This window comes from Aegilops tauschii, chromosome 4, assembly GCF_002575655.3.
Source record: "Aegilops tauschii subsp. strangulata cultivar AL8/78 chromosome 4, Aet v6.0, whole genome shotgun sequence".
Taxonomy (NCBI): Eukaryota; Viridiplantae; Streptophyta; class Magnoliopsida; order Poales; family Poaceae; genus Aegilops; species Aegilops tauschii.
This window is the reverse complement of record NC_053038.3, coordinates 289918670-289990758: the sequence shown is the minus strand read 5'-3', so window position 1 is coordinate 289990758 and position 72089 is coordinate 289918670. Positions and strand designations below refer to the sequence as shown.

Sequence of the window (72089 nt, the reverse complement as noted above, 5' to 3'; positions counted from 1 at the left end):
GAGCGACAGGACAATGCCGCGCGTGCGTTGACTCTGCAAAGAGCTCGACCCCACCTCCTCTGCTTCACGCGCAGCCACGCAGGCCCTACTCACTTCGCCCGCGTGGACCTCCCAGCCGCCAGGCAGCTGCGTTGCCAGGCCCAGCCACTGCTCCGAGCCGGCCCAAGTGTCGTGGTGAGCAACCCAGTTCGATCCAGATTCAGCCCGATGCGTGTTGTTTTCCTCTGTTGCGATTTTAGTATTTATCCAGAGAGTCCAGTTTTGCAGAAAACCCCTTGCACTTCATGCATTAATATCTAACAAACCGTGCATCGGTTTAAAATGATGTAAACATGTAAAATGCTTAGAATTTCATCTAGTTTCATAATATGCTACTTTCATCCATGTTTGAAAATCTTAAATTGCTGTTTGCATTTGTTTTGCATAATGACATGTTAAAATGATTTATTTCATAACTAATTAACCGTAGCTCCGAATCAAGTAAACTATATATGAAACTTGTCTAGAATAATGCATATATTAACATGGTGCATTTTCATTTACTATTTAACAAAAATAAAATATGCTTTAGGACAGAAGAGTACCAAATTCAAAATATGCATATGGGGATTTTCCGGAATTGTTGTTTGTTGGTCCGGCCTCATTTAAACTTGCCTAAATAGTTAGTTTACTTATGCTTCACCCCTTGCCATGTTTAATAACATTTTAATATTGTTGAGTAGCATAAACAAGAGCGAACTAAATAATTGAACGTGGCGTTTCGTCAATATGCAACTCGTTGCATATTGAGCTCCACTTAATTTGTAGTATTATTTGTTGCACTTTGCCATGCCATGCCTCTTTAAACCGGACATGCATCATACTTGTTTGTGCATCATGCCATGTTTATGCTTGTGTGTTTACCATGTTATTTGCTTCTTTCTGGTTTGCTTCTCTCGTTAGCTTCGGTTTCGTTCCGGAGTTGTGAGGATCCGTTCGACTCCGTTCGTTTGTCTTCTTCTTGGACTCGTTCTTCTTCCTTGTGGGATTTCAGGCAAGATGACCATTACCCTCGACATCACTTCTATCTTTGCTTGATAGTTGTTTGCTCTATCGCTATGTCGCGCTACCTACCACTTGTTTATCATGCCTCCCATATTGCCATGTCAAGCCTCTAACCCACCTTCCTAGCAAACCGTTGTTTGGCTATGTTACCGCATTTGCTCAGCTCCTCTTATAGCGTTGTTAGTTGCAGGTGAAGTTGAAGATTGCTCCATGTTGGAACATGATTATGTTGGGATATCACAATATCTCTTATTTAATTAATGCATCTATATACTTGGTAAAGAGTGGAAGGCTCAGCCTTATCCTGGTGTTTTGTTCCACTCTTGCCGCCCTAGTTTCCGTCATACCAGTGTTATGTTCCTGTATTTTGCATTCCTTACGTGGTTGGGGTTATGGGACCCCCTTGATAGTTCGCTTTGAATAAAACTCCTCCAGCAAGGCCCAACCTTGGTTTTACCATTTGACTACCTACCACCTATACCTTTCCCTTGGGTTCTACAGACTCAAGGGTCATCTTTATTTTAAACCCCCCCGGGCCAGTGCTCCTCTGAGTGTTGGTCCGAACCGAGCCGCCTGCGGGGCCACCTCGGGGAAACTCGAGGGCTGGTTTTACTCGTAGCCTGTCTCATCCGGTGTGCCCTGAGAATGAGATATGTGCAGCTCCTATCGGGATTTGTTCGCACATTCGGGTGGTCTTGCTGGACTTGTTTTACCATTGCCGAAATGTCTTGTAACCGGGATTCCGAGTCTGATCGGTTGTTCCGGGAGAAGGAATATCCTTCGTTGATCGTGAGAGCTTGTGATGGGCTAAGTTGGGACACCCCTGCAGGGTATAAACTTTCAAGAGCCGTGCCCGCGGTTATGTGGCAGATGGGAATTTGTATAATATCCGGTTGTAGAGAACTTGACACTTGACTTAATTAAAATGCATCAACCGCGTGTGTAACAGTGATGGTCTCTTTTCGGCGGAGTCCGGGAAGTGAACACGGTTTGGGTTATGTCTGAACGTAAGTAGTTTCAGGATCACTTCTTGATCACTTCTAGTTTCACGACTGCTGCGTAGCTTCTCATCTTACTCTTATTTGCATATGTTAGCCACCATATTTGCTTAGCGCTTGCTACAGCTCCACCTCATTACCCCATCCTACCCATAAGCTTAAATAGTCTTGATCTCGCGGGTTTTGAGATTGCTGAGTCCTCGTGGCTCACAGATACTACCAAAACAGTTGCAGGTGCTGATGATACCAATGCAGGTGATGCTACCGAACTCAAGTGGGAGTTCGACGAGGACCTTGGTCGTTACTATATTTCGTTTCTGGATGATCAGTAGTGGTGCCCAGTTGGGACGATCGTGGATCTAGCATTTGGGGTTATCTTCTTTTTATTTGGATTTGACCGTAATCGGTCTATGTGTGTATTTTGGATGATGTATGAATTATTTAAGTATTGTGTGAAGTGGCGGTTGTAAGCCAACTCTATTTATCCCTTTCTTGTTCATTACATGGGATTGTGTGAATATGACCCTTCTTGCGACAAAACCACAATGCGGTTATGCCTCTAAGTCGTGCCTCAACACGTGGGAGATATAGCCGCATCATGGGTGTTACACCCATCATTTCAGAATTATTCATTCTCAGCTTTCAGCTCTCGTTCTGCAATTCTCCTAAATTGTTGTTTCTCCATTCATCTCCAAATCTTACCGGTGCATCGTTCAAGTAATCTTTAGACAGTTCATGATCTCTTCTTTCTCTGTATCTGATTCCCTCAAGTATCTTTGTTCAATTCATATTTCTTCCCGGCAATTCATTCTCTTTTCTTCAATTGTTTTCAATTCTTACGGTGGTTCTTTCAAGATTCCTCTTCTATTTATCATATCAATTCATTTGTTCTTCCCAAAATCCTTCCGGTGGGTCATACAAGATTTTCCCAAGTTTGCGCTATATCTCTCCTCAATCCTTGCGAGAAGGATAACTAGTATGCTAAATCCGTTGCTTGTCATCAATTTAAGTTGATGAAGCATAAACATACAGTAAATCTTATTCTTGTTTCCTCAAGATGATTTAATTCCTTCTTCCGGAGTTCATTCATGATGTCAAATTTTTGCTTTCAAGTTGGTCATCTTTCTTTTCCGGAGTTCCAAGTTATCTCGGTTATCTCGTCATGAAGCCCATAAATCATTGCAAGGCTCCAATCTTATTCTTCAACCTTCTTTTCTAGCATCTATTCATTTCCGGAGTTCTTCCAAAGTTTCTTCATGGTGGTTCGTCAAGGCTATTCATTCTTCAAGTGTTCTTCAAGATTCTTCTGGACGTGCTCAAGTATTCTTCTTCTTGCATTCCAAAAGTGCAATTCTCCCTTATCTTTTGAAGTGGAGTTTTGCATCTCTTCATTCCTCTCAAGCAATCAAGTGTTTTTGTTAGTGGCAGAACGTCACCTCATAATTTTGAGATGTTCTCCATAAGCCCACTACAAGCTTATTCTTACCGTTGTTGATTTTCAAACAACTCCATTCAATCCCTCTTGTCAGGATGCTCTTCAAATTCAATTGTGGTAGAAGTTGTCTTTTTCTTCTCCGTTCTTTTCTTTCCAACGATTAGCTTCTATTCTTCCGTCCAAGAGACATTGTGATTTAGATCCCTTCTAACCATCATCTCGTTTTTATCAAAGATCATGTTCTTTCCTTGCTTATCAACTTAATCAAGGTGTTGTGTCCTCTTTTCAAGTTCTTCCCATCTTATCAAGCTTTGCTTCTCTTTTCTACCGGAGTGCTCCCTGCATTCTTTCGTTCTCATTCCTTGCCTATCTCATTTCAACCAGAGTGGTTTCAATTCACCCTTCCCCCTTGTGTTCTTTTCATGTCTTTGCAACCTTTAAGGTTCGCGGTTTCACTCGTTTGTCAAAGAAGCAACTTAGTTTTGCCTCTTCTCTTCCTCTTCCATTTGTCATTCCTAGATCTCGGGGCGAGATCGCTTGTAAGTAGAGGAGAGTTGTAGCGACCCGAGACCGGCGCTCTAGATGCCTTCCATGTATTCCGAGTTTCGCCGTGCGATTTATTTGTTTGTTTCATTCTTCATTGCATCGTTTGCATTTCATCATGTCATCATGCAACCCTTTTAAAACTCATCTAAATAAATTGCATGGATCTTTGATCCATTTAAATTGAGGGAAATGCACATGGTGATTTCTCTTTAAAACATATTCAAAGTCTCCTACTATTATTAGGGAGCTATATTAAAATATTCCATTAACTTTGGAATCACCATAACACACTTGCAAATATTCCATTCCTTCTAACTCAATTCTTAACCTCCAACGTTGCCCATAAATTCTTTCATCACTTTCCCGAGCTCCACCAAAATTCTCAACATTTTAGGCACTTCGAAATCCTAGTCCTTGTTCAAACCATTTGAATTAAATTCAAATGATTTTGAATTTAAATCTTGCAATCATGGCCATTCCTATTTTCTTGGAACAAACACATTTTTGTCCCCATGCGCAAGCTCTTTCACTAACCTTTTCTTTTCTTCCCTTTTCTTTCTCTTTTTTTCTGTTATGAAAAAATTAGAGAGAGAGAGAGAGAAGAGAGCCATCCCAACTGGGCCTCCCAGCTACCGCAGCTCGGCCTGCTCCCAGCAGCCAGCGGTCCACCATGGCCCAGCCCCCTCTAGCTCTTAACCTAGCCCGATCCCCTGCTCTCTCGATTGCTCACCCTCTCCCTCTCATCCTCCCACACCGCCGCCACACACACACGCATCACACTAGGGAGGAGCTCCCCACGCCAGTGCCATGCCTTGGCCTCCCTCCACCTTGCGCCCGATCCCCATGGCACCCCTGTTCCCTGCGCCTGTGGTCCTCGTCGTCTCGCCGGAGTTCCCTGCCTCACCGGAGCCCGCTGTAGTCTCTCTCTCTCGCCTCCACCACATCGTATGGCCTCCTTCTCCTGTGCACCTTGCCCGCTCAACCTCGTGCTTGAGCAGAGGCTTGAGTCCAAGCCTCCAGTGGCCAACCGACGGAGTTCCATGGCCGCTGCTTGCAAGCCACCACAACAGCCGCCACGCCCCTGCTTGCTGCTTCAACTTCCTTCCCGAGGTTCGTTTTTGTCTTACATGGGGTAGCAGCTGAACCTCACCATGATTCTGTCCAACTCCGCAAGTCCGACGCCAAGACCACCTCAAGTTCGACTACATGTAACACCGAGTACTAATACACACGGCGATGCATCAAGTTCCACTATGGTCGATCCGTGTACGACTATGGGGATTCACCAAGTACCCTTCGGATGCGCCAAGTTTGACTACATGGATCGCCAAGTTCCTCTATCGATGACTCGAACGTCTATGAATCGTGTACGACTATCGTCGCCGGAGGCCGTCGAGTGAACGACTACCCCCTCCGTGATTTCGACAAGAAAACGTGTACCACTACCGTCGCCAATATCGCGAGCACCTCTACCGTCGTCATGTACCACTACTTCCCTCAACGAACTTGATCCGTTCAGAAACTTGCACGCTTCAAAGGTATAACCCCGAGACAACGCCCGCGGACGAATGCATGTGTGTTGTATGAGATGCTTGTGTTTGCACCGTGTCCGATTTGTCATTGCACGGTCCTCCTCATTTGCTATGCATCGACCCGTGGGAACCCGGTTACCAGGATCACCCCACCATCTCTAGCATGTTCCGCACATCCACACACTTGCTCTTTTGCACCAGCATCTCAATGAGTTGTCGGATCATCGGAATGTTGCCGTGGCACCATTTCCATTTTCACCGTCGTGGCACCATTTCTGTTTCGCCGCCGTGGCACCCTTTTCCTTCTGCCATGGCGACAAATGCCTCATATCATATTATACTAACAATTTCATAAAATTGCATCAACTTGAATATGTCATCCTCATGCATGCTAAAAACCTTTAAATTGATGTTTGCATTAATTTGCATAATTGTCATGCTAAAATGGTTTATTTCATAACTAAATAACCATAGCTCCAAATTAAATGTTCTTTATATGTAAATGGGGTAGAAAAATGCATAGATTAACATGGTGCACTTACTTTGAATCTCTAACAACTCTAAAATTTTGTATAGGGCAAAACAGTAGAAAATTCGAAATTGTATATGGGGATTTTCCAGAATTGTTATTTGTTGTTTCCGGCCTCATTTAAATTGCCTAGATAGGTCGTTTTAATTATGCTTCACCTCTTGCCATGTTAACCAACATTTAATGTTGACGAGTAGCTTAAACGGGAGAGAACTAAATAACTGTTGTGAAGTTCCGTCAATATGCAAATATTGAGCTCCACTTAATTTGTAGTATTGTTTGTTGCACTTTGCCATGCCATGCCTATTTAAACCGGACATGCATCATACTTGTTTGTGCATCATGCCATGATTTTTCTTTTTTGTTTACCATGTTGTTTGCTTCTTTCCGGTGTCGCTTCTTCTTGATAGTTCCGGTAACATTGCGATTGTGAGGATTTGTTCGACTACATTGGTTCGTCTACTTCATGGACTCGTTCTTCTTCTGAGCGGGATTTCAGGCAAGATGACCGTTACCCTGGATATCACTACTATCTTTGCTTTGCTAGTTGTGTCGATGCTATCGTTATGTCGCGCTACCTACTAGTTGTTTATCAAGCCTCCCAAATTGCCATGATAGCCTCTAACCTTTTCCATCCTAGCAAACCGTTGTTTGGCTGTGTTACCGCTTTGCTCAGCCCCTCTTATAGCGTTGCTAGTTGCAGGTTGTTGCATGTTGGGACATGGATATCATGGGATATCACAATATCTCTTATTTAATTAATGCATCTATATACTTGGTAAAGGGTGGAAGGCTTGGCCTTTTGCCTGGTGTTTTGTTCCACTCTTGCCGCCCTAGTTTCCGTCATACCGGTGTTATGTTCCTTGATTTTGCGTTCCTAACACGGTCGGTGTTTATGGGCCCCCCTTGACAGTTTGCTTTGAATAAAACTCCTCTAGCAAGGCCCAACATTGGTTTTACCATTTGCCCAATATAATAATAAACTTGAGAATAAATTTGATGCATAGGGAGTTAGCGCTACCTGAGGTACGTTATTCAACATAATACAGGGGGGCCAGTGCTGTTGGTGCTGGTCCAAATTAGAGCATTGTCACATGTACGCGTCGCTCATCTGTCGTGGCCTGAGACGAGATACGCGCGGCTACTATCAGGGTGTCGGCACGTCGGGAGGTCTTGCTGGACTTGTTTTACCATTGTTGAAATGTCTTGTGAACTGGGATTCCAAGCTTGATCGGGTTGTTCTGGGAGGAGGATTTTCCTTCGTTGATCATGAGAGTTTGTGATGGACTAAGTTGGGACACCCCTGCAGGGTTTAAACTTTCGAGAGCCGTGCCCGCGGTTATGTGGCAGATGGGAATTTTTAATACCCGGTTGTAGAGAACTTGACACTAGACCCAAATTAAAATACACCAACCACGTGTGTAACCATGACCGTCTCTTTTCGAGTGAGTTCGAGAAGAGAACACGGCAGGGTTATGATTGAACGTAAGTAGTTCAGAATCACTTCTTGATCATTGCTAGTTTGCAACCGTTGCTTAGTTTCTCATCTTATTCTTGTACTCGTGAGTTAGCCACCATATAATGCTTAGTGCTGCTGCAACCTCACCACTTGTCCATTCCATACCCATTAAGCTTTGCTAGTCTTGATACCCATGGTAATGGGATTGCTGAGTCCTCGTGGCTCACAGATTATTACTACAACAGTTGCAGGTACAGGTTAAACGATGATTTGACGCGAGAGCGATGCTTGTTTGCTTTTGGAGTTCTTCTTCTTCGATCAAGGGATAGGTTTCGGGTCGGGAGCCTGAGATTAGCAGGGTGGATGTCGTTCATTTGATCCGTAGTCAGATCCTGCTCTTCTGTATGATGATTGCTATGTATTGACGAATTATTGTATTCATGTTGTAGCTTGTGGCGAGTGTAAGCCTTTATCTTGTATTCTCATCTATTTAGTACATGGTATATATGTTGTAATGATATCCACCTTGCTATGCACTCGAAATGCAATTGTGCCCCGGTCATGTATTCATCACGTGATTGGGATAGAATCGCATCTTGGGCGCTACACTACACCTTGAGTTACGGACTTATTTTGGTGCTACTCTATTTATAATATGCAAACAACAAATTTTATAATTTCAGCCAAAACTGATAATGTGCTAAACTCTTTCCGGTTTAATGTATCAGAAGTATATGATAAGTGATATCACATTTCTATTTGTTATGGTGTATTCTTGTGTTATACTCTTGTTGTAAACAGGCGTGGAATTAGATTTCAAACTTATTTATATCGTACCAAATCTCCATAACAAGTGAATGGTTCAACCCAATGACCAAACTTTTTGGCTCCGCCCCTGTACTGGATTGATACCTTGGTTCTTAACTAAGGAAAATACTTACCTCTACTTTGCTGCATCACCCTTTTCTCTTCAAGGGAAAACCCAACGCAAGCTCAAGAAGTAGCAACTACTTAATTAATGAATCATGTGGGCAGTGCTTTGGATTTGCTTGGATGGATGAATGGTTTGTGGGCGACCGCCCAGGCTCAAAGGGATTGTACGAGTTCAAAGTTGAGTAGCTTCCATGTGTAACAGTGAGACAATATGGGCTCTATCTGGACCAAGTAAGTTGCGGGAAACCTCCTGCGGTAGACCAACAAATGTAGTTCATGCAGTAGGCCCCCAGACTGGGTATACCTTTTTAGAGAGACTACTACTTCCCAAAAGTCTTGTCTTGGTGTACCGGGCTACTTCACAAGTGAAGTTTAGTGGCTGAAGGGTGTGATCAGGAAATCACAGGTAAAGTACACAAACCTCTGCAGAGAGTATAAAACTTATCATGATTATCGTGTCCCTGGTTATGGACAAATTGAGCAACTCACCTGAGAGCTGTTAGCGTGATCTCATCACCTCTTCTTTAATTAAATCAATGGGTTGAACCAACGGGGAGTGTGGACCAACCCAGGATCCCTGGTCTTACTGGCAGATTCTTCTAGGAAGGTTGGGGTAACCGGGGTTTATGTGACGCCCGGATAATTAAGCTACAGTAAATCTCTGTTAATGATGCCACGTCACCACGGTTATTGTTCCTAATCTCGCGTTAGTTTGAAACCGATTCAAATTTAAATTCAAAATCAATTCAAACGGTAAAAGTTTTCAAACATTAAAACTAAAATGTTTGGGGAGAGCCAAATGATGCATAGGTAATTATGACAGAGAAACCACACTTTTATAAGATGTCTCAATACTCTAAAATGAGTAAAACAGTAGCAAAAACAAATATTTAAATGCTTTTAAAATGATAAACAATTACAAACTATTATATTTAGGTGCCAAGTTAATTGTGGCAGTGGTATGATTACTATTACTAATTTACGAGCTAACTATATGTTTTACAAAACTAAAACAATTTGAAAGATGAAATAAACAGAAAAGAAACTGAAAGATAAAACAAAAAAAATCAAAAGGATAGACTCCCCAGCTCCCATGGGCCTTGGCCCATCCCAACCCAGTCGGCCACCCCACCAGACCGGCCCAACACCCCCACTACACCTACCCCCACTTCCCAGAAACCCTAACCACCCCACTCTCCCCCACTCCTCCCTCTCCCCGCCCCATTTCTGGACCGGGGGAGCGACCCACTTTCGCCCTCCCCCCCCCCCCCGCGCGATCTGGATCGGGAGCGCCCCAGCGCTCACCGCCTCGATCCCGCCGCCGCCCGGAGACCCCGTCGCCGACCACCGCTGCCTGAGGTCTCCGCCATCGCCCCGCGTGCCTCGGCCTCCTCCTCGTCCCGTGCCGAGGCCGCCGTTCCTGCACCGCGCCATCGACCCCGTCGCCTCGCCGCACTCGTCGCCGGCGACCCGGACGCCGCCCCTTCGTCGTCGTCCTCCCCGAGCCCACTGCCCCGTCCCTACGAACCCCCAGTGAGGCCCCATCTTCTCCTCTTCCCCGCACCACGCTGGTCGTGGTCGCCGCGGACACTCCGCTCCCGTGCGCTCGCCCGCAACCCCCTCGCGCACGCCCACCATGGACGGGCCGCGCCCTGGCCGCGCGTCACTCCGTCTGGCCGCGCCCGTCGCCCCGCGCCGACGCGCCTCGCCTGCGCCACCCAGCCGCGCCGCCAGCCTCTGCCCCATCGCACCGTGGCCGTGTCGGCTCCGTCCTCCACTGTTGCGGCACGACCGCACGCCCGCGCCCGCCAATCGCCCCGCGGCGCCCAGTCGGGTGCACACCCACGGGCCAGCGCCCGACGCCCATCGCCCGATTGGCCCCTATGGGCTAATGACAAGTGGGGCCCAGCCCCTGGAACGTTTAAAAAAAAATTAAGTTAATTAATACTATTTAATTAATCTAATTAACTAGTTAGTTTAATTAAATAGTAATTAGACTAGTTAAACCCTAATTAGACTAAACAAGTCAATGACGAACGGGGCCCGCGCGTCAGTTGACCAGTCAACGCCTCTGTTGACTGCTGACGTCGGCGTGCATTGTTCTGGATAATGTTGGATTAAAATAATTAAATAAAAGCTAAAAAATGATTTAAACCTTTTAAAATTAATATAAAATAAACCGTAGCTCGGATGGAAAAAGTTTGTACATGAAAGTTGCTCAGAACGACGAGACGAATCCGGATACTCAGCCCGTTCATCCGCCACACATCCCTAGCATAGCAAACACGCAACTTTCCCCCTTCGGTTCATCTGTCCGAAAACGCGATACACCGGTAATACTTTCCCGGATGTTTCCCCCCTTTGTCGATATCACCTACTACCACGTTAGGGCACATCTAGCACCGCGTTTGTCATGTTATGCTTTGTGATGCTTTGATTTCTCTGTTATTTATTGTGTTCCCCCTTCGTTACTTCTTTCCGGTAGACCCTGAGACCGATGCCGGTACCCCTGGGATCGACTACATCGACGACGAACCCTTCTTGCCAGAGCAACCAGGCAAGCCCCCCCCCCCTTGATCACCAGATATCGCCTATTCTTCTCTATACTGCTTGCATTAGAAGAGTGTAGCATGTTACTGCTTTCGGTTAATCCTATTCTGCTGCATAGCCTATCATTGTTGCTACAGTTGTTACCCTTACCTGCTATCCTACTGCTTAGTATAGGATGCTAGTGTTCCATCAGTGGCCCTACACTCTTGTCCGTCTGCCATGCTATACTACTGGGCCGTGATCACTTCGGAAGGTGATCACGGGTATATACTATATACTTTATATACATGACACATGTGGTGACTAAAGTCGGGTCGGCTCGTTGAGTACCCACAAGTGATTCTGATGAGGGGGCTGAAAGGACAGGTGGCTCCATCCCGGTAGAGGTGGGCCTGGGTTCCTGACGGCCCCCGACTGTTACTTTATGGCAGAGCGACAGGGCAGGTTGAGACCACCTAGGAGAGAGGTGGGCCTGGCCCTGGTCGGCGTTCGTGGATACTTAACACGCTTAACGAGATCTTGGTATTTGATCTGAGTCTGGCCATTTGGTCTATACGCACTAACCAACTACGCGGGAACAGTTATGGGCACTCGACGTCGTGGTAACAGCCGAAGCTCTTCTTGACGTCAGCGACGGAGCGACGCACGCCGGATTGGACTGGAACGCCTGCTAGGCTAGGTCTACTTCCGGCCGCGTACGCAACGTGCAGGTGTGCAATGGACGATGGGCCCAGACCCCTGCGCGCATAGGATTTAGACCGGTGTGCTGACCTCTCTATTGATCCTAGGTGGGGCTGCGACGTGTTGATCTTCCGCGGCCGGGCATGACCCAGAAAAGTGTGTCCGGCCAAATGGGATCGAGCGTGTTGGGTTATGTGGTGCACCCCTGCAGGGAAGTTTATCTATTCGAATAGCCGTGTCCCTCGGTAAAAGGACGACCCGGAGTTGTACCTTGACCTTATGACAACTAGAACTGGATACTTAATAAAACACACCCTTCCAAGTGCCAGATATAACCTGGTGATCGCTCTCTAATAGGGAGACGAGGAGGGGATCGCCGGGTAGGATTATGCTATGCGATGCTACTTGGTGAACTTACCATCTACTCTCTATTACATGCTGCAAGATGGAGGTGGCCAGAAGCGTAGTCTTCGACAGGATTAGCTATCCCCCTCTTATTCTGGCATTCTGCAGTTCAGTCCACCGATATGGCCCTTTACACATATACCCATGCATACGTAGTGTAGCTCCTTGCTTGCGAGTACTTTGGATGAGTACTCACGGTTGCTTTTCTCCCTCTTTTCCCCTTTCTATACCTGGTTGTCTCAACCAGATGCTGGAGTCCAGGAGCTAGAGATCCCGAGGATGATTCTACATGGAGTTCGTCTTCGAGGAGTAGTTAGGAGGTCCCAGGCAGGAGGCCTTGCCTTTTCGATCGTTGCTACTTTTGTGCTAGCCTTCTTAAGGCAAACTTGTTTAACTTATGTCTGTACTCGGATATTGTTGCTTCCGCTGACTCGTCTATGATCGAGCACTTGTATTCGAGCCCTCGAGGCCCCTGGTTTGTATTATGATGCTTGTATGACTTATTTATGTTGTAGAGTTGTGTTGTGATATCTTCTCGTGAGTCCCTGATCTTGATCGTACACATTTGCGTGCATGATTAGTGTACGATTGAATCGGGGGCGTCACAGTTTACCAAAGAGCCCACATGCCCAAATTCTTGGTGCTATGACCGGGGTTTACCGGGAGTGCCTATAGATTACGGCTGAGGTTTATCGGAAGTGTCATATTGCTATTAGAGTAGACACTACTATACAAGATATGGGAACTATTTTTGCACAAAAGAAAACCAGATGCACTAGTTGCATGTTTACTTTTCCAGTAAGCCAATCCTGGTGAAACTTGCCAACACATTCGATGTATTGACCCTTGTGGCTGCAACGTATCATGTTGTAGGTTTACGGTATTGAGTGGAAGGTATGAAGTAGGGTTACAACGCTATACTCAACTTCTGCCTATGAGTGCATGGACACCACAAGACTAGAACAAAATCTCCGCTGCATGATTATATTGTAAGCTAGCCCGTGAGCCAAGCATGTGTATATTGTAAAACACTGTATCTGCAATGTAATACTTGACACATGATGTACTCTCGGTATTTCATCATCAATTGTGCGTGTCAGCTATTGATCGAGGGACTGACACAATAAGCACAGAGATTCGGGCCCCATTCAGGGACCGGGTCGTGATAGATACAAGGCCGAGGCCCAAGTTTGCACGAGCAAGTTACCGGATGTCCGGTGGCTCTGGTGACACTAGATGTCCGGAGGACGTCGGACTTCTGGTAATATTCGCCATTTTGCTTCTGGATAGTCATTGTCGGATTTCCAGTAAGGAGCCGACATCCGATGGCTCGGGACACATCGGATGTCCGGCTGCTGTAGAGTTGATTTGCGAGTTGTTTTCCTTGAGGTCCTCCTCGCGCTACACCAGGCGTTCGTGGTCCTACCGGACGTCCGGTGGTTGTAGCTTTCCTTCTTGATTATCTTGCTCCGCATCTACGCCATCCTGCCCATTGCTCCTAGCTTCTCCTGGCCATCTTCTTGATACCTAATCACACATAGCATGTCCGTCTTAGGTAGTAACCATGTATCGCGTGTATGGAAGGGAGACCATGTGCAAGTTTGCACTACCGGACAGTCTGGCCCTCTGACCAGATAGTTCGGCTGCCAGGAACACTTCACGCAAAATCTTCTGGTGTCAACAGACTGTCTGGTCGAAGGGACCAGATTGTACGGTTAACGGGATGGGAATGTCCGAACGACACTGGAATCGCGCACGAATCCCTCTAACTAACCTGACTGTCTCGTCAGAACCAACCAGACTATCCGGTCCCACGCTGAAGCTGTAGGAGAAATACACTACCGAACAGACCGGTAGATCTCGACCAGATTGTCTAGTATCTCGGTCTATGCACTGTTTCGGGTTGAGGCCCATACCTTGCACCTAAACCATATATTTCAACCCTCTCCTCGGGTTTAGGGTTACCAAAGCATTTTTCCTAAACTTCAGAGGGTTTTGCTCATCTATCATCTCCTTTAGAGATCAAGGCCTCCACTAGGAGAAGAACCCCTTGTGGTTAATCAAGATATCCATATCCTTGTAGGAGATATGCCCTAGAGGCAATAATAAATGTTATTGATTATCTCCCGGTTCATAATTATGTTTATGTTCCATGCTATAACTGCTATGGTTCTCGAGTCTGCAATAACCACGAGGCTCGGAGCAAGACTCATATGCACGTGTGGAATAATAAACGATAAAATGTATTCCTAGTTTGGCCTCTAAGACTAGCTCAAGTGTTGCATGATGGTTCTGTTTTCCTGATCATGGGCATGTCTATGCCAGCAACCTTGAGGGCACAATGTTAAGAGAACATTTGTGTTGAATCGACCCGGATTGATGTTATGCTATGAGATTCATTCGTCACAAGTTTAATGGTACATAACACAGAGATGGTTAATGTTTGCATGATTCCTTAGACCATGAGAGTATCGAGTTTCTTCATGCTTGCTTCATGAACTTTGGGGTTTGTCAAACGTCATCCGTAAATGGGTGGCTATTACGGCGGCTTACGGGTTCATGGAAAAGTATGTCAAGTAACTTGATAGCTCAAGATTGGGATTTGCTCCTCCGACGATGGAGAGATATTCTCGGGCCCTCTCGGTGTTACGGTATCCATAATCGTCTGGCCAGACACCTTGTGATTTGATCACTGGGATGCCGGAACACGGAAACGAGAAAAGAGATCAAAACCGGTAACGAGGTAACTTGCATGGTGGTAATATTGTTCGTCCACGGGGATGCAATAAATCTCACCTCGGGTGTTTGTGACATATCGCGAAGCAACAGGAATAGCTCACTGCAACTGGAGGTTCACTCGAATATTCATTCGTGTGGGTATAGGGGTCAATATGGGTGTCCACGGCTCCGATGTTGATCATTGATCGGAAGGGGTTCCGGGTCATGTCTATACTTCACCGAACCTATAGGGTCACACGCTTAAGGGTCATCTATCTGCTGAATACTAGACAGGGAGTTTGAGAGAAAATCACCGAAAAAGTTTCGGACACCGAAATGTTTTGGACAGCGGAAAAGTTCCGCAGAGAGAGGTCATCGGATGAGTTTCGGTGAAACCGAAAAGTTGTTTCGAGATATACTATTTAAGTCAAATTGGTTTCGTCGCATGCCTGATAATTCTTGGAGGGTGCCAGAGTCATTCTGGAAACTTTTTGGAATTTTCTGGGATAAAAGTTGGAATTGCTTCGGAGCTGCCGGAACCACTTCAGATACTTTTCGCAGATGAAAATCACTAATCCGGAATTTTTTCGGAACACATTGAAAGTTATTCTAGTGGGTACTGGAAATGTTCTAAGCCCACATAAATATTTTCAGTTCGAATGGACGCTGAAAAATGTCGTCATGAATAGTGAAAGTGCTTTTTGGGATATTTATGGAAAGCCACCTTTTAGGACTTTTCCCAAAAGGCTTCTAGAAGGACTTGGGGATCAAGGAACCCCCTTTGGGGGGCCCCCATGAAGGTGGGACGTTGGAGGGTGCAGCTCCTCCATGGGGCTCCACTTGTCATCCCTTTATGCCCTTTATGTGTGACATAAAGTGTGGGCATTTTGGGTTTTTTCATGTGTCCCCTACCCCTTGGGTTTTCCTATAAATAGAGGTGGAGAGGCACTCTCCACACTCACTCTTTCTCACATACAAGTGCCATTGCAATGATCTGGCTTCTCTCTCCCTCCCTGCGAAATAGTTTCGTAGAGCCGAAAGGCTGTTTGGGTTCCGGTGGGAACTAGTTCTGGATGGCGAAGCCCTGCCGGATAGATAACACAGTATGTGTGCAACTCTGTAGAGAGATCGTAGTTTCGGTCTTAGTTCGGGAGTGCCTCCCGAAGGGCTGTCCGTGTGACCGTTCGAGTTTCAAAGGTCCTCCCGAAGGGCTGTCCGAGTGACCGTCCGAGTTTCGAAGGTCCTCCTGAAGGGCTGTCCGCGGCACCGTCCGGGGGACTGTCCGACGACCTCCCAGAGGGCTTTCCGAGGGGCATATGAGGGTATACATCCTCGCGGTTGGGAGGTTCTAAATCCTAGCGGCGGGGATCTGCACCGCCGATCGTCATCGACTCTACTTCCGCTGCGCTACGAGTCGGTAACGAAAAAGATCAAACCTTGTATGCAGTCTCCATAGTGGTCCTGGGCTGGTGCGTCGGTCAGAAATTTTTGTTTTCTGCTACGTTACCCTACAGTGGCATCATGATCCGTGCTATGCGTAGATGCAGGTTGCGATCTAGAATACAGAGAGATGTATGGGTGTTGCACAATATAATTAGGTAACAGATGAGTTCTATTACTAAAAATTATTTGTGCGGGTAGCAGATGAAATCTGTTACCCGATGTTCTTGTTGCTTCCCTGGAATTTGCATATTTCTGTTCTTGATAACGGCATGGTGGATTTTCAATGTTCTGGCAATCCGCGATCCTGATTGATCAACGAAGTGCTAACAGTTCGTTGAAATCCACCATAGTTAGAAAGAAAGATGAAATTTCGCAGACAAAAGGGCAATGCAGATATGATCTGCACGGGGGTCATGCGTATGATGAAGTTCAGTATGGGGCTCGAGATTTTATTATCTCGTGTTTCATACACCCCGCAAAGTTAATCTAGCGAATTGAATTATCATACTTGATGATGGACGTTGGTCGCTTCGGTTTGTTTCAAAACCTTAGAAGCCACGAAACACAAGTCTTTGCATGAACTGATTAGAGGCGTCTAACTTGGTTTTGCAGGAGGGTTTTGCATGTGCATGTGATGTGGTATAGCAGTGCTCATAATAATTTGATTATGTATGAGATGACTATATGATGTAAATTGATTAACATGACCTGCGTGTCATGATTCGGCATGATGGCTGGAGCCATATGATTGTCACTTTAATGACCTGCGTGTCAACATTAAGTAATGCACTTATTTTATTAGCTATAGAGATAGCAATATTATCTGGGGCATCGACAAGGTGGTGGCAATCTTCGTGAAGGTGAACACCGATGCGAATGCTGAAGACGAAGGAATGAAAGACTTCTCCGTCATAAAGGGCTATACCATATCATGCTATTATGAATTGCCTGAGATGTTTATCCCTTTGGTGCACCCTTTTTGACTGCGCGGTAGTCGCTTTTTATTAGGGTGATCTCTCACTAAAATATCAAGTAGTTAGTGTTCTCCCAAGTGTAGCACCGTCACGGCACCTATCTTTTCGGGGTGCGCCATGGATGCATGGGTACGAACGATTAGAGAAGTGTGAGGCGGGTGAGGTCCGACCTCGCAGCAAGATCACTTGGTTGTCTTGACGTTCATGGCAGGATCATCCCGAGCTTGGAACACACGCATCGAAAGATGAGCAAGAGTCACATAGAGATGTGATCGGCAAGTTGGCCTACCGATTAAAATTCCCGTTATGAGATGATGATTCTATGGCGATGAATTGAAGTCTGGATCTTGTATCACTCAAAATTAATTATGAGAGATATTGATTTGAGTGGGAGCGCACTGTTGAATTAACATGTTTAATTCTCGGTGCAATTAATTATGAACACTGTCTAAGTGTTTCTTGCAAAATAGTTGTAGAATAATGGCTCGTGTTTCCACCTTCCCTGTTAAAATTGAATAGTTGTTAAATATCTGGTTAAAACTTTACGATTGGTAATGTAATGTGAGGATTGTCCTCAAAAGTGTTGAGAAGGACTTTGTCCTACCGCATGCTTTCCGTATACTCCCGCTAAATGCTATGGATGATGAGACTCTTGTCCTTCGATCCAAAAGCGAGAATTCCCTTGCGGTCAAGTGCAATATGTTTGCTTCCATGAAACTCGAACTTCGAAAGTTTCGGATACTTATGTGATATTCATGGAACTGAAAATTAATTTTCAGATACAAACAAAGGTTGAAAGATATGAAATATCCAAAGCAATGTTTGTTTGCAAATTATTAGTAAAGTGCTTACTATGCATTAGACTGATAAGAGAGGGATCCAGAAGAACGCCTGTCATATGATGAAAGGTGAATAAAACAACAACTTAAAGAGAAAGGAAGTGTCCAAAGGGTGTTAGTATGACTTACACGCCTAGGAAGTCCGGGGCTAACGCCACTCTTAAGTTGGGTGCTTCTTTTGCGAGTAGGAAATACTAAAAGTTAAACTGTTAGAAGTATAAAGGCAGAAAGAAAGATGACTGGAATATCCAGCTCATGTATGAATGTCATACAAGTTTTTGATGTATAGAAGGCTGGTCAAAGATATAGTTCTTGGGAGTTATGGTTAAACATGTTAATCACTAATTCTTGGGTATTGTGAGTTAATCACAAAGATACCCGCTCGATTGCATTTTGTTGCAACTCGATGTAAGAACTACTATGGCCTAAAAGACTGGCCAGGAATGAGGTTTAGATACACACATGGAACATAGTAAATGTTACTATATCTTCCATCGGTGTATTACCATATGTATCTATTTTCATAGAACATTTTAGAGTTTTACACACTCTAGCCCATTGCATAAAGTATCTTCCAAGAAGGTTGTTCATAAGAGAACTTTTGATGTTCAGTATTATGAATAAACATAAGGGCCATACTTTCATTATGAATGAGAGGTATGTTCTGAATAATGATATTAATATATTACCTCTGTGTTTACTTTCATAATTCATTTTAGAGTTTCTTACACTCTAGCCCATTGCACAATGTTTATTGCAAAAGGGTTGTTCATAAAAGAACAATTGTTGTTCAGTATTATGAATAACATGAAGGGCCATGCTTCCATCCAAGATGGGATGTATGTTATGAATATTGATGGTAAAATGATACATCCATAACACTGACGCTAAATGTCGCAAGACTACGAGAATACCACACATGTGTGGCATTGCATTTGGTCACATTGGAGAAACCCGCATGTAAAAATTCCATTATGATGGATTTTGAAGTCGTTTGATTTTGAATCATCTGACACTTGCAACTTTCCTCCAAAAAGTGAAGTGACTGAAATACCATTCACATGCCATAAGGAATGGGCAACAAACTTATTGGTGATCATACATTTTGATGTGTGTAGTTCAATAAATGTTGTGGCAAGTAGTGGATTTATATATCTTCAGAAATGACTCAAGTAGATATATGGATATTTGCTTGATGAGACGTAAGTCTGGATCTTTTGAAATCATTCAAAAGGTTTTCAAAAATGAAGTAGAAGTTATTGTAACAAGGAAATTATGTTTCTACAATTTGATTGCAGAAAGGAATATCTGAGTTACAAGTTTAGCGAATGTTTGATGAGTTGTCAAAAGAGTTTCATAACTTACACCTCATGGAACACCACTATGAGTGGAATGTCTGTGAAGATGTAATCAAACCATTTACGACATGGTAAGATCAAAGATGACATAAATAAATTTTCCATTATCACTTTTAAAGAGTAATGATTTAGAGACTGCGGCTTTTACACTGAAAAGAGCTCCATCAGGTCTGTTGAAATGACTCCATGGTATGGTACGCCCAACCATGATATATCTTTTCTTAACATTTGGAATATGGGGCTTGTGTAAAAGGTTACATACCTATTCCAAATCATACAAGTGCTACTTTGTAAGTTATCCCAAGTCATTGGGTATTCCCCCACCACTATACCGAGGCAAAGGATTTTGCCACAAAACGGTATGCTTTTATAGAGAATAGTTCTTGCAAAAGGTGAGTGGGAGGACAGTGCAACTCGACGAGATAACAAGTATCTTCGTCATCAGGTCAAAGGAAAGGAACCTTGGAAGTGATTCCAGAGTTTCCTATTGCGACTGATACGGAAGCCTCTACATTAGATGTATGACTTCGGTCGAACTTGCAGCTGAACAATGTAGGCAAAGCTCATGCAAACCTCTCAGTTGCGGAAACGAGATATTGCTATTAGAAAACAGTATACCTATGATGCACGGGGAAGCATTGATGGGCCCTGACTCCGGAATTGGCTAAATGCCAATATAATCCGAGATAGTTTCCATAAATGATTCAAGATTTAAATCTTGATAAACCCTCCAAAAGACTTGGAGTCTAACGGACTATAATGGGACTATAAACTAATATGGATAAAAATGTTTTATCCATTAAGCTCGACTTGTTGCAATAACAAGTTCAAGGAGTTGACTATAATGAGATTGTCTCACCATAGCAATGCTTAAAGCGGGTTAAACTAGCAATTAATACATATTTCAAAACGTGAGATATGTAACATGGATGACAAAAGAATTTCCATGAAATGGAAATACAACCTAGGACTTGTATGTGATATAATCCAAAGTATTTTGTCGGTCCAGAGGATGCTAGTAAGTATGCTAGCTTCAGAGTTCCAGCAATGGACAGAAGAGAGAAAAATGGAGTTGGAATCTTCGTTTTTGATGGAATGGTCAAAGGGGTTTGACTTCATCAATGGGTAACGAAGATGCTTGTGGTTTCAAGAAAGTAAGTGGGAGCATAATAATATTTCTGAAAACCTTGTGTGCTTGACACATTGTTAATTGGAAATAAATTTCTTGACATGAATTAGGACTTCATTTGAAAATAGTTATTTGATGAAGTGCTTGGGCTAAATAGCCTTGATATTAGGCATAATGATCTATGGAGATAGATTTACCTAATAGGGCTGAGCAAAAGTACATATTGACAAGATGCTAAAACCATTTAGCACTAAGAACGACAAGGAGTGATTCTTGCCAAAGTCGCATGGAAAGAGCTTTTGCAAGAATTAGTGTCCCAAAACACTGATGAGCAAAATACATGATGAAGATTCCACACACTCATGTGTTTGGATTAATCATGTATTCCATGGTATGTAAAACAACCAGATATGTCTAATACTCCCAAGCTGTTGCGAGTATAGATACCAAAGTGATCAAAAGTACTGATCATGGGACAATAGTGAAAAAAAAGGTCATCGAGTACAAAATTAGCACCGATGACATGTTTTCTCGCAAGTGGAGATCATGAAGAGTTCGTTGTAAAAGGTTACATCGATACAGTCTTCATCATTTCTCCATGCGATTTTCGATTTAAATTGAGGGTTTTGTGTAACACACAATATGGTGGTGCAGTTAGTTGGAAATTGTTCCAAACAAGTTACTATGGCGAATTCTATAATAGAGGCGAAGTATGTTGCCGCTTTAGAAGCGACAAAGACAAAGATGTTGAATCATGTAGTTCAATCAAGAACTTGGTATGGTTCCAAGAAGGCTTTGGTCAATGGGACACTATTGCAGATAGTTGCTCCATAACTCAGTCTGAGGAATCACGTTTCGACCAATGATTCACATATATACAAAGCCAAGTCCGCACAAAATATGAATTTTGTGAAAGCGTGAAAACGCGAGGATATGCAGAGATACACACGGAGCTAAAATTGTCAGATCCGATAGACATCAGGCTATACCACATGCGAAGCATTTTTTTACACCGGTATGCCCTAGGTGTAAAGTGCATTAGCATTAACTAGATTATTGACTCTATTGAAAGTGGGAGTCTGTAGGAGATATGCCCTAGAGGCAATAATAAATGTTATTGATTATCTCCCGGTTCATAATTATGTTTATGTTCCATGCTATAACTGCTATGGTTCTCGAGTCTGCAATAACCACGAGGCTCGGAGGAAGACTCATATGCACGTGTGGAATAATAAATGGTAAAATGTATTCCTAGTCTGGCCTCTAAGACCAGCTCAAGTGTTGCATGATGGTTCTGTTTTCCTGATCATGGGCATGTCTATTCCAGTAACCTTGAGGGCACAATGTTAAGAGAACATTTGTGTTGAATCGACCCGGGTTGATGTTATGCTATGAGATTCATTCGTCACAAGTTTAATGGTACATAACACAAAGATAGTTAACGTTTACATGATTCCTTAGACCATGAGAGTATCGAGTTTCTTCATGCTTGCTTCATGAACTTTGGGGTTTGTTAAACGTCATCCGTAAATGGGTGGCTATTACGGCGGCTTACGGGTTCATGGAAAAGTATGTCAAGTAACTTGATAGCTCAAGATTGGGATTTGCTCCTCCGATAATGGAGAGATATTCTCGGGCCCTCTCGGTGTTACGGTATCCATAATCGTCTGGCCAGACACCTTGTGATTTGATCACTGGGATACCGGAACACGGAAACGAGAAAAGAGAACAAAACCGGTAACGAGGTAACTTGCATGGTGGACAAATTGTTCGTCCATGGGGATGCAATAAATCTCACCTCGGGTGTTTGTGACATATCGCGAAGCAACAGGAATAGCTCACTGCAACTGGAGGTTCACTCGAATATTCATTCGTGTGGGTATAGGGGTCAGTATGGGTGTCCACGGCTCCGATGTTGATCATTGATCGGAAGGGGTTCCGGGTCATGTCTATACTTCACCGAACCTATAGGGTCACACACTTAAGGGTCATCTATCTGCTGAATACTAGACAGGGAGTTTGAGAGAAAACCACCGAAAAAGTTTCGGACACCGAAATGTTTCGGACAGCGGAAAAGTTCCACAGACAGAGGTCATCGGATGAGTTTCGGGATATACTATTTAAGTCAAATTGGTTTCGGCACATGCCTGATAATTCTTGAAGGGTGCCAGAGTCATTCTGGAAACTTTCTGGAATTTTCCGGGATAAAAGCTGGAATTGCTCCGGAGCTGTCGGAACCACTTCAGATGCTTTTCGCAGATGAAAATCACTAATCCGGAATTGTTTCGGAACGCACTGAAAATTATTTTAGTGGGTACTGAAAATGTTCTAAGCACACATAAACATTTTCAGTTCGAACGGACGCTGAAAAATGTCATCGTGAATAGTGAAAGTGCTTTTTGGGATATTTATGGAAAACCACCTTTTGGGGCTTTCTCCAAAAGGCTTCTAGAAGGACTTGGGGATCAAGGAACCCCTTTTGGGGGGCCCCATGAAGGTGGGACATTGGAGGGTGCAGCCCCTCCATGGGGCTCCACTTGTCATCCCTTTATGCCCTTTATGTGTGACATAAAGTGTGGGCATTTTGGGTTTTTTCATGTGTCCCCTACCCCTTGGGTTTTGCTATAAATAGAGGTGGAGAGGCACTCTCCACACTCACTCTTTCTCACATACAAGTGCCATTGCAATGATCTGGCTTCTCTCTCCCTCCCCGCGAAATAGTTTCGTAGAGCCGAAAGGTTGCCTGGGTTCCGGTGGGAACTAGTTCTGGACGGCGAAGCCTTGCCGGATATATAACACCGTATGTGTGCAACTCTGTAGAGAGATCGTAGTTTCTGTCTTAGTTCGAGAGTGCCTCCCGAAGGGCTGTCCGTGTGACCGCCCGAGTTTCAAAGGTCCTCCCGAAGGGCTGTCCGAGTGACCGTCCGAGTTTCGAAGGTCCTCCCGAAGAGCTGTCCGCGACACTGTCCGGGGGACTGTTCGACCACCTCCCGGAGGGCTGTCCGAGGGGCATATGAGGGTATACATCCTCGCGGTTGGGAGGTTCTAAATCCTAGCTGCGGGGATCTGCACCGTCGATCGTCATCGACTCTACTTCCGCTGCGCTACGAGTCGGTAACGAAAAAGATCAAACCTTGTATGCAGTCTCCATAGTGGTCCTGTGCTGGTGCGTAGGTCGAAAATTTTTGTTTTCTGCTACGTTATCCTACAATCCTTTGGATTAGGGAAGATCTACCTCTCAAGACCCCATCTCTTTTAGAGATTTGGAAAGAACTCATCATTTACCTTTTCCTTTTGTTGTGTGTGGATCTTGATGTACGTGTAACTCTCTATTGAATGCTATTAGTGTATATGTGATGTGAACCTTGTTTTTGTGTGTTTCCTCCTGAGATCTATGTCTTCTTTGTGATTTTACCCTTTGTCACCTTCAAATTGTGAAGATTGAGACAAGCCTAGAGACTTGCCCTACATCGATTTCCATCTCTTGATGATTGACCTGGCAAGTCAAATAGTTGAACAAAACCTTGGCATGAGGATCCAAAAGTGTCTCAAATGCTCTATAATTAGGATTTTGTATCGATCAAGGATAAAAACACGTCCCTTGTGCCACCACTCATTTACCGACACCAAAGATAAGAAGAAACAGATGTTTCTAATTATCCCATATCACGATTATGTGACATGCACATCGACAAGGGTAACAAAACAAATAAAGAGTAACCACATGGTTTTAGATACGCGAACTCCACATGGTTTTAGATACGAGAACTCCACCGTATTATTGCAATTTTGTGATTTTGTACCTATCAGGTTTTACATTATGGGTTGAACTTTCACCATTGATATTAACTAAGAAAATATGAGGTATATGCTAAAAAGGTATACTATCGGATTTGTATTCAAAAGACATCTCCTAGTCCTACCGTATAACTTAAGTGACATACTAGTTTATATTTCATTTGCTAAACTTTAGATGTAGGTTTGACACAAAATACAAGGGGTCCAATAAACCAAGACAAAGGGAGCAGAAACGACAGCTTACTGTAAAAATAGGACTAGATAATAATAATTCAAGAGTAAAAGAAAAAAAAAGAGTAATGCATCGACTTCTCCATGGCAAATTCACGGTTCCAGACAGATCAAAAAAAAAGTTTGTATAGATAGCCACCTCAAACAAGCATGACACAGGTAAAACAATGTCAGGTGGCATAGCATTAATGATAAAAACAGTAAGGTGTACGCTAGCTACGTACATATAACTATGAAATATAAAACTCCAATCAACTTGAACAAAACGGTGTAACCTAATGGCCCCCCTTTTATTTCTCTTCTAGAAAGATGAACATGACAAGCAAACCTACGCTCTGCCCAAGCTATATAGCCGCAGCAATATCCACCTAGTTAACCATTCGCTATGTTCTCATCATTCCCATCTGTATTGATACAGCCAACTTCTAATGGTATTCCTCGCACCTTTTCCGTCCAAGCTGTATAGCCGCAATATCCTATGGTCTCACACCAAAACCTTGCAATTCCACACACAAAAAAGGAACCGAAAGGGTTCTTCTAAACTTGCGAAGCTATGCAACAACTCAGATTATCTTTGGCTAGATCTGCGGCTTCGTTTCACACATGACTGGGTTCCATTGCTTGCTGCTCCATCTGCTTCTCCAACTCTTCTGTAGAACAGCACGTAAGCTGCACCTGACTTCACTTCTTCCTCATTGATGGCAGAAACATGGCTATCATCAAAATTGTACCACCTGTTCTCATCCAAGAGCTGCACAAAATACAACTCCCCGTTAGAATTCTAGATTACAGCCAACACACAGGCAAATAAATAGCTCTACAACACAGTAGAAGAACTAGGAACTCTGGAAGACAATGTGGTAAGTTTCTATAACTGATTTCTCCTCTCTGACAATGCAGATTAAATGAATATATGTGCTTAGGCAGCATAGCTAGCAAAATCTGCTATATATACAATAACGAGATTGAAAGAGCAACTAAGTAAGCATTGCAAGAATAACTGCAGTTAAAGATAGAACACCAACAATTTAAAACAATGCATTAGTATGATACTTCGGCCCCTACTTCCAAATACATAAGGACATGCAATAACAAGTTGGAAGTCCTAAGAAGCTGAAAATGTGGAAGCATTCCGCAATATTACTTCCTCTGTTTTTGTATACAAGGCCACTTTGTTTTCATGTCATACTTTGACTTATAATTTTGGTCAACAAAATATGGCTTATATGTCATCAAAAATGTGTCATCGGAAAGTTCTTTGAAATGTGTATCAAATGGCATGCTTTTTGTGGCATACAACTCACATTTCAATAAAATGGTCAAAGTTGGACATAAAAATATGAAGTGGCCTTGTATACAAAAACGGAGGGATTAGAATTTGAGGAAGTAACCTTTTTGGAATAATTAAAAAAAATGAAGTAGAAAATAACCTTTATGTAAGCAGTATAATGCCCACTCGCCATGCTGCCATAATGATTGCTAACAGCATACAACTCATAAGTTTGACGCTGAGGTATCTTATTAGCAATGTAGTTTGTCAAATCCAAGTCATGTATTGGGAAATTAACAAAAGTTTCCAGCTTATGCTTAGTTGACCTACTAAATGAGAATCTCTTCAAATGAATAACTAACACTTCTGGTAGTCTCCATAAATCAAGCTTTTTACTAGCTTGCCTTTGCTCCTTGCACCTCGGACAGTACCTAATTCAATTAACATAACTCTGTTAAATTAAAATGTAAATTTAAAGTTCTAGACACTTGAAAGGAACAGTTATAGCACGTGCCTGTTATAAGATATTTCTAATAATCTGTAATGGGCTAAAAGTGATGCTTTCAAGATCAGTGCACAGGAAAATAATATAACAACCATGCAGCGCCATTATTTTCTGCCTTGAAGAGGACACTGGTATTTTGATTTTCCAGTTCTTTCTCATTATATAGATTCATATTCAGCAATGCAAGGTATCCATGAAAATACTAAATCCTAAGCCTACGAGTGAGATTATATCAAGTGAAATGCAAATGCAGATAACATAGCTACTACTTGACATACTATAACCCCTATGTCGACTGAAACTGAATATCAGCTAAGCTAGAGTTAGCAACACTTGCATGAACAACATATTTGCAAACATCAAAGGTATCTTCAGGGGGGCAGTATTGAATACTAACCACATTTCTTCAGGAACAAGTGGTTCTTCTCTCAAGAAAGCATCCAAGCATGCATAGAGTGAGAGAGGTTCACCACGGGTTCTCTTGGCGGGAGGAGCATACTTAAACACCTCTGGAAGGTGCTCCAAATGGTTAGTGTTCAACTTTTTAATATCTAACTTGGACCAGTTGACAAAAATAACAGTTGCAACCGAAGACTGCGGAACCCTGATAGCATAATCAGTTTGCTCAATCACTGTGTTGCTATCATCAATCAACTGTAGCTGAAATTTGCTGCTGTCAGTGTGATAGCTTTGTGTTCTTGTGGAAAGAGAACTTTGAACTGCCGAATGTTGTGCCACATGATTTCTGAACATGGGCACAAGCATTTTACGGGCCATCTCATGGATATCAGAACCGGTGACAGTTTCATTGCGAGATATTTGTGCAAGAAGAGGAACACCATATGGCTTCCAAGAGGTTGAGCTGCTATTGTTTCCAAGGTCCCTACAGAAGCAAAGCTATTATTTAAGAAGAATTTGATGCACAAGACGTGCTTTCCCACTATTGCATGTTAACAGTTAATGGAAATGGCATATGTTGTGTTTGCTGTTATATACAGCAAGCAAGCAAATTACTAAAGCTATTGCCCTAGCAGAATAAAAATGCAACTTATGTCTTTTTTTCTCTTTGCTTACAAGTCTTCACGGCGATGCACAAATTGAACATAACTTGCCCTTTTTTCCAATCTTGGAAGCCTATAAACTGCCAGGTGATCATCATCTTTAATTGTAGAAAGCTGGAGCACTGGATCCTCGAGAATAAGATGGATCCTATGATTACGTATCTGCAGATAGAGTACAAAGAAAATAGATTTACTAACACGATGAAATACAGCAGCATATGCTTGTTACAAAATGGGTATTTTGTAACAAACCTCGGCGATTAGAAGTCTCTCTTCATTTCGAAGCGAGCATGCGTTGCTGAGTGCTTGGATAAGGTCCCTGCACCTACCTTGCTTGGGTACACTTACAGTGTATGGTATTGGTGGAGCACTCCCATCACAAGTGAAAACCACAACACTCATGCTCCGCGTTGAAGCAAATTGTAGAGGTAAGGAAAGATACATGAATGGGTCAAATGTCACTGAAACCTTTCCACATACTGGACAGACCAAAGTTGACTTGTACTGCCCCTGGAAATTAAAAGGTAACATTTAGCAAAAATACCTCTGCCCAGAAGTCAGAGATCAATACACCATAATTTCATGCCAGACGTCTCAACCTTGTACTATTTCACAAGGCTTTTTTAAGCGCTAGGCGCTGGGCGAGCGTTCCGCCTCGCCTAGTGCAATGACAGCTTAAGAGGCGCCTAGGCGCGCTTAAGCATTTTGTACGGATAAGGCAGCAAGGGGCGGCTAGGTGCATTTTTCAGAGAATACAGGCTCTAAACTCTGTGCAACACTAGCCCAATAAGGCTCATTATGGAACCCTAGCTTGCAAACCCAACCGAACCATCTATGCTCTAATCTGAACCATATGTCTATACTCCTCTGTCTCTTTCCCTTGCCTGATCCCCTTCCAGACACACACCGATGGTGGCGCTGCAGCTCCTCCACTGTCTGCTCCCTTCCAGGCACGCGTCAATGGCGGCTGCAGCTCCTCCTCCGCAACTAAATCTCTTTCCCCGCCTCAGTCCCTCTTTCCCCACAGCTGCCTCTCTTCCCCATGGTCGTCGCCTCATCGGCGCTGGAGTGCCTTGTCAGCCGCCTAATTCACCGCCTAGGGCCAAAACAAGGCGTTTTACCTCCGCCTAGCGCATAATCGTGCGCCTAGGAGCACCTAATTTTTCCATGATATTTCATTCTAGCAACATACTGCATTGGCTAGCAATGGAAAGCATTTGACCGTCAACAACATAAAACATAACAGCCAATAAGAGGACTGTCACACTTATTGCAGAACTCCCATCTCATACGCGGAAACAGTGGAGCATACATTAAACATGGGTGTATTTCTGCTACCTTGCTGCATATCAGAAACACAAAAACTGCAAGAACATGCACTAGCATCAGTTGTTTTTCCATAGTCTGTTTTCACTCTGTCATGGGGTCATCCAAATTTAATCAAAATATCACTTTAAACTGACAAAGGTGCAAAAAATACATAACTACTGCAAGAAACTAAAACATGACCAGAAGGCCATGAACCACCTCTTTACAGCATCGAGCAAAGCGATTCGTACAGATTTGGCCATTTTGGAGTTGAGACTAACCTGGCATACATCAACAATGATAGAATCATTTCTGGCAATGTGATTTGCCCAATACTCATCAGCAACCTCTTCATCTGATCGTCCCTCAGCATCTTTGGATTTTAAGTAAGGTCTATGTTTCACACGGTTCAAGTCTTCATGCAGTCCATCCAGGAGGAATGCCAACAGCTCCTGGAAGTATCAAGATACAGATTTAAGAAAAACTGCAGACGGATAAGGAGTTGTCTAACGAAAGAATCAAACCTGTGAATCGTGTTGGTTGTATCCACTGAACTGAGGTGCAAACCGAGACAACTTTGTTTTGAATGGTCGTGGAGACACTGGCGTACGGCTAGGAGCCCAAAGTTTTCTCAGTAGCTCTCCAAAAGCTAATGCAAGTTCACCCTACAAGACTACCATCAGATCTCAGTAAAATTAATAGGACACATAGATGCAAATGATCATGAGGTCATAAAAAATATAACCATATTACAAAAAGCAAAGTTATTTCTGCATTAACAAGCAACATTGATGCATTAAAACTTCAGCATGTTCCACAAACCTATTTATACCAACTGTAATGTGTAAAGATGTGAGATCTCAATGGAAATAAACATGAGATTCTGTCTCTCCAGCAAAGAAACTACTTCTGGTTTAAACACAAGTATGTATGCAATAAAACTAGACAAAGCTGCTGTAACAACAGAAAGGGTGCACTCTGTCAGATGCGATGATGGTATACAGAAACACACAAACTTCATCCTCTTAACTGACAAATTTGTTTTAGTGAAAAATTTGTGAATCTGAACCATAATAAAGATGAAGGTACAGGACACAATAAACAATAGCAGTAAGACTACAGTGGTGAAGGTACGCAATGCCCACAGAGATTCAAGGTAAAATTAACTGAATCTAAAATATCTAAACAGGACGCAATTTTACTTCTGTCGCGCTAGAAGAGTACTTACCACCATACCCAGAGGATTGTGCCAATTAATTTCACAGTGGTAATCTTCACGAAAATATCTAGCAAACTCTGGTGTGTGCACAAGACATTGTACAGCACTGTTCATGAAACATGTGTTTCCCAAGTTAAGTAGCCCAGTAAGACCTGACGGAGATCCCCTGGTGGTCACACCAACAGTACCAGGAACATTATCCAAGTCACCACTGGAAGAGCGCAGGTACTGGCTTTGCATGAGACTCGAGCTGTAGCTTCTGGAACCATAACAGAGTGATGCTAAATTCTCATTCGAGAATCCTGATTTTGACGCATCTGTCATCAAATAAGTTGATGCGCTTCCAAAATAATCTTCTTGGATCGAACTCATGCACGCACCATCCAAACTACCATTTGCATCAGTGGTGACTTCAACGAGAATCTGCCATAATAATATAAACAGTTCGTAGTTAGGATCATTTACTCTGGAAAGGGACACACATAATTGCCCTACAAATTAGTATCATTACCACCCAGCAGAAAGTGACAAGAAGTCAAAAAATATTTTTGAAACAGCTCACGACTACCAACAATGATGTAAAGTCCAGTTCTCACATCTTGATCCATTTGAATGTTGGCATCATCAAGAGTTTTCTCCAAGTTATCCATCAAAGCATGCTTTGTTCGACCATAGTAGTCCCAGATGCACACCTACCAATAACAACCATAATGAGTAAGCAAAACTGATACGTGCAGTAAAATCCATAGGAATAGACATTTGAATACAACAGCTACCTCATCTGGTACCAAATCAAAAACCTCACACGCCTTCTTACAGAGCACATCAACTGTAACCTGCATGAATTTTCAGATTGTAAGTTTTTACGTTAATTCACAAGGGTTCATCTAGTCTACTTTTACAATGAGTAGTGTCATTACACAAATTCTACAGAAATGTTTCTGTATAAAGGATCTATCATCTCATAATTTACATAATTCATTACTATGAATAAATGGAAATGAAATTATTTTATATATTAAACAGTGGACAAAGATATAAGGGCATACCCTCTTGCTTATCCTTACTACAGCTTGCTCTCCTTTCGGCATCAGAAGTAACTGCAGACGTAGAGGATAAACTTCTATGGCTAGATCAGTTTGAGACAAGCCAGTATTGATTGCTTTTCTTGGTAGTGTTGGCCCTCCACCATACCTGTTAACGGGTTTTGATAAAAATGAAAAGGTTAAGCTAAGTTAATACGAACAAGATTTCAAAGTTTACTGTGCCAAGCAAGCAAACGAAAAAATGGAAGCTCCGCTTGCCAGAGAAGATTTCAACTTCTTTTTGTCGGATAGTTATACACCACAGGCTATGAAATATGTCGCTTCCAAACAATCGTTCTACAGATAACAATACAATGCCTTCAGTTCTCAAGAATTTGCGCGACTAGGATATTGTGACCAAAAACCATTTGTTCACCAGTATCTTCATACAATCATTTTAGAAAGAAATATATTTGGTTATGTAACAAATAGTTGAGTCAAAAAGGGAGTCACAATATAACTTTCTAACATAATGAACCGAAGTTTGATGCTTCACTTAGCATGACAAATAAAGTGAATGAATTTAGTTTACAGTAATACAGGTAAATGGACTGACTGTAAACAGCCCGATGAACAATTAATCCATAGAACCAAATAAGGTGGCACAAGAGCAACGATAGGTCCATATTTTCAGACAGAGACACGTTGCTTTGTTGCTACCACAAGAAAAACAGTATCACGTAATTAAATGCACAGTGGCATTATATTTTCGGAATCAGATTCGCATTCTGAACAAACGAGACATACCAACTATGCAGCTTTTCCCAGACTTGCTGAGGGAGCAATATATAATCACGGCCTTCAACCAAGGTATCATGTAGCTCAATCTGCATGTCGGAGACTTCAGATGCCATGTCATCCAACAAATTTGTATTGTCAATAGCTCCTGGCCTTCTAGGAGTATTTGAACCGAACTCATGATGATAACCATTACTTGGTACACCAGCCAAATCATGAATAACATAGTCAATCCAACTTTGCCACCACCTATTTGAGTCAACCAAGAAACATATATGTCTAAGATCCAAAAGAAGAATACAAAAATGACACAGCAGATCAGGATCAGTCAAACATAAGGTGTGAATGCTATGTAAATCTGTATTTCAGATGATGCCTACAGAAACATAGTTTCGATGACATCTATCTACACTGTACAGCCAGGTATTACCTCCGTCCCAAAATTCTTGTCTTAGATTTGTCTAGATACAGACTAGACAAATCTAAGACAAGAATTTTGGGACGGAGGGAGTACATAACACGCAAATCAAAGGAACAGCTAAAGCAATTGTATATCAGAATGAAAGTTGTCAGAAGCTACCTGTCATTCAGCAAGGGTAATCTCATATGTTATATAGGCATCTTACAAGCAGCCTAAACTATACGTACTGAACAAATGTCGGAATAACATGACAACAGGTCAGAAGATAGCTAACGCAAAAAATTGGATGCTGGCCAAGATTGAAAAGGTAATAAAATGAACCAACTCACAACGGATTGCCAGGTCATAAAATGTTCAAACTAGCAATCTTGCACACTATAGACAACAGAACCAGACTAAAAATCCTGCCAGTAGCACTAAAAGCAAGGAGCACCTCCCTCGAATCTGCAGCAGCTATGCACCCTAGACGGATAAATCCAGCAGCAACTAGCACCGGCAAGAATCGCCAAATCCAGCTCCTGTCCTCATCCAATATTACCTCAAATCGCTCTCCGTAAGGACCTTCCGTCCACCCAAACAATAGCAGCAAGTGAATCTAAAAGAAACAGTATCCACCCTTGCGCACTGCGTCCCTCAAAACAAAGCGCGAGACAGACGGCTGAACCCGAGACCGGATCGAGAAGCAGGAGAAGGAAGCGGGCAGGGGACCTGTTTGTGATGAGGAAGAAGATGTCACCCTCCTTGGCGTGGGCCTCCGCGGCGGCGGTGATATCTCGGATGAGCGCCATCTCCTCCTCCGCGGAAAGCTCCGGTGCCGGCTCCGACTCAGTAGTCTCCATCGCCGACACCGGCGAGGAGCCCTCGGGCTAGGGTTAGGGTTGGGTTCGGCTTTTCCTAGGGCGCGGGTTGGGTTCGGCTTTTCCTAGGGCGCCGCGGGTCGAAGCGAAAGGTTTGGCTTCCGGGGACACTTTTGTTTTATGGGAGTAGAGTGGAGGCGGCGGCGGCGGCGGTGGTGAACGGCTATGGCTGCGGCGACCGATGGTCGTGGAGAAGCGGAACCGATTGCCTTTTCTTTCCGGCCTCCAGCGAGCGAACATTTGGTCATTGAGGGCGTGTTTGGTTGCCACTTCCACCCACCCCAGTCTGGCTCAACGAGGCTTTGTTTTGTTTGGTCGTCTGTATCTTGTTTATCTGTATCTCTACTTCTCTACTACTGTACTATTGAAAGAGCAAACTTGAGTACCTCTAAAACCACACGACATTAGATCAATCAAACTAACTCATATCTGACAATCCATATTACATCAAAGATCAGCTGCACAAATTAACGCTCCAGATTAAATGTTCTGCCAGGCAGACTCTACGCCCCCCGCGATGCGCGATCCATCCCAGGCAAACAAACCTCCGCACATCAAGCCGCTAAACGCATCATCCCCTACCCCCAACAGCGCCCCGCCTCCCTCCCCACCGCCGTGCTCCCCTCTCCCCACGGACGCCCTCCCCGCCTCCGTTGTTGCCCGCGCAACGGACGCCATCGTTGCGGTCGCCGATCCGCTCAAGACCCCAAAGCACGTCGCGAGGACCTGGAAGGCCACCACGGAGCTGACGCCGCTCCCTCCGGGCCTGCTGCACCAAGGAAAAGCGGATCGAGTGGGGCGCGGAAGGAGCCGAGGTCGGCACGCCGCCCTCGCGTGGGCGTGTCGGCGGCGAACAGGGTGTCCCCCAAGAACCGGTCGTGGGCCAAGAAGACGGTGATGTCCCATGCAGACGTCGCACAAGTTCCTGGTGGCAGCATGATGAGTGGGCTCAAGCAGCGACCCGGCGTCAGCTTGACGGCGTGGACTGTCAGGATATCATCCTGATGCGTGGTGATCAATTCAGTCATGGTGAGAAGATGAGCTCTGCTCTGCTATACTCAAAAGTGTGCACCACAAAGGAACGAGAAACTCTGAAACTGTACATGGGTCAGTGATCTATGGATCAGTTACATTTCGCTTGATCGTTTTTTTAATCTTTCAAGAATACCAGCAGTTGGTTTCGTTTTCAAACTAATTAGGTAGATATTTGTGCAAGTTTATAGAAATTTGTCATGCTTAGCTAGCTGCTCTAGCAGTCAGTTGAATCTGTGTTTAGGTTAACTTTTAAGGTTTGGTCTGGCACAACTATATTTCAACGGAGGTAGGAGACACTCACGAGGCAAGATCACTTCACAAGGGCTATTATAGCAAAGAAAATCGCTGGGTCTGCAATTCTGGATCAAAGGTAAGCTCTTCTTGCTTCTTCCATGATCAATTAGGCTTTAAAATAACTCTTTCCTAGATCATGCTTGAAATACTAAATATGTTATCTGCAGGACGGAGAAAAGATCCAAATTCGTTGATGGAGTTAGAGCTTCCGTACAGTAGAGTCTTAGGTAATTTATGTTCCGACCAAGATTTTACTGCAAAACCAAATTATGAATGCTTAATCTGAGCTATTTCTCACTCAGTTTCCTCTATGTCTCTACCAATTATTGTTTTTCTTTTGAGGTGGATGCAGCTGCTGGTCACACTTTAACCACACGTCAATTGCACGAGTGGTGTGGCGCCATCCTGTACCACAAATCATGCCAAGAATGATGGGTGGTGTAATCCTATGCTAGCTATAGTGCTAGACTGATTTCGGAAACTCTTGGAGCTCATCTTTTGGCCTGAAACACCAAGAACTAACCTGCCACCGCACTGACTACTGATTAATACAATGGAGTTCATTTGATCCATCTGATAAAATACCTATTGGCAAATAAGCGTGAAAAGTAATCACCCACTCTTTCCGCAGTGGAATTCGGGTATGCCCGCTCATCTATTTATTTGACTGTTGTTATAAATAGGTTCATCCGGGTCTGAAATGTTAATGGAGTTGTTTCATTCCTCACACAATCCCTTTCAATTGGATCAGTTCTCCTTTTTGAATCACTCTATATTCCATACATATATGTTTATTATGTTAATCGAGACTTTAGAGCAAGACATTTATTTTGTTGATATTACCTTCAAGGGAACATGGTACCTACGATGCAGGAGGACTATTGGAAATCAGTTTTAAATCTAATCAAGTGTATACTTCTCCTTTGTCTCTTCTGCAGCCATGATGTTAAGAAGTTCAGTGTAGGCAGGAGAAAAAAATCTTGGTAAGCTACAATCTTCTGATCACAATCTTACTTTTTTTATTACTCTTATTAGTGCTTCCGTTACTTTCTACTGAATATGCTCAATGGGCCAGGGAGTGGACCTTTTTAGTTAGTTATTATGTATAATGGGGGATTACTTGATTTGCTCATCCTTATCTGGTTAGCGATCCCGTGCAAACTCAAGTGATAATTTGTGCATGTTGTCTTTTTAGTTCTATAAATTTAATAAGCCAACACCTTTCATTTAAACAAAGTCGAGATCACACATCAATTTTTGACCTAGAGCCATTTCATTGCCAATAACTATAAGAGCAGCTTTTGCATGGTAATTGATAGCTCTTCCTCTCAGGTGTGTTCTCTTTTTAGCATAATCATATCCCAGTGTGTTGTATATTCTTTTCTCCAGTGAGGGTCTGTTGCATGACCAATTCATTTCTCCCTTCTATCTGATTGCCAGACTGCTGACGACTTTCCGATAATTTGTATGTCTTTTTCGACTGGCCATTAGTTTCAGAAATTAAGGTACCGTGATTTGGGAGGAATAGATGTGTACACACTGTTGTTACATTGCAGGAGGGTGATTTGTAGTCATTTTCCTATTGTGTATGCTCTGTTCTACATGTTCAGATTGTCCTTTAGCAGCAATAGGTCTGTGCTTTTTAACTGTGTTTTAGTTGTTCATTTTGAATTACAGCAAAAATGTCATGTTTAATAATCCTCCAGCAGAGTAGTAATCTTTAGAGGTTCGGTAGTTAACTCTTGCATTTCGGATACTGTAGAGGAGTATGTTCATATGGTCAAGGATGGTATCATCGACCCTGTGAAAGTGATCCAAACTACACTTCAAAATGCAGCAAGGTACAACTTCAGTTCTCTAACCATGTACTTTATGTATGACCATGGCCATTAGTTCATGTATTTGTTTACTGACGGTAACTATTTCATCTGATGGTACTGCTATCGTGTCACACAGAACAAGTACTCTGATGATGGCAAGAAGCATAATGTTAAATGAACTGGGTAATGTTGAGGTTGATGATAGCTTGCTTGTGTAAGTTTTTATAAGTTGTACAAAGCCATGAAACTGGATTCAGAAATAAGAAATGGTCGCTTCGACGACGGCGGTGGCGGGCACCGTGGCGTGGACGACGGTGATCCTCTCGGCGGCGGCGATCCGCAGCAGGTCATGCCGGCTCTGCACCAGGCTCGCCGGCATGAATTGACCCCCTTCCGCCGCCCTACGCCCCACCAGCTCGGCGTTCACCTCCACATACGCCTACTGGCACACGAACTTCACCAGAATTCACTTGCAAGAGATTAATGTGTTGGGGGAACTATATATTAGAAAAGTGTGTATTTTTGCAAGAGGATATATAATTGATGCAACTTATATGAAAGATGGTCTGATATTTGGATTAAAGAGGCATACTTATTCATCTTTTAAAAAAAGGCATACTAATTCACGAAGAATAATATTTCAAATTTTCTGGATGTTTGATACAATGTACGTTTGTGTTAGACGTGCATTACACGTGCATACTTACTAGTCTCTACTACTCTCGTGCGTTGCCACGGGCTTTTAATTTATTTATTTTAATTACACATACAAATAGAATGCATATCAAATTTCACATGTATAGATTTTTTTTGATTACGCATATAATGTATAATTTCTTTTGTATTGTAAATATTTATTATTAATATAAAATTACGGTAGAACATTCTGTTCTACTGTCTTCTCTTTCAAAAAAATTAATATTTTACATACATAGAAAAGATAGCCTGCAATAATTGAAAAATAGTTAAAATCCACTGCAATGTAACTTCTTGATGATGTATACGTAGAAATAGTGGCGGAGCTACACCAGAATTCCTAGGGGCGGAACACAAAATGTGAAACTTTGAGATGGCAAAATACTTTTTTCTCTCCTAGCTAAGACCTGTGTTTATTTTAAATTTCCTTCACAAAATTGTCCAAGACTGGGGCCACATCACCCCCATAGTACACTAAGCTTCACCAGTGCGTAGAAAGCAATGATCCACATAATTATATATTATAATTAAGATTTACATGATGCGCTTAAGATATTCCCGGTCAGAACTGTTGTCTTTAGCTTCATTTGCACAGTATCTATAATACGAAAAATATTTCTCAACTCATGACCATCCTGCACAAGCACTATATATTTAGTATGAAGATTTATCCAAGTTAACATATACCTGAAGATTTCTCGTGCACATCTACAATTTACTTTTTTATCAATAAATCACTCAACATTTATTTCTTTCTCCAACTCAACTCTCTCCGCAACCCCAGTCCATGGTTTCCATCTCAATTAGTGATAGATTCGGCTCCCAATCCCCCCTTCCACCTCCATCGACAACACATCTGAATTTCAAACACGTAACGATATAATTGTGCTACAGTTCAAACCAAAGCTCTCTATCTCTCCTCTCTCATTGTAATATGTTACTCTCCCTCTCTCTCCCTCTCCCCTCTGTCTCCCTCCCCCCTCCCTCAAGACCATCAATCACTTGACTTTGAATAAAAAAGGTGCCGTATAAATAGCATGCGATCTTGCTAAATATTGCAGTGTAATAACAATATAGTACTTGTGCAAGGGCATGAAAAAACTTTGCAACATCACTCTTAGGAAAAAAAACAAAGCTAACACCTCTTATGTTATAGAATTGTAATATCAACGTGTGTGCTTCTACAAGATGTCCACACCATAATAAAAGTGAGATCAATACGCCCATTCTTCATACTTGAACAAGCTCAAGTTTGTAATCAAAATGTGAAACATGCTAGTGCCTATTGGAGTTTCAGATTCCTCGTTACCCAAGTTTCAGTTCCACACCTAGGTACTCCTTGACGTGCTATAGCATGGCCATTAGAGGTGCTAATCATGCCTTTAGTGCACTGATACATCTCTTGCACCTAGAGCGCACGATATGCCAAATCATGGAAACACCAATTCAGACGCAAAAGGACCCATGGACACTGCACCACTCAGGATAACAAATGAGTGCGCCCCTCGAGACCTAGTAGAAAATATGGCCTTCCAGCGAGGAAGTATAGCAAACAATATACATGTTATCCTCATTTTCACAGGCGCAGAACTACAAGAAAATTTATCACCCCGCTATAGCTAACAACCAAAAAATGAGATTACATGTGTGTGCCCTTCTTGGTAAAAGAGAGAAATATGAAACAAATCTTTGCATCGATGATCTTACCAAACAATCAGGACAACGAGACATCATCCTTTGCCTACTACATGAAAAATCGCAAGATCCCGAAACCATCGACAGATGATGTTGTGTCTGCTCAATACTTTCGACACCGGTAGGCTAATGGCAGCACCTCTTCTCCTATTCAACTGCTGCGTGCAGTTTGTTGTTGATGGTAGTCAATGACAGTGCAACTCTTGGGAGTTATAGGCATCCAGTCGACAGAGACGGATTCTAGGGAGAAGGCCAGTGGGCATCACAAAATGTTGTCGATGGTTTTGGTCAAGTGTGCCACGGATTTACATTGCACTCATCCATGAATCGATCTTCTCGAGTGAGAAATCTCCTCCGGTACTTCTTGTAGTCTGGTATGCCTAACTCGAGCCAAGGCTTCATATTGCCCATTGTAGTGCAATTCTGCAGAGCTCTATGCAACCTCCGGATTGATTCCATAATCATATCCAAGTCCAGACATAATCGGAGGTAGATGAGATTTTGAAAAGACAACAAGCTTAAAGAAAAGGCAGCTTCTCGGAGAGATACCACATCTTTTTTCTTGACATGCAACACAACAAGAGTGTCCTAATGGTATGAAGCATCATTGTCCGGTATTACACCAGAATTATTAATAAAATGACGATACTTGCTCAGTAACAAAAATGAATGCAGCATGCTACCTATTCCATGCAAGTAATTGATAATAACCTAAATTTCACCACATATAAAGTGTCCAAATGTTCTTCCAGGCCACTTTATACGCACGCTCAGTTTTTTATACACTGTAACGTGTGAAACCAAATAGAGAAGACTTATACCAACCTGTTTAAGTAGCAGCAGGTATTTCTCTGTCACTTTATGCTTCTAAGTTGGGTTTCTACTCCCTTTACAAATAAATGCACAAAAGACGTATCACAACCATAACCAATGAGGCACCAAAAGGTACTCCTTCCATTTCAAAATATAAAGCGTCTTTTGACGGTCCAAATTTGTGCTTTGACCAACAATTAGTCGACTAATATATAGCTTACGTTACACAAAATAGACACCATTATATTCATGTCGAGAAGCACTTTCTTCTGATTATGATTTGTAACAACAAAGAGAAATTTACGGTCAAGGTTCAACAACACACTACATTTTCAAACAGAGGGAGTAACACTCTAATGTCCGTTTCAGTCTGATGTGTGTTGCTAAGATATGGTACCCATAACCTGTTTGTGAGCTATTAAGAGGGAGAATGCATGATCGACATCTGTTTTGCACGAAGAGGTGAATTATGGATTCAAATAAAGATAATTCATTGGCTGCCAAGAAGAGTGTAAAAAATCTAGATCATGTGCCACTCTCACTTTGTAGCTTTGTTCGTACCTCTACATCAACACAAAGGAAAGTAAAAGTATGATGATAGTAGATATGCACAATAACTTACAATCTGAGTAACCAAATGTAGTGGTTGAGAAAGAACTGCAATCCTTTGCGTCAATAGTCAACATGTAGAAGAAGACCCATCTGATCATCCGAATAATATATATACAATCTGCATTGTAAGCAGTACATTCTTAACCTAGATCAGGAATTGCAAGTAACAAGAATTTTTTAAATTATCTATTCTAGCTGTAGACTCTGTTGATTTTTCTAAAGTTAAATCCCTAATTTATGGGTTCACAATTCTTGAGGGATTTTAACTTATATATGGCATGTTTATTACTTTGCCAGAAATTGCAGAATAATGAAGCCTAAATAACAGTGCATCCGGAGAATAAAATCATTTTTATGAAGTAAAAAAACTCTGAGCCAAAATTTCAAGTTATTTAGATGCTGAGCTTAGTGCTGATGCATCGTTGTGCATAGTACTATGTTATATTACACGCTGGTGGTGATACAAGCAGGATGAAATTGAGTATTATGGACTAAACTCTTGCCTGAACTGTAACAAACAGCCCCAGGACCATGAACGATCAATCTAGATATTTATGTTACCTTCTAAAATCAAGGCCCTTGAGTTTCTTCAGAGCGGGCTGTTTTTAAAACCAAACCAGCACTCAGGTAGATAGAAACCATGTTTTATGGAGACCACCCTAGAACTACATCCTTTTCTTCTAAAACTTCTCCAACAACATCTATCTTGCTCAATGCCCCACAGCTAGTCATTAGAAGGCAACATGTGAGGTTATCTGGCTTAATATTCTTCGCCTTCATCTCCTTAAAAAGGCTACCGATCTTCTGATGTTGGCCCAACTTCATGCAAAGGGACATCAAACTATTGATGGGGCAGAGTACTGGCTGAGATGCCAAGTTCGTCCATCTTGCGATAAAGGTCTGGAAACTATCCGGTGTAAACCACCAATAACTACGGTATTGTGTATCGACATATTTGATGAGCACCTTCGAAGAACACTTTAGGAGTAGAGATTACTCAAGTAACTATGATTCAGTAAAACTGGAAGGTTATCATGAGCATGTCCTGACCTGGTGTCAGTTTCGAAAGTTTTTGTAAATATTGGAAGATATAACTAACATGAAGGAACATCAGGTAATCCCATAGTAGCAACCTACCATTATAGAAGTTGCATCAGAACAAATAGAAACAACCTAGTATCATGATGTTGCATCACAATATGAAGAATGCCATCCTTTCTGGAGCTACTGCAGTCCTGAATCATTTAGTTCTATATCACAAATACCGCATGCCATCTGTCTTTTGAGTCCATCGTCAGTCTTCTTCAGAAAAAACATCACAAGCCCAACAAAAGCTTCATCTTCCACCAAAAGAGCACTTGCACCGTTGCCTTGATAAAATACTTCAGATTTGTTAACTTGATTGCTGCAGATTACCACACCGAACTAAAATGAACCAAAATAGGACAGATGAAATTAATATTTCAGACGTCAAGTTAATAATCATGAAGAATTAGCATCTCTTTGAAGATTGTCTAGAGTGGAATCAAAACAGATTTTGTTCTAGATGTACACTAAACAAAACAAACACTTTTTTAAAAGCGTAATCTCGATAGTGAGAAACATCAGAAAGGGCATTAGACAGGTACATAGATAGTCTTAGCAAATATGTAACACTGGTAGTTTTCAAATTAGTCATAGCAGGAACTTTGCATTATCTGTTCACTACGTCTACAATTCTACATGATTCATTAATTAAGTTGGCAATTTTTTAAAGAGAGTTGGCAAATGATTTTAACCTCCTACAACTTCTTGCTAATGGTCACCGACTAATAATCAAACAAAGACATGCACGGTGCTTAACCAATAGTAATTTAGCAAATTACAAGTTAACTGAAGCATCAAATTAATTGACAAATTCTTGCTCATGGTCAACGACTAACAATCAAAGTAAATTTCCAGCATATGGATGTAGAGGCAGTTGGTTGTGGTGCCTCAGACCTCTGGACCCTGAGGCAGGCGAGGTTGCAGTTGGTCCTCCGGCCACCATACACAAAAGCTATGCGGAAATCACCTGTACACATGTGGTCCGACACATGAATGAATCTCCACGAATGAGACAAGTTCTAGCAGGGGATGGCAATCCAAGACGAACAGGTTAACCCTAAAATCAAATTCTTTGCCCAAACAATCAATTTGACAAATCCAGCTATTGTAGCAGAGGGGGAGGGCAGGGCGTCTTACTCATGGACGTTGGTCTCAATGACCTGGCAGACGAAGAGGGAGATCATGGAGGTCTTGGCAGCCCCTGAATGGGCATGGGCGATGACGCCGCGGACGGTGATGATTGGGATGACGGCATGTTGCTGGATGGATACACCCTTGACGACGGCTGGATCTGCGGGGGAGGTGACGGCGCACTACTGGATGGGTATGCCCTCGACGACGGCCGGATTTGGAAGGGAGGTGACGGCGCGTGTGGAGGCCACGCCCGTCGCGGTGCTGGTGGAGACTGTTGGGAGGTGGCGTCATGCGAGTGGCGGCGCATGGAGAGAAGGATCGGGACGGGGAGATGTAGCCTGCAAGGGCGTCCGTGGTGTGGGGCGGCGCTACAGAAGGAGACGGCATTAGGAGAAGAGAAGCATGCGGGGAGGAGGGATGCACACCGTGCAGCTCGTGGAGGAGACTGAGTCAGGGAGAGATGCGATGAACGGGAGGGGCTGGCCACGAGGAGTGACGACTCGGTGCGTCCATCGGTCGGGAGGCTGGCCAGCGCGAGCTGCTCCCTCCATCATCGCCGTCGTTTGGAGAGGGATGCAGGCGCGTCAGACACGTTCATCGGCCACGGCGAGGGGGACAAGCCCGGCGGCGGGATTTGATTCGGTGGGCGGCTGCGTCCTAGGGAGGGAGACGAGAGCGGTTTAGGGATAGAGCAGATGGGGTCAATCGGGTTTTTTTGTGCGTGTGCGTGGTAAAGGATGATGTAAAAAAACCAGGGTGAAAGAGGGTGGTGGGAGAGGAGGACGAAAAAAAACGATGAAGGTGGGAGATGGGACGAAAAAAAAACCAAAACGGAGACTACCAACTGCTCCTAATGGAGCAGTTGGTAGCCTGGTACGCCGGTTTTATCTTTGTCCAGTTTTATTTCACACCTCCCACCATTCCCTTCCACGTTGGTTTTCTTATTCATTGGTTTATTCCCTCTCCACTATTTTCTTCAAATTCAGCACTTTCCTATCATACAAAAGATCACGGATCTAACTTTACAAATCAACCGATTCCTCTCATTAGTATAATTTATTTTAGAAAACAAATAACAGATTTTCAGGAAACAAATAACGGATTTTAAGGAGATTAACTGTAAATCATAACAAACAAATCTTTTTATGAAAGCATTTCCTTCCAATTATAGTGTTTTTTCTCCACCATCGCTTCCTTTCCTAGAAGCTTTTTCTCACGATAAACGCCCCTCCCCAACCCCCCACAAGTCTCGCGCCCCTCTCCCTCTGGCCAATATCTCCTCCCAAACCGTACGTCTAGGGTTCCGGTGCCGATGCCGGCGCTCAGTTCGCCTACAGCGAGCCAGAGAAGGTTGTGGTGGCATTGGCGATGGCAACAGTCATAGGGGAGGAGGAGGGTGTGGAGGAGCCAGGGAGCACGAGCATTGGTGAGTTTCGTCGCAACCCGACGCCCATCTAACCCAATGCTATGGAGGATGAGCTCTTGATATACGCGCTTGTCTAGCTCGCCGCCATTAATGGTGCACAACCAGGGCATCAAGAGTTTTCCCTCTCATCGTCCTCTTTCGCTTGACGCAACGTGCGCCTCTCCATCACCCTCTGGCTCAGCGCCTGCGGCGCTAGGTGAAGCAGGCTGAGAAGGAATACCCTGAGGCGGCAGGTATGGCCTCTGGGTCGAGACTACTGCCCTTAGTGCAGCCCCTTGCATGGGCATGGTCGAGGCCGGTTCGTCCGTCATCTCCTACAGGCTTGGTCGGGGAGTGCGGCCGACCTTCTGTACGTGGTTGGTGGGCTGGGGGCACGACTGCAGCATGTAGGTGCCAAGGATGGAGGAGGATTAAGGTGTGTTGCGGCGCTGCAGCTTGTGATCTACCCTCAAGGGATGGGATGCATAGAGGTTGGCCCTGGGGAGAGGAAGCGTGTTGTGCTTTGCCACGTGGCTCAGAGAAGATTCCTCTCTCTCTCTCTCAACTTCCTCCCTGCTAATTTCTCTCTCTGTACACAGATGGAAATCAGAATAACAAGGCTAGCAGGAGAAACTCTGATAATCTCTGTCTCTAACAGGTGGTATTAGTTTATGCTTTTTACCAAGAGCCAATAATGCATTCTACAACTTTCCCTGCTGTTAAATAAATGAACTTTGCATTCTGTTAAATCACGGACTGTAACCATGACCACTTCTCCAGGAATCTCAAAGGAATTTTCTCGAATACTTATCTGAAGGAGGTTCAATGTGTTATTCCTACATAATACGATATTGGCGATTCCACAATTGTTGCCTTGTTTGGATACAGGGTCTGGTTTGGAGACCCCCTAGAATGGTTAATCTCTTGAAGCTTAAGGTATGCTAATAAACATTAAAAAGTGAATGCTGCAGCTGCCAATAGCCTATGTGTTGTAGTGCGACAATAACTATTGTGTATTGGTATTGAAGGGAACTACGCAATATAAACGGCGAAATAGCTTGTATAATCATGCATGCGCCATGCTGCAGAAGGATTTTATTATTATGACCTATCGTATATACTATCAATGTTGTTTCATTGCTTGGAAAAATGTTTTAGCCTCCAAGGCTAAAAGCCTACAATCGTCATTATCTTGCCATTCCACATGAACTTCTCTTGGTTCCTTCTAACTTGCTTTATTTATTGATCTATTCATATTTGGAAAACGTAGAATAATAATGCAAAGAACAGTGTTGCTTTGTGAACATGAATCAGGCTGAAACCCTGCTTACTGAACTAGGCAATGGATTAATTATTACATCATCTCGTCATGTATTCTTGACCGGGCTTGCTCTTGTACTATTATATATTTAGCCTCATTTTAATTTGTAGAACTGTGTAACTAATTTTTTTTATCGAACTAATTTGTTGGGAAATTTTACCAATAACTATAGATCATGATGCCGCGTGTTGTTGCGCCCGTCTATTTTTTGCAATAAAATGATATGAACTTTAATTTGTGGAGTACTTAAACAGCTTTGTCCCTATTGAGTGTCAGATATGAATTTTGTTAAAATTCTACAAGAATAATTTTTACTTGCTATAGAAAGAAGAAATATCCGTCATGACATCTTATATTCAGGTTAGCTGTAAAACATTGTAAATCAGCCTACATATACTAAACTCTTTCACTGAGCATGTGATGAAGTATTTTTATTTCGCTTGATTAATGCATTTACCTGAAGTGCCCAATAAATAAATAAGAACGAAATGAGTCAGGGTTAATTGTCGGATTCCGGGCTTCGCAGACCCTGGATAGATTTGAACTCTGGGGTGCGTGCGAAGAACTCAACCTCTCCAGTCTGCCAGCTCGTCGATCCCACGGCCTAGCTCGATGAATTGGAAGGAAATGGGACACAACAGTTTACTCAGGTTCGGGCCACCTTGCGGTGTAAAACCCTACTCCTGCTTTGTGGTGGATTAGCCTCGAGGTGGGCTGAGGATGAACTAGTACAGTGGAAGAACAACCTCAGGAGGTGTGTTATTGGGTGAGCTGGTGGGTGTGAGGATGGACTGGATCCATCTCCCCTTCAACGGTGGTGGCTAGGCTCTATTTATAGTGGCCTTGGTCCTCTTCCCAAATGAAGGCAGGAAGGGATCCCACGACGGCCAAATTCGAAGGGAGACAACTAGTACATCTTATCCTGGCAAAAGGTAGTCTTCTCCTGCAAAGCTTCAGGTCATGACGCCGTGGTGGGCTCGGCGATGACCTCAGTCCTGCCGTCCTGGCGGTCTTGGTCTTGTAGCATGGAAATGGAAATCTTTGGTTGATTCCTCGGGACTCTGCGCCTGCGCTTGCCTCCTTAGCGCCAAAGAGGAAACCTGCTATACTATGCCCGCCGGCGCCCGCCTGGCCTTGGTCGTCATGGCTTGCATCATCCAAGCCTCGCAAGGTGGGGCCTTGCATAGAAATCTCCGCTCCTTAGGAGCCAACCTGAGGAGACCGCTCCTTCTGGGGGTCTTGACGTCGTCCACCTCGCGAGGGTATTGTGCTGTTGATGCTGAAGATGGGCCGTACTAGACCGTCGATGGAGCCACGCCGCGGGCACGCAAGTCTGGGTACTCCGGTTCCCAGAACGCCGACAGTAGCCCCCGGGCCCAAGGCGCGCTCAGCCTTGGCTTCGAGGCGAAGCCAAAGGCAAGGGCGGAGCACCGCGGGCCCCAACCGACTGCGGCCTCGGTAGACGCGTGGCCCTTGATGGGACATGGGCGTCTCCGCTTCCCCACGCAGCCTCAGCAACCGTCCCGGGTTGACAAAAAGGCTGGCGCCTGCCGCTGAGCCTTCATTGCCTTCCCTGCGTCTTGCTCCAGATCCCCTTCTCTCCCTGCTCAGAGCGCCTCCAGATCTGCTGAACCCTTCCCTGAGCTCGCCACCGATGGTCACCGATAAGGCGAAGTCAGCACCTCCTGCCGCGCGCTCGACCTCCTCGCCTGAGCTGGCCCTCAGTGCATCCACCGTCACTGAGTAGAGGCATCTTGCCACCGTGCTCCCGTTGATGGTGAGCAACGCCAATGAGGGGCGGGAGACGGCGCTCCGGGTAGGCTCCGCCGACCCGGAATCCCTGGGGGAAACCTTCTACCCCTTCTTCCTGCACAGCGTCTTTGCTGAGCTTGTCCTCCCTTTCTCCAGTTTCTTCTTCGCCATCCTCAACCATTACCAGATCCACGCCCTTCATCTTCATCCCAACTCCATCCTCCTCCTGTCGATCTTCGCCTTCTACTGTGAGGCGTTTGTGGGGGTGGCGCCCTCTGTTGCGCTGTTCCGCCATTTATTCTACCTCCGGATGGGCAGCGCCCAATGCTCCGGGTGCGTCTGCTTCGTCTTGTCTCATGGCAGCAATGCGATCTCAAGGGCCGGGAAGAAGGTGGAGGACTTTCGGCACGAGTGGATCTTCATGGATGCCAAGCCTCTCACGCTCGGCTGGAGCTGCCGACTGCGTTGCCGACGAAGCTGGACCGGTGGGCTCACGAGAAGCTCACCGACCCCTGGGCGGAGCTGCTGCTGGAGAAGATGACGGCTGACCTGAAGGCGGAGAAGCTGACAGGGCCATGGTTGTCAGGGAGTTCCTGACGCAGCGCCTGGCCCCGCTCCAAGCGCATTCGCGCCGTCCGTGGAGCTTCAAGGGCGCGGAAGACGACCTCCGGCTGCGCTCGGATGACTTGTCCGACGAGGAGCTGGGCAAGGCCGTGCGCACCTTGCTTGAGAAGGATCCGGGCGGCCTCCCAGAAGCTTATCTCTCGCTGTACCGCCGCGCTGACGGGGAGAAGGTAGCTGCCGCCATGCCCATCTTCAACGAGCGGGGGCTCGTGCCGCTGAAGCCTTCCCGGCCCCCTAGCTCCCCGGTGCCGGTGTCCTCTGGCGAGCACTGCAAGGAGGAGGAGGACTCAAAGGCGACCTTGGAGGGGGTGGGGGAGACCTATCCCTCGCGGCAGTGCTATCTCCTCCGCCTCCTCTCCGATGACGACGACGCCGGTGAGCGCCTAACCAAGGGGTTGCCACGCTCCACCGGGGTTGCCACGAGGTCTGGTGGCACCCCTCTAAAGAGGCTGAAGCAGGGGACATCAAAGAAGGGCGGGACGGTGTCGCTTCCCCGGGGCGGCGCGTCCGCCTTATCGCCGGCTACCACCGTCGTGGAGCCGGCCGTCGCGCGCTTGTCCGCTCCTAAGAGCGCGGCGAAACTTGTGCCCAAGAAGCTCGGGGGCACCGCGCTTCTAGGCAGGAAGAGGTCGTACGTCGCTGAGGACGAGTAAGTATTTCATGTTGTCTTTGTTTCCTGTCTTTGACACCGTGCTCACGATGTTCTCCTCCCGGTGGCAAGGTTGACGTTGGCGGCGAAGAGGAAGAGGGAGGAGGCCAGGGCCGCCGAGGCCAGGAGGCCCGCCGCGGCCATGGCGACCCTGGTGCGGGAAGACGAGGTCGCCTTGCGACCACCCACGATAGAGATGGCTTCTCATGACTTGGGAGCCCAGCCTCAGGAGAAGTCCGTCTCCGTGGCTAAGCCGACTCCGGAAGCGCCCGTCTCCAGTGCACCCGCTGGGGGTCTGAGGGCTCCGGAGCCCCCTGCCGTTCTTGCCGCTGTTGCTTCGCCGGCCCAGGAGCCAGTACCGCCTACCCCCCAAGGTGTCGCGCCGGCGGGCCATGGCTCCTTCGCCATGTCCGGCGCTCTGGAGGATGCCTTCGCTGCACTGGGCCGGCTCCGGGCCAATCTTCAGGGCACCGATCGACGCATGACGACGGGGTGTCTGGGGCTGGTCTCTAGGTGGCTCCAGGCCAACTCGTCTGCCAGGGCAGCCTGGGGCCAGGCCAAGGCCACCGCCGAGGAGGGCAGGAAGGTGGCCGGCGTGGCCGCGGCTGCTCGCGAGGTGGTGCTGGCCGACGCAGCAGCCGTCGAGAAGCGTTGCCGCACGGCGGAGGCCAAGCTGAAGGCTCTCCACGACGAGTAGGCCGCCCACACCTGTCAGCTCGAGGAGCAGGAGGAGAAGCTGAAGGCCCGGGAGGCTGCGCTCACCGACCGCGACGTCGAGCTAGAGCAGGCATCCTAAGAATAGGCCGCGGAGCGCAGCTGCCTGGAGAAGCTGAAGGAAGAGGTGGAGGGGGCCCAGGCGTCCCATGCCAAGCTCGTCTCCGAGGAGATAGCTCGGCTGGAGGCCAGGGAGAAACTCCTTGCCGCAGCTGAGAAGGCGGCCGCCGCGGGGCGCCACGCCTTCGTCCCCCTCGAGCTGAGGTCCCATAAGGCATTGCAGGACCTTTACGGGGAAGGGTACGAGAAGCCGCTGGCAACTCCGGAGGAAGGCCTTGCCGGGCTGCTCCCCAAGCTTGCCGCGACGCTCGAGGGCATCGTTGTCGGAGTGGGCCTCATGGTGGAGGGAGAGCCCGCCGCGCTTTTTACCTTGGCCGCGACCCGCATCTTCAGCCACCTCCATCTTCGGGAACCCAACTTTGACCTTGGTGCGTTGCTCAAACCTGTGGATCCTGAGCTCCACGACGCTACCGCCAAGGCTGTGAAGGAACAGGTGGATGCCCTGTTGTAGAAGTTCCTCTTCGTCGACCCTGCTGTCATGGCTGATGGCAAGGATGGCCACGACGTTGTTGATGGTGGGCCTCCCCAGGCGGGCGACGGTGGTGTCCAAGGCCGAGGAGGGGGCTCGAAGGCGGCGCTTCCCCTGTTTTAATCTTGCAACATCTATCGGGCCTCATGGAGGCGTAAGAACTTATGCTTTGAACTTTTAAGAGACAATATGTTTAATTTGCTAGGGTTCCGCGATTTCCTTTCCGTTTGCTTTAGTGTTCTGCGTTGGCAGGGCCCGGCCCCGCACATACCTCAGCCGCCATTGGGTCATCCAGATCACCAGGACGAGACTAAGGGGTGAGGTGCTATGTGACCAGTTAGGCTCCTGAGTCGCGATGCTCAGGAGTCCCCCTTGACATACGAACAGCCCTTGGGAAGGAGATGCAGGTGTAGGTTTTAGCGTTCTACGTCGGCAGGGCCCGGCCCCGTGCATACCTCAGCCGCCGTTGGGGCGTCCGGATCACCAGGACGAGACCAAGGGGTGAGGGGATACGTGTCCAGTTAGGCTCCTGAGTCGCGATGCTCAGGAGTCCCCCTTGACATACGAACAAACCTCCATACCTTTCCTCGTCGAGCTTTCGCTCAGGAGGGACGCGAGAAGACCAGGTCCAAGGGACCTGGTGAGGTGGCGTATGCCAGGCGTGACCTGAGCGTAGCCCCCGTGCCCAGCCCCCTCGCGTGGCCCTCCCGAGGGAGAAGCATTGCGGTGAGGCTGAGCGGCGAGCCTAGTGGCTCTCCTGAGGTTACTGCAGCCGTTAGGTTGCCCTTAGTTGTTTATTCACCAGCGCGGTAGCATGGTGCTTCCACTCTTGCATAGGCATAGACGCTCCTCGACCGTGTCATCCGCCAGTGCGGAGCATGGGGCTTCCACTGGTGCATGGGTGGGAGCTCCCTCTGAGGGGAGACTCCGAGGCGTGTACAACCCCGTCCTGGCACGTGGCTTGCACGACAGGACTAGAGGAGGTGTGTATGGGCACTCGTGAGCCAGCGCGGGACTCACGATGCCCTACCTAAAGGCGGGTTGCGCCTGAGTTTGATTCGGGACACTTGTGATGGACCTGCGAGATGGTTAGGCAGCCTGCGCCAAGTGAATCTCCTGAGGATATCGCATGAGAAGGCCAAATACCAATGACCCCAAGAGGTGACGTGAATGGGACCGCCCCGCCAGACAGAGCTCAGCCGTTGGGTTTGTCGACGCTGCAGGGATAGACCCGAGCATAGACGTCGTGCCCAGTCTTCTCATGCAAAGATCCTGAAGAAAGACAGCCGATGCACGGGTCCCATGGTGGCGAGGCACCGGGTCGCGCGCCCTAACTTATCCGCCCCCGATTAGCTCATGCGAGAACAAGGCACCAAGGACCATGGGATGTGACGTTCACGGGAGCTGGCCCGCGAGCCAGAGCTCAGCCACTTGGGTTTAGCGACGCTGCAGGGACGGACCCGAGCACAGACGCCGTGCCAGTCCTTAATCATGAGGCGGTCATGGGTGGGTTGCAAGGGCGCACGACGTTCATGGCGACAAAGCACCGAACAGACAGGTGATAATCATAAAACAACTCATGGAGAGGGTAAAGCCAGTTCTGATAGATGCAAAGAATGATACATGCCGCAGGGACAGACCCACACGGCTTGGGGATAATGCAGCCCGAGGGGCGCCCCCAACTGAACAAACCAAAAAGTGTCACCTGGCACTGTTGCTGAAGAAGTGTTGAAGTAGCTGAAGACGCGTGCTACATAAGCCGCTCCTCACAAGTCGCCCAGGTCCTGAACCTCTCGAGGCTCTGGAGGCCAGGAGGGCTCGCGAGGATCCATCGCCACCTCTGATAGGATCGCCTGGTGCCTGGCCTCATGAGCTGCATGGACGCCCCGCATGTGGCGCTCGTGCGTGGCAGCCCTGTTCAGCAAACCGAAAGGCATGCGAACGTAGCTGTGAGGGGGGGGGGGGCTCGCACCGGCCAACATGGACGGCCAGAAGAGCTCCTGAGACGCGGCTCTGTTGAGCCCTAGGATGTTGACGCAGGCGCGCAGCTCGCTGCCCTCGTCAAGGGAGGGAGTTGCGCGAGGTAATGCGGGGCGACGCTCGCCTCGCATGGCTCTTGCCTCCTGTAGCTCCTTGATCGCCTTGGTGATGAACTCCTGAGCACCTGACACCTCGCGCCCTGCACCCTGAAGCACGCCTCCACATGGTGCCCGAGCGCCTCCCTCGTGACGTTGGCAAGGTCAGAGGCCCTCCATAGGAGAGCCCCCAGTCTAGCCTGAGAGGGGCACCGGGCGCGCCTTCCTATGCGAGAGGGGAAGGCGCCCCGTCAGTGGGCGCAGGTCCTGAGGCAGGGCCACCGGCCGCCCCATCCTCCTGAGTCCGAGTCAGAGCGGCTTCTTCTTCTTGGGGACAGCCTCAAGAGGGTAGACAACACCCTCGCCATCTGGGTTCTCGACCGCCACAGCCTGGTAGGCGCGCTCGAGGGAGCACACCGCGTCCTTTTCGTCGCAGGCGACCATGATGATGCCGCAGCTTCCCAGCATCTTGAGGACATTGTAGCCGTGGTGAGTCGCAACCATGAACTAGGCCAGGGCCGGATACCCAAGGATGGCGTTGTACGGGAGGCGAATGTGGGCGGCGTCGAAGTTGATGAGCTTGGTGCGGTAGTTGTCGCGCTTGCCGAAGGTGATAGGGAGGCTGATCTTCCCTATCGGGGTGGTGGAGCCGTCGGTCACTCCTCAGAAGGGCTTGGTAGGCTGAAGCTGGTCATACGTCACCTAGAGTCTGTCGAACGTCTCGACGGAGAGAACATTGAGCCCCGCACCGCCATCGATGAGTGTCTTGGTGACGAGGATGTTGCTGATGGTAGGCGAGCAAAGCATCGGGAGGGCACCGGCAGTGGCCGCGCACTTGAGCTAGTCAGCAGAGTCGAAGGTGATGGCATACTTGGACCACCTGAGCAGACGCGTCGCCTCGAGCTTGGGGAGGGCTGCGTTCACCTCGCGAGCGAACTGCTTGGAGATGCGATGGGAGGCAGGGGCCTGAGCGCTGCCTAAGATGCAAGCAATGGCACGAGGCTCTTGGAAGCCCCCAGCCCCATCATCTTGGTGGTGGTCGTCATTCCTTCTTGGCGGTGGCGGCAGCGGAGGAAAGCCAGCGTTGCCCTAAGGACGGTCCTCACGAGGCTGATCCCTCCAGGGACCCTCATGAGGCTGGCCCTGCCAGCGGTCCTCACGAGGCTGATCGCGGCAATCCTGGCGGGGGTCTCGGTTGTCCCAGCATCCTCCGCCACGGCCTCCTCTATGGTCGTAGCCTCGATCATTGCGCTCGGGGCGACGACCGAGATGCCCATCACGAATGGCCCTGAGCTCCTGGCAGTCATTGGTGTTGTGGCTGTGCATGTTGTGGAAGACGCAAAATGGGCGGCTGCTCTTGGATGACTCTGGGTGGTCGCAGCCACGTTTCATCTCAGGTTCGGCTGCGAGCATAGCTGGCCCCTTGCGCTTCACGTCCTTGGCCTTGGTTTTATTCTCTTCTGGGTCAGCCTCCGGAAGCTCCAGGAGGGAGAGGCGATCTTCCTCGGCTCTCGCACATTTGGTTGCCATGTTGAACGTCTCCAGAGCTGTGCACATGTCCTCGTGTATGGCGAGCTCCTTCTTCATTTTGACGTCCCCGATGCCATCAGTGAACGCCGAAATGATGGCCTTGTCTGACACCTTGGGAATCTTGAGGCGAACGCTGTTGAAGCGCTGGATGTATTTTTGCAAGGTCTCTCCTGGCTGCTGCTTGATGCATCACAGGTCACCCGCAGCCGGTGGGCAGTCGCGAGTGCCCTGGAAGTTGGTGACGAAGCGCTCTTGCATTTCATCCCAGGAGGAGATCGATCCCGTGGGGAGGTTCAGGAGCCACGAGTGCGCGCCATCCTTGAGGGCCATGGGAAACTAGTTCGCCATGACCTTCTCATCACCGTCGGCCGCCCGATGCTCAACTCATAGAGCTGCAGGAACTCGGCAGGGTCGGGGGTGCCGTCATAGCGCGAAGGCAGGTCGGGCTTGAACTTCCCTAGCTAGACGACGTGGCACAGCTCCGGGGTGAACGCATGACATCCTGTCGTGGTCACGGGGGCCCGCCATGGAAGTGGAGCCTGATCTTGGCGCTCGCGCACCACCACCTCGGGCAGCACGTGGTCTTGACGTGGCAGTGCTGGGAGCACACGCACCTCTCCTTGGGGCCGCTGCACCACTTGGCAGCTTTCCTTGTCGTGCGGTGGCGCACTGCATGGCGGGTCGCGCCGTGGAGCCTCACGCCTTGGCTCGGGGACGACGTCTTGTCTGGGAGGTGCAGGAGGCGCACTGTGGGCCACGTCGCCCGCAAGAGGCGGTGGAGGTGCCAGTGAACGGGATGGTGTAGGGGCCTCTCCGGCGGCGCTGACGAGCTCGGCGATGTGGTCCGGCCAGTCCTCGTAGTGGTCATCGGTCGCGCAATAGCACAGGAGCTCGTGTGCCATGAGCAACATAGCCTGCGCGTTCGCCGGCCTGCGACGAGCATGAGAAGACAAAGCTGCCGCCAGAGTCAGCGCCGGAGTGGCGGTGCGCCCATCACGCCGCACAAAAGGCTGCAGCGACGAAGCCTGCTGCTCATGGGCCGCGGGGCCGGTGGCAGCATTGGCCGCAGGCGATGGGGAACAGCGGGGAGCATCGTTGCCTGCAGGCGCTGTCTGGGTGACGCGGGTGGTGAGGGCTGCTCGACGCTCAGCACGAACTCGACGAGCATCAGCCATGGGAACGGCGAAATGGGGGCAGATCGATGATACGTCTCCAACGTATCTATAATTTTTGATTGTTCCATGCTATATTATATTCTATTTTGGACATTATTGGGCTTTATTATACACTTTTATATTATTTTTGGGACTAACCTATTAACCGGAGGCCCAACCCAGAATTGATGTTTTTTGCCGATTTCAGAGTTTCGCATATCAAACGGAGTCCAAACAGAATGAAACCTTCGGAAACGTGATTTTCGGAACGAACGTGATCCAGAGGAGTTGAACCCTACGTCAAGACATCAACCAGGAGGCCACAAGGTAGGGGGCGCGCCTACCCCCCTGGGCGCGCCTACCACCCTCGTGGGCCCCATGTTGCTCCACCGACATACTCCTTCCTCCTATATATACCTACATACCCCCAAACTACCCGATACGGAGCCAAAAACCTAATTCCACTGCCGCAACCTTCTGTACCCGTGAGATCCCATCTTGGGGCCTGTTCCGGAGCTCCGCCGGAGGGGCCATCGATTACGGAGGGCTTCTACATCAACACCACAGCCTCTCCGATGATGTGTGAGTAGTTTACCTCAGACCTTCGGGTCCATAGTTATTAGCTAGATGGCTTCTTCTCTCTTTTTGGATCTCAATACAATGTTCTCCCCCTCTCTCGTGGAGATCTATTCGATGTAATCTTCTTTTGCGGCGTGTTTGTTGAGACCGATGAATTGTGGGTTTATGATCAAGTTTATTTATGAACAATATTTGAATCTTCTCTGAATTCTTTTATGTATGATTGGTTATCTTTGCAAGTCTCTTCGAATTATCAGTTTGGTTTGGCCTACTAGATTGATCTTTCTTGCAATGGGAGAAGTGCTTAGCTTTGGGTTCAATCTTGCGGTGTCCTTTCCCAGTGATAGCAGGGGCAGCAAGGCACATATTGTATTGTTGCCATCGAGGATAACAAGATGGGGTTTATATCATATTGCATGAATTTATCCCTCTACATCATGTCATCTTGCTTAAAGCGTTACTCTGTTCTTATGAACTTAATACTCTAGATGCATGCTGGATAGCGGTCGATGTGTGGAGTAATAGTAGTAGATGCAGGCAGGAGTCGGTCTACTTGTCTCGGACGTGATGCCTATATACATGATCATACCTAGATATTCTCATAACTATGCTCAATTCTGTCAATTGCTCAACAGTAATTCGTTCACCCACCGTAATACTTATGCTCTTGAGAGAAGCCACTAGTGAAACCTATGGCCCCCAGGTCTATTTTCCATCATATTAATCTTCCAACACTTAGCTATTTCCATTGCCTTTTATTTTGCTGTCTATTTTACTTTGCATCTTTATCATAAAAATACCAAAAATATTATCTTATCATATCTATCAGATCTCACTCTCGTAAGTGACCATGAAGGGATTGACAACCCCTTATCACGTTGGTTGCGAGGATTTATTTGTTTGTGTAGGTGCGAGGGACTCATGCGTGGCCTCCTACTGGATTGATACCTTGGTTCTCAAAAATTGAGGGAAATACTTACACTACTTTGCTGCATCACCCTTTCCTCTTCAAGGAAAAACCAACGCAGTGCTCAAGAGGTAGCAAGAAGGATTTCTGGCGCCGTTGCCAGGGAGGCTTACGCAAGGTCAAGTCAAGATTTGGACTCCCGACAACAAGCCATTTCTGGCGCCGTTGCCGGGGAGTCTACGCAAAAGTCAACATACCAAGTACCCATCACAAACCCTTATCTCCCGCATTACATTATTTGCCATTTGCCTCTCGTTTTCCTCTCCCCCACTTCACCCTTGCCGTTTTATTTGCCCTCTCTTTCTCGTTCGTCTCTTTTTCGCTTGCTTTTCGTTTGCTCGTGTGTTGGATTGCTTGCTTGTCACGATGGCTCAAGATAATACTAAATTGTGTGACTTCACCAATACCAACAACAATGATTTCCTTAGCACTCCGATTGCTCCTCTTACCGATACTGAATCTTGTGAAATCAATACTGCTTTGTTGAATCTTGTCATGAAAGATCAATTCGCCGGCCTTCCTAGTGAAGATGCCGCTACCCATCTAAATAGCTTCGTTGATTTGTGTGATATTCAAAAGAAGAAAGATGTGGATAATGACGTTGTTAAATTGTTATTTCCCTTTTCGCTTAGAGATCGTGCTAAAGCTTGGTTTTCATCTTTGCCTAAAAATAGTATTGATTCTTGGAATAAGTACAAAGATGCTTTTATCTCTATGTATTTTCCTCCCACTAAGATCATCTCTCTTAGAAACGATATTATGAATTTTAAGCAACTTGATCATGAACATGTTGCACAAGCTTGGGAGAGGATGAAGTTAATGATACGTAATTGTCCTACGCATGGTTTGAATTTATGGATGATCATACAAATTTTTTATGCCGGGTTGAATTTTGCTTCTAGAAATCTTTTAGATTCGGCCGCGGGAGGCACTTTTATGGAAGTCACTTTAGGAGAAGCCACTAAACTCCTAGATAATATTATGGTTAATTATTCTCAATGGCACACTGAAAGATCTACTAATAAAAAAGTGCATGCGATAGAAGAAATTAATGTTTTGAGTGGAAAGATGGATGAACTTATGAAATTATTTGCTACTAAGAGTGTTTCTTCTGATCCTAATGATATGCCTTTGTCTACTTTGATTGAGAATAATAATGAACCTATGGATGTGAATTTTGTTGGTAGGAATAATTTTGGTAACAACGCGTATAGAAGAAACTTTAATCCTAGGCCTTATCCTAGTAATTCCTCTAATAATTATGGTAATTCCTACAACAATTCTCATGGAAACTTTAATAAAATGCCTTCTGAATTTGAGACTAGTGTTAAGGAATTTATGAATTCGCAGAAGAATTTCAATGCTTTGCTTGAAGAAAAATTGCTTAAGGTTGATGAATTGGCTAGGAACATTGATAGAATTTCTCTTGATGTTGATTCCTTAAAACTTAGATCTTTTCCTCCTAAGCATGATATCAATGAGTCTCTCAAATCCATGAGAATTTCCATTGATGAGTGCAAAGAAAGAACCGCTAGGATGCATGCTAAGAAAGATTGCTTTGTGAAAGCGTGTTCTTCAAATTTCTATGAAAATAAAGATGAAGATCTAAAAGTTATTGATGTGTCCCCTATTAAATCTTTGTTTTGCAATATGAATCTTGATAATGATGGGACTGAATATGATCCACCTTTACCTAGAAGGCGTTCCCGAAATTCGGAGTTTTTAGATCTTGATGCTAAAATTGATAAAAGTGGGATTGAAGAGATCAAAACATTAGATATTAATGAACCCACTATTTTGGATTTCAAGGAATTTAATTATGATAATTGCTCTTTGATAGAGTGTATTTCCTTGTTGCAATCCGTGCTAAATTCTCCTCATGCTTATAGTCAAAATAAAGCTTTTACTAAACATATCGTTGATGCTTTGATGCAATCTTATGAAGAAAAACTTGAGTTGGAAGTTTCTATCCCTAGAAAACTTTATGATGAGTGGGAACCCACTATTAAAATTAAAATTAAAGATCATGAATGCTATGCTTTGTGTGATTTGGGTGCTAGTGTTTCCACGATTCCAAAAACTTTATGTGATTTATTAGGTTTCCGTGAATTTGATGATTGCTCTTTAAACTTGCACCTTGCGGATTCCACTATTAAGAAACCTATGGGAAGAATTAATGATGTTCTTATTGTTGCAAATAGGAACTATGTGCCCGTAGACTTTATTGTTCTTGACATAGATTGCAATCCTTCATGTCCTATTATTCTTGGTAGACCCTTCCTTAGAACGATTGGTGCAATTATCGATATGAAGGAAGGGAATATTAGATTCCAATTTCCATTAAAGAAAGGCATGGAACACTTCCCTAGAAAGAAAATAAAATTACCTTTATGAATCTATTATGAGAGCCACTTATGGATTGCCTACCAAAGATGGCAATACCTAGATCTATCCTTGCTTTTTTGCCTAGCTAGGGGCGTTAAACGATAGCGCTTGTTGGGAGGCAACCCAATATTTTTATTTATTTTTTGCTTTTTTGCTTCTGTTTAGGAATAACTATTTGATCTAGCCTCTGGTTAGATGTGTTTTTATGTTTTAATTAGTGTTTGTGCCAAGTTAAACCTATAGGATCTTCTTGGATGATAGTTATTTGATCTTGCTGTAAATTCCAGAAACTTTCTGTTCATGAAAATAATTGTTAAAAATCACCAGAATGTGATAAAATATTGATTCCAATTGCTTCTGATGAATAAACAAATTTTCTAGGTCGTCCTATTTTGGCTGAATTTTTGGAGTTCCAGAAGTTTGCGTTAGTTACAGATTACTACAGACTATTCTGTTTTTGACAGATTCTGTTTTTCGTGTGTTGTTTGCTTATTTTGATGAATCTATGACTAGTAAAATAGTTTATAAACCATAGAGAAGTTGGAATACAGTAGGTTTAACACCAAGATAAATAAATAATGAGTTTAATACATTACCTTGAAGTGGTCTTTTGTTTTCTTTCGCTAGCGGAGCTTACGAGATTTTCTGCTGAGTTTTGTGTTGTGAAGTTTTCAAGTTTTGGGTGAAAGATTTGATGGATTATGGAACAAGCAGTGGCAAGAGCCTAAGCTTGGGGATGCCCATGACACCCCAAGATAATCTAAGGACACCTAAAATCCAAAGCTTGGGGATGCCCCGGAAGGCATCCCCTCTTTCGTCTACTTCCATCGGTAACTTTACTTGGAGCTATATTTTTATTCACCACATGATATGTGTTTTGCTTGGAGCGTCTTGTATTATTTGAGTATTTATTTGTTAGTTTACCACAATCATCCTTGCTGTACACACCTTTTGAGAGAGTCACACTTGATTTGGAATTTGTTAGAATACTCTATGTGCTTCATTTATATTTTTTGAGCTATATAGTTTTTGCTCTAGTGCTTCACTTATATCTTTTAGAGCACGGTGGTGGATTTGTTTTATAGAAACTATTGATCTCTCATGCTTCACTTATATTATTTTGAGAGTCTTAAAATAGCATGGCAATTTGCTTTAAATAATATCATGAGAAATTTGATGCTTGATAATTGTTTTGAGATATAAAGGTAGTAATATCATAGTTGTGCTAGTTGAGTAATTGTGGAATTGAAAAATACATGTGTTGGAGTTTGTGATTCTCATAGCATGCACGCATGGTGAACCGTTATGTAACGAAGTCGGAGCATGAAGTATTTGTTGATTGTCTTCCTTTGTGTGGCGGTCGGGATCGCGCGATGGTTAACTCCTACCAACCCTTCCCCTAGGAGCATGCGTAGTAGTACTTTGCTTCGAGGGCTAATAAATTTTTGCAATAAGTATATGAGTTCTTTATGACTAATGTGAGTCCATGGATTATACGCACACTTACCTTTCCGCAATTTTCTAGCCTCTTCGGTACCGCACATTGCCCTTTCTCACCTTGAGAGTTGGTGCAAACTTCGCCGGTGCATCCAAACCCCGTGATATGATATGCTCTATCGCACATAAACCTCCTTATATCTTCCTCAAAACAGCCACCATACCTACCTATCATGGCATTTCCATAGCCATTCCGAGATATATTGCCATGCAACTTTCCACCGTTTCATTTATCATGACACATGCCATTATTGTCATATTGCTTTGCATGATCATGTAGTTGACATTGTATTTGTGGCAAAGCCACCATTCATAATTCTTTCATACATGTTGCTCTTGATTCATTGCATATCCCGGTACACCGCCGGAGGCATTCATATAGAGTCATACTTTGTTCTAAGTATTGAATTGTAATTCATGAGTTGTAAGTAAATAAAAGTGTGATGATCATCATTATTAGAGCATTGTCCCAAGTGAGAAAAGGCCCAAATAAAAAAAATGAGAGAAAAAGAGAGAAGGGACAATGTTACTATCCTTTTACCACACTTGTGCTTCAAAGTAGCACCGTGATCTTCATAATAGAGAGTCTCTCATTTTGTCACTTTCATATACTAGTGGGAAATTTCATTATAGAACTTGGCTTGTATATTCCAATGATGGGCTTCCTCAAATGCCCGAGGTCTTCGTGAGCAAGCAAGTTGGATGCACACCCACTTAGTTTCTTTTTGAGCTTTCATACACTTATAGCTCTAGTGCATCCGTTGCATGGCAATCCCTACTCCTCGCATTAACATCAATTGATGGGCATCTCCATAGCCCGTTGATTAGCCTCGTTGATGTGAGACTTTCTCCTTTTTTGTCTTCAGACATAACCCCTACCATTATACCTTATTCCACCATAGTGCTATATCCATGGCTTGCGCTCATGTATTGCGTAAGAGTTGAAAAGGCTGAAGCGCGTTAAAAGTATGAACCAATTGCTTGGCTAAAACCTGGGTCGTACATGATATGAATATTTTGTGTGGGGAAGATGGAGCATAGCCAGACTATATGATTTTGTAGGGATAACTTGATTTGGCTATGTTATTTTGATAAGACATAATTGCTTAGTTAGTATGCTTGAAGTATTATTGTTTTTATGTCAACATTAAACTTTTATCTTGAATCATTTCAAATCTGAACATTCATGCCACAAAAAGAAGAATTATATTGAAATTATGCCAAGTAGCATTCCACATCAAAAATTCTGTTTTTATCATTTACCTACTCGAGGACGAGCAGGAATTAAGCTTGGGGATGCTTGATACGTCTCCAACGTATCTATAATTTGTTGTTGTTCCATGCTGTATTATATTCTGTTTTGGACATTATTGGGCTTTATTATACACTTTTATATTATTTTTGGGACTAACCTATTAACCGGAGGCCCAACCCAGAATTGCTGTTTTTGCCTATTTCAGAGTTTCACAGAAAAAGAATATCAAACAGACTCCAAACGGAATGAAACCTTCGGGAACGTGATTTTCGGAACGAACGTGATCCAGAGGACTTGGACCCTACGTCAAGACATCAACTAGGAGGCCACGAGGTAGGGGGCGCGCCTACCCCCCTGGGCGCGCCCTCCACCCTCGTGGGCCCCATGTTGCTCCACCGACATACTCCTTCCTCCTATATATACCTACGTACCCCCAAACTACCCGATACGGAGCCAAAAACCTAATTCCACCGCCGCAACCTTCTGTACCCGTGAGATCCCATCTCGGGGCCTGTTCCGGAGCTCCGCCGGAGGGGGCATCGATTACGGTGGGCTTCTACATCAACACCACAGCCTCTCCGATGATGTGTGAGTAGTTTACCTCAGACCTTCGGGTCCATAGTTATTAGCTAGATGGCTTCTTCTCTCTTTTTGGATCTCAATACAATGTTCTCCCCCTCTCTCGTGGAGATCTATTCGATGTAATCTTCTTTTGCGGTGTGTTTGTTGAGACCGATGAATTGTGGGTTTATGATCAAGTTTATTTATGAACAATATTTGAATCTTCTCTGAATTCTTTTATGTATGATTGGTTATCTTTGCAAGTCTCTTCGAATTATCAGTTTGGTTTGGCCTACTAGATTGATCTTTCTTGCAATGGGAGAAGTGCTTAGCTTTGGGTTCAATCTTGCGGTGTCCTTTCCCAGTGATAGCAGGGGCAGCAAGGCACGTATTGTATTGTTGCCATCGAGGATAACAAGATGGGGTTTATATCATATTGCATGAATTTATCCCTCTACATCATGTCATCTTGCTTAAAGCGTTACTCTGTTCTTATGAACTTAATACTCTAGATGCATGCTGGATAGCGGTCGATGTGTGGAGTAATAGTAGTAGATGCAGGCAGGAGTCGGTCTACTTGTCTCGGACGTGATGCCTATATACATGATCATACCTAGATATTCTCATAACCATGCTCAATTCTGTCAATTGCTCAACAGTAATTCGTTCACCCACCGTAATACTTATGCTCTTGAGAGAAGCCACTAGTGAAACCTATGGCCCCCGGGTCTATTTTCCATCATATTAATCTTCCAACACTTAGCTATTTCTGTTGCCTTTTATTTTGCTGTCTATTTTACTGTGCATCTTTATCATAAAAATACCAAAAATATTATCTTATCATATCTATCATATCTCACTCTCGTAAGTGACCGTGAAGGGATTGACAACCCCTTATCATGTTGGTTGCGAGGATTTATTTGTTTGTGTAGGTGCGAGGGACTCGTGCGTGGCCTCCTACTGGATTGATACCTTGGTTCTCAAAAACTGAGGGAAATACTTACGCTACTTTGCTGCATCACCCTTTCCTCTTCAAGGGAAAACCAACGCAGTGCCCAAGAGGTAGCAATCGACCGGAGGAAAAGAGGCTCCGACGCACCCCTACCTGGCGCGGCAAATGTCGGATTCCGGGCTCCCCAGTCCCAAGATAGATTCGAACTCTGGGGTCCATGCAAAGAACTCAACCTCACCAGTCTGCCAACTCGTCGATCCCACGGCCTAGCTCGATGAACTAGAAGGAAATGCGAAACAACAGTTTACCCGGGTTCGTGTCGGAAATATGCCCTAGAGGCAATAATAAAGTGGTTATTATTATATTTCCTTGTTCATGATAATCGTTTATTATCCATGCTATAATTGTATTGACCGGAAACTCAAATACATGTGTGGATACATGGACAACAACATGTCCCTAGTAAGCCTCTACTGGACTAGCTCGTTGATCAAACATGGATATGGTTTCCTAGCCATGGACATGAGTTGTCATTTGATAACGGGATCACATCATTAGGAGAATGATGTGATGGACAAGACCCAAACTATGAACATAGCATATGATCGTATCAAGTTTATTGCTATCGTTTTTCTGCATGTCAAGTATATGTTGCTATAACTATAAGATCATGCAACTCACTGACACCAGAGGAGTGCCTTGTGTGTACCAAACGTCGGAACGTAACTGGGTGACTGTAAAGGTGCTCTACAGGTATCTCCGAGGGTGTCTCTTGAGTTGGCATTGATCAAGACTGGGATTTGTCACTCCGTATGATGGAGAGGTATATCAGGGCCCACTCGGTAATACAACATCACAATAAGCTTGCAAGCAATGTGACCAATGAGTTAGTCACGGGATCTTGTATTACGGAACGAGTAAAGAGACTTGCCGGTAACGAGATTGAACTAGGTATGGAGATACTGACGATCGAATCTCGGGCAAGTAACATACCGATAGACAAAGGGAACTGCATACAGGATTAGTTGAATCCTTGACATCGAGGTTTGACCGATAAGATCTTCGTAGAATATGTAGGAATCAATATGGGCATCCAGGTACCGCTATTGGTTATTGACTGTAGAGGTGTCTTGGTCATGTTTGCATAGGTCTCGAACCCGCAGGTTCTACACACTTAACGTTTGGTGACGATATAAGTATAGTTGAGTCATTATGGTGGTTACCGAAGGTTGCTCGGAGTCCCGGATGAGATCCCGGACATGACAAGGAACTCCGAAATGGTCCGGGGGTGAAGATAGATGTATTGGACGAAGGCTATTGGAATCCGGAATTGTTCTGGGGGTACTCGGGTGATGACCAGCGTCACCGAAAGGGGTTTCGGGGGGCCCCGACAAGTGTTGGGGGGCCCCATGGGCCAAGGGGAGGGGGCAAACCAGCCCACTAAGGGGCTGAGCGCCCCCTCACCCCATCTCATGTAACCAAGAGGGTTGGGGGCGCCCCCTAGGGCTTCCCACCTCCCGGCTTGGGGGGCAAGTCACCCTAGGGGAGATCCCATCTGCCCTGGCCGCCGCACCCCCTAGGGGAAACCCTAGGGGCGCCACCCCCTCCTCCATTTCCCTATATATAGAGAGGTAGAGAGAGGGCAGCCGCACCCCTTGAGCACATCTCCATGCCATGGTGCTGCCTCTCCTCTCGCTCGCATCCCTCTTCTTTTCCATAGTGCTTAGCGAAGCTCTGCTGAGATTTCTCCACCACCACCGCCACCACGCCGTCGTGCTACCAGAGGACTCGAGCTACTACTCCACCATCACTCGTTGGATCGAGGAGGTGAAGGCGTCATCAAGCCGTAGGTGTGTTGAATGCGGAGGTGTCGTCCGTTCGGCACTTGGATCGGGAGTTCGCGGGACGAATCGTGATTGGATTGCAAAGACGTTCGACTACATCAAACACGTTTCTTAACGCTTCCGCTTAGCGATCTACAAGGGTATGTAGATCCTATCTCTCCTCTTGTAGATGGTCATCTCCTAGGTTGGATCTTGGTGAGCGTAGGAATTTTTTTGTTTCCCATGCAACGTTCCCCAACAGTGGCATCATGAGCTAGGTCTATGCGTAGATGACATCACGAGTAGAACCCAAAGGAGTTTGTGGGCGTTGATATTCAATTGCTTCCTTCCTTGGTCTTTTCTTGATTTGGCGGTATTGTGGGATGAAGCGGCCCGGACCAACCTTACATGTCCACATACATGAGACCGGTTCCATCGACATACATGTGACTTTGTTGCATAAAGATGGCTGGCGGGTGTCTGTCTCTCCCACCTTAGTTGAATTGGATTCAACAAAGGCGGTCCTTGTAGAAGGTTAAATAGCAACTTGCATATCACCGTTGTGGCTTTGCGTAGGTAAGAATTGTTCATGCTAGATACCCATAGCAGCCACGTAAAACATGCAACAACAATTAGAGGACGCCTAACTTGTTTTTGCAGGGTATGTTGTGATATGATATGTCCAAAGAAATGATGAGATATATTTGATGTATGAGATGATCATGTTTGTAATAGTTTATATCGACTTGCATGTCGATGCATACGGCAACCGGCAGGAGCCATAGGGTTGTCTTTAATTATTGTATGACCTGCGTGTCAATCATTAAGTGCTATGTAATGCTTTACTTTATCACTAAGCAGTAGCAGTAGGAGTAGAAGCATGGTTGGCGTGACAACCCCGATGGCGACACGATGATGAAGATCATGGTGTCATGCCGGTGACGATGGAGATCATGCCGGTGCTTTGGAGTTGGAGATCAAAAGCACAAGTTGATGGCCATATCATGTAACTTATGATTTGCACGTGATGTTAATCCTTTTATGCCTCTTATTTTTCTTAGGACGACGGTAGCATTATAAGGTGACCCCTCACTAAAATTCAAGATAAAATTGTGTTCTCTCCAAGTGTGCACCATTGCGAAAGTTCGTCGTTTTGAAGCACCATGTGATGATCGGGTGTGATAGACTCTACGTTCACATACAACGGGTCTAAGCCAGTGTTGCACATGCGGAACACTTGGGTTAAACTTGACGAGCCTAGCATGTACAAACATGGCCTCGGAACACAAGAGACCGAAAGGTCGAACACGAGTCATATAGTAGATATGATCAACATGGAGATGTTCACCATTGAATCCACCTCATCTCACGTGATGATCAGACTTGGGTTGGTGAATTTGGATCGTGTTACACTCGGACAACCAGAGGGATGTTGATTTGAGTGGGAGTTCTTAGGTAATATGATTAGTTGAACTCATTATCATGAACAATAGTCTGAAGTTGCCTTTGCAAATTTATGTTGTAGATCAATGGCTCACGCAGTAGCTCCCCTAAATTTCAATGCGTTCCTAGAGAAAGCTAAGCTGAAATATGATGGAAGTAACTTTGTGGACTGGGCTCGTAATCTGAGGATTATCCTCACGGCTTCCCATAAGTATTATGTCCTTGATGCACCGCTTGGTGCGCCACACCCTCCAGCGATTGTGCACATTGTGAACGCCTGGCAGTCGTGTGTTGATGACTAGTCAATAGTTCAGTGCGCCATGTTGTATGGCTTAGAGCCAGGACTCCGAAGGCGTTTTGAACGTCATGGAGCATATTAGATGTTCCAGGAGTTAAAGTTTATCTTTGAGAAGAATGCTCGGATCGAGAGGTATGAAACCTCCGATAAGTTCTATACCTGCAAGATGGAGGGGAACGGGTCTGTCAGCGAGCACATACTCAGAATGTCTGGGTACTACAATTGTCTGGCTGAGTTGGTAATTGAGCTCCCGCCAGAGGCTGTCACTGACAGAGTTCTTCAATCGCTACCACCTAGCTACAAGAGCTTTGTGTTGAACTATAACATGCAAGGGATGAACAAGTCAGTCTCCGAGCTGTTCGCGATGCTGAAAGTCACTGAGTCAGACATCAAGAAGGAGCATCAAGTGTTGATGGTGAATAAAACCACTAGTTTCAAGAAAGGCAAGGGAAAGAAGGGAAACTTCAAGAAAGTTGGCAAAGCAGTTGCTCTTCCCGTGAAGAAACCCAAGACTGGACCCAAGCCGGAGACTGAGTGCTTCTCTTGCAAGGGAACTGGCCACTGGAAGCGGAATTGCCCCAAGTATCTGGCCGACAAGAAGGGGGCCAATGTCAACAAAGGTATATATGATATACATGTTATTGATGTGTACCTTACCAACTCTCGTTGTAGTGCCTGGGTATTTGATACCGGTTCGGTTGCTCACATTTGCAACTCAAAGCAGGAACTACGGAATAGATGGAGGCTGGCGAAGGACGAAGTGACGATGCGCGTGGGAAATGGTTCCAAGGTTGATGTGGTCGCCGTGGGCACGCTCGCTCTTCGATTGACATCGGGATTAGTGATGAACCTGAATAATTGTTATTTAGTGCATGCGTTGAGCATGAACATTATATCTGGATCTTGTTTAATGCGAGACGGTTACTCATTTAAATCAGAGAATAATGGTTGTTCTATTTATACGGGTAATATCTTTTATGGTCATGCACCCATTGTGAGGGGTTTATACTTATTGAATCTCGATAGTGATGATACACATGTTCATAACATTGGTGCCAAAAGATGTAGAGTTGATAATGACAGTACCACTTTCTTTTGGCACTGCCGCTTAGGTCATATTGGTGTAAAGCGCATGAAGAAACTCCATGCTGATGGACTTTTGGAGTCACTTGATTTTGAATCACTTGACACATGCGAACCATGCCTCATGGGCAAGATGACTAAAACCCCGTTTTTCGGAACCATGGAATGGGCAAGTGACTTGTTGGAAACCATACATACTGATGTGTGTGGTCCGATGAGCATTGACGCATGCGGTGGATATCGTTACTTTCTCACCTTCACCGATGGCTTGAGTAGATATGGGTATATTTACCTAATGAAGCATAAGTCTGAAACGTTTGAAAAGTTCAAGCAATTTTAGAGTGAATTTGAGAATCATCGTAACAAGAAGATTAAATTCCTACGATCCGATCGAGGGGGAGAATATTTGAGTTATGATTTTGACAATCACTTAAGACAATGTGGAATCGTTTCACAGTTGACGCCACCTAGAACACCACAACATAATGGTGTGTCCGAACGTCGTAATCGAACCTTATTGGATATGGTGCGTTCTATGATGTCTCTTGCCGATCTACCACTATCATTTTGGGGTTATGCATAAGAGACAGCTGCATTCACTTTAAATAGGGCACCATCTAAGTCCGTGGAGACGACACCATATGAACTGTGGTTTCTTAAGGTTTGGGGCTGCGATGCTTATGTCAAAAGACTTCAGCTGGAAAAGCTCAAACCCAAAGCAGACAAATGCGTCTTCTTAGGATACCCAAAAGAGACGGTTGGCATACCTTCTATCTTAGATCCGAAGGCAAAGTGTTTGTCGCTAAGAATGGGTCCTTTCTCGAGAAGGAGTTTCTCTCGAAAGAATTGAGTGGGAGGAACATAGAACTTGATGAGGTTGTTGAACCTTTACTTCAACCAGTGAGTAGTGCAGTGCAGAAAGATGTTTCTGTGACACCTACGTCAATTGAAGAGGAAGCTAATGATAGTGATCATGAAGTTTCGGATCAAGTTACTATCGAACCTCATAGGTCGACAAGGGTACCTACAACTCCTGAGTGGTACGGTAACCCTGTCTTAGAGGTCATGTTGTTGGACAACGGTGAACCTACGAGCTATGGAGAAGCGATGGTGGGCCCAGATTCCGACAAATGGTTAGAGGCCATGAAATCTGAGATCGGATCCATGTATGAAAACAAAGTATGGACTTTGGAAGTATTACCTCAAGGGCGAAAGGCCATTCATAATAAATGGATCTTCAAGAAGAAGACGGACGCGGACGGTAATAGCACCATCTATAAAGCTCGACTTTTGGCAAAGGGGTTTTCACAAGTTCAAGGAGTTGATTACGATGAGACTTTCTCACCCATAGCGATGCTTAAGTCTGTCAGAATTATGTTGGCAATAGCTGCATTTTTCGATTATGAAATCTGGCAAATGGATGTCAAAACATCGTTCCTTAACGGTTTCCTCAAGGAAGAGTTGTATATGATGCAACTGGAAGGTTTTGTCGATCCAGAGAATGTTGACAAGGTGTGCAAGCTCCATCGATCCATTTATGGGTTGGTGCTGTTGGGGAACGTAGCAGAAATTCAAAATTTTCTACGCATCACAAAGATCAATCTATGGAGTACTCTAGCAACGAGGGGAAGGGGAGTGCATCTACATACCCTTGTAGATCGCGATGCGGAAGCGTTGCAAGAACGCGGATGAGGGAGTCGTACTCGTAGCGATTCAGATCGCGGTTGATTCCGATCTAAGCGCCGAACCACGGCGCCTCCGCGTTCAACACACGTGCAGCCCGGTGACGTCTCCCATGCCTTGATCCAGCAAGGTGAGAGGGAGAGGTTGGGGAAGACTCCATCCAGCAGCAGCACGATGGCGTGGTGGTGATGGAGGAGCGTGGCAATCCCGCAGGGCTTCGCCAAGCACCGCGGGAGAGGAGGAGGAGGGAGAGGGGTAGGGCTGTGCCGAAAGAGAGACGTTCTCATGTCTATGGCAGCCCCAAAACCCCAATATATATAGGGGAGGGGGAGGGCTGCGCCCCCATCTAGGGTTCCCCCCCCAAGGGGTGCGGCCAGCCCTAGATGGGGCTTGGGGGGCGGCCAAGGGGGGGGGAGAGAAGGGGGGCGCCCCACTAGATGGGCCTTAGGCCCATCTGTGCCTAGGGTTTCCCCCTTTCCTGCGCCCTGGGCCTCTTGTGGGGGGGCGCACCAGCCCACCTGGGGCTGGTCCCCTCCCACACTTGGCCCACGCAGCCCTCTGGGGCCCGTGGCCCCACCCGGTGGACCCCCGGGACCCTCCCGGTGGTCCCGGTACATTACCGATAGCACCCGAAACTTTTCCGGTGACCAAAACAGGACTTCCCATATATAAATCTTTACCTCCGGACCATTCCGGAACTCCTCATGACGTCCGGGATCTCATCCGGGACTCAGAACAACATTCGGTAACCACGTACATACTTTCCCTATAACCCTAGCGTCATCGAACCTTAAGTGTGTAGACCCTACGGGTTCGGGAACCATGCAGACATGACCGAGACGTTCTCCGGTCAATAACCAATAGCGGGATCTGGATACCCATGTTGGCTCCCACATGTTCCACGATGATCTCATCGGATGAACCACGATGTCGGGGATTTAATCAATCCCGTATGCAATTCCCTTTGTCTATCGATATGTTACTTGCCCGAGATTCGATCATCGGTATCCCTATACCTTGTTCAATCTCGTTACCGGCAAGTCTCTTTACTCGTTGCGTAACTCACATCATCCCGTGATCAACTCCTTGGTCACATTGTGCACATTATGATGATGTCCTACCGAGTGGGCCCAGAGATACCTCTCCGTTTACACGGAGTGACAAATCCCAGTCTCGATTCGTGCCAACCCAACAGACACTTTCGGAGATACCTGTAGTGCACCTTTATAGCCACCCAGTTACGTTGTGACGTTTGGTACACCCAAAGCATTCCTACGGTATCCGGGAGTTGCACAATCTCATGGTCTAAGGAAATGATACTTGACATTAGAAAAGCTCTGAGCAAACGAACTACACGATCTTGTGCTAGGCTTAGGATTGGGTCTTGTCCATCACATCATTCTCCCAATGATGTGATCCCGTTATCAACGACATCCAATGTCCATGGTCAGGAAACCGTAACCATCTATTGATCAACGAGCTAGTCAACTAGAGGCTTACTAGGGACATGGTGTTGTCTATGTATCCACACATGTATCTGAGTTTCCTATCAATACAATTCTAGCATGGATAATAAACGATTATCGTGAACAAGGAAATATAATAATAACCAATTTATTATTGCCTCTAGGGCATATTTCCAACAGGTGCAAGCATCTCGGAGTTGGAATATTTGCTTTGATGAGGTGATCAAAGCGTTTGGGTTTATACAAGTTTTCGGAGAATCTTGTATTTACAAGAAAGTGAGTGGGAGCTCTATAGTGTTTCTAATATTATATGTGGATGACATATTGCTGATTGGAAACAATATAGAACTTTTGGAAAATGTGAAGGAGTATTTGAACAAGAGTTTTTCAATGAAGGACCTAGTAGAAGCTGCTTTCATATTAGGCATCAAGATCCATAGAGATAGACCGAGACACCTAATAGGACTTTCAAAAAGCACATACCTTGATAAGATTTTGAAGAAGTTCAAAATGGATCAGTCCAAGAAGGGGTTCTTGCCTGTTTTGCGAGGTGTGAAGTTGAGTCAGACTCAATGCCCAGCGACTACAGATGATAGAGAAAAGATGAGTGTCATCCCCTATGCTTCTCCCATAGGATCTATCATGTATGCGATGCTGTGCACAAGACTGGATGTCAGCCTTGCCATAAGTATGGCCGGAAGGTTTCAAAGTAATCCAGGAGTGGATCACTGGACAGTGATGAAGAATATCCTTAAGTACCTGAAAAGGACTAAGGAGATGTTTCTCGTTTATGGAGGTGATCAAGAGCTCGTGGTAAAGGGTTACGTCGATGCAAGCTTTGACACTGATCCGAATGACTCTAAGTCTCAAACTGGATACCTATAAATTCTAAATGGGGGAGCGATAAGCTGGTGCACTTCCAAGCAAAGAGTGGTAGCTGATTCTACATGCGAAGCGGAGTACATAGCTGTCTCCAAGGCAGCAAAGGAAGGTGTCTGGATGAAGCAATTCATGACAGATCTTGGAGTTGTGCCCAGTGCACTGGACCTGATGACTCTGTTATGTGACAACACCGGTGCCATTGCTCTAGCCAAGGAACCAAGGTTTCACAAGAGGACCAGACACATAAAGCGACGCTTCAATTGCATCCGTGATTACATCAAGGAGGAAGACATAAACATTTGCAAAGTGCATACGAACCTGAATGTTGCAGATCCGTTGACTAAACCTCTTCCATGGGCAAAGTACAATCAACACCAGAACTCTATGGGTGTTAAATTCATTACCATGTAATGCTAGATTATTGACTCTAGTGCAAGTTGGAGATTTGTTGGAAATATAACCTAGAGGCAATAATAAAGTTGTTATTATTGTATTTCCTTGTTCATGATAATCGTTTATTATCCATGCTATAATTGTATTGACCGGAAACTCAAATACATGTGTGGATACATAGACAACAACATGTCCCTAGTAAGCCTCTACTGGACTAGCTCATTGATCAAAGATGGCTATGGTTTCCTAGCCATGGACATGAGTTGTCATTTGATAACGGGATCACATCATTAGGAGAATGATGTGATGGACAAGACCCAAACTATGAACGTAGCATATGATCGTATCAAGTTTATTGCTATTGTTTTTCTGCATGTCAAGTATATGTTCCTATGACCATGAGATCATGCAACTCACTGACACCGGAGGAGTGCCTTGTGTGTACCAAACGTCGCAACGTAACTGGGTGACTATAAAGGTGCTCTACAGGTATCTCCAAGGGTGTCTGTTGAGTTGGCATGGATCAAGACTGGGATTTGTCACTCCGTATGACGGAGAGGTATCTCAGGGCCCACTTGGTAATACAACATCACAATAAGCTTGCAAGCAATGTGACCAATGAGTTAGTCACATGATCTTGTATTACGGAATGAGTAAAGAGACTTGCCAGTAACGAGATTGAACTAGTTATGGAGATACTGACGATCGAATCTCGGGCAAGTAACATACCGATAGACAAAGGGAACTGCATACGGGAT

The 72089-nt window shown here is 45.3% G+C and overlaps 1 protein-coding gene and 2 long non-coding RNA genes across 8 annotated transcripts; 1 reads left to right on the top strand and 2 right to left on the bottom strand.

Annotated features, from left to right (window-relative positions):
• Positions 1 to 4764: 4764 nt before the first annotated feature.
• LOC141021299 (uncharacterized) lies at positions 4765 to 8079 on the top strand. The gene is made up of 3 exons (XR_012182009.1): positions 4765 to 5561; positions 6495 to 6583; positions 7789 to 8079. It is a non-coding gene; the product is annotated as an uncharacterized lncRNA (long non-coding RNA).
• A 16683-nt stretch (positions 8080 to 24762) lies between these two features.
• LOC109764500 (ubiquitin carboxyl-terminal hydrolase 5) lies at positions 24763 to 33379 on the bottom strand. The gene is made up of 13 exons (XM_020323307.4): positions 32918 to 33379; positions 31798 to 32037; positions 31015 to 31159; positions 30742 to 30801; positions 30562 to 30657; positions 29975 to 30388; positions 29271 to 29411; positions 29028 to 29198; positions 27691 to 27948; positions 27452 to 27600; positions 26775 to 27260; positions 26033 to 26303; positions 24763 to 25353 (listed from the first exon to the last, which is right to left on the bottom strand). The coding sequence occupies exons 1-13, from the start codon at positions 33046 to 33048 to the stop codon at positions 25171 to 25173; spliced, it is 2745 nt and encodes a 914-aa protein (XP_020178896.1). The 5' UTR covers positions 33049 to 33379; the 3' UTR covers positions 24763 to 25170.
• Positions 33380 to 38459: 5080 nt separating this feature from the next.
• LOC109764501 (uncharacterized) lies at positions 38460 to 43049 on the bottom strand. Of its 6 annotated transcripts, XR_005753957.3 has the most exons (4): positions 42255 to 42993; positions 42012 to 42084; positions 41169 to 41456; positions 38460 to 40149 (listed from the first exon to the last, which is right to left on the bottom strand). It is a non-coding gene; the product is annotated as an uncharacterized lncRNA (long non-coding RNA). The 6 variants fall into 6 exon arrangements; XR_012182008.1 differs by having other exon boundaries at positions 38460 to 39493; positions 40042 to 42084; positions 42255 to 43016; XR_002233182.4 differs by having other exon boundaries at positions 41169 to 42084; positions 42255 to 43000.
• Between the last annotated feature and the right edge of the window lie 29040 nt (positions 43050 to 72089).

What these genes read in the sequence shown, in the direction of transcription:
- LOC109764500 (XM_020323307.4), bottom strand. Translation starts at nt 33,048, where the DNA reads ATGGAGACTACTGAGTCGGAGCCGGCACCGGAGCTTTCCGCGGAGGAG. An exon ending in AGAGACTTCTAATCGCCGAG is followed by an intron (nt 27,601 to 27,690) that starts GTTTGTTACAAA and finishes CTCTATCTGCAG; the next exon opens with ATACGTAATCATAGGATCCA. An exon ending in ATTATACTGCTTACATAAAG is followed by an intron (nt 25,354 to 26,032) that starts GTTATTTTCTAC and finishes TATTTTGTGCAG; the next exon opens with CTCTTGGATGAGAACAGGTG.